This window comes from Falco biarmicus, chromosome 5 (assembly GCF_023638135.1).
Source record: "Falco biarmicus isolate bFalBia1 chromosome 5, bFalBia1.pri, whole genome shotgun sequence".
Lineage (NCBI taxonomy): Eukaryota > Metazoa > Chordata > Aves > Falconiformes > Falconidae > Falco > Falco biarmicus.
Genome location: NC_079292.1, coordinates 9,269,732 through 9,341,820, shown reverse-complemented (window position 1 = coordinate 9,341,820; position 72,089 = coordinate 9,269,732). Strand labels below are relative to the sequence as shown.

The 72,089-nt window shown below is 41.6% G+C and overlaps 2 protein-coding genes across 2 annotated transcripts; both read left to right on the top strand.

Moving 5' to 3' along the window:
* Positions 1-14,401: 14,401 nt before the first annotated feature.
* LOC130150555 (hyaluronidase-1-like) lies at positions 14,402-36,442 on the top strand. Its single transcript, XM_056341626.1, has 4 exons — positions 14,402-14,560; positions 24,849-25,802; positions 32,259-32,348; positions 33,518-36,442. The coding sequence occupies exons 2-4, from the start codon at positions 24,885-24,887 to the stop codon at positions 33,944-33,946; spliced, it is 1,437 nt and encodes a 478-aa protein (XP_056197601.1). The 5' UTR covers positions 14,402-14,560; positions 24,849-24,884; the 3' UTR covers positions 33,947-36,442.
* A 10,148-nt stretch (positions 36,443-46,590) lies between these two features.
* On the top strand, positions 46,591-51,132 carry HYAL4 (hyaluronidase 4). The gene is given in 8 exon segments (XM_056339516.1): positions 46,591-46,726; positions 46,729-46,776; positions 46,779-46,817; positions 46,820-47,334; positions 47,336-47,482; positions 49,499-49,562; positions 49,565-49,584; positions 50,707-51,132. Coding segments are annotated over 8 exon segments (1,395 nt in total).
* Positions 51,133-72,089: the final 20,957 nt, after the last annotated feature.

Below are 72,089 nucleotides of genomic sequence, written 5' to 3'. Positions count from 1 at the left end.
TTGGAGAGTACTGTTACTGACACTTTCTTGTAGCAATGATTCTATTCACCATCTCCACTTCTACATGTTATTTATTCTTTATTAATTTAAAGCAAGTGTTTGCTGTTAGTGGTTGGCTGGCCTAACTTTTCCTTGTCTCTGAAAAACACAGTTACAATTGAAGTGCAAAGTTTGTGCTTTGCTGTACTTTTTTTTTCTCTTGATGAAACTGAATAGCTAAAAGTTATGCCAAAAGTTATAACAAGCAAACAAACAAAACCCAGTAAACAATCGACACAAGTGAGCTGTGTTTCAACACAGGCTTCTGAGCCAGCAATCTGAGATTTAAAATATTTGGCAGCAAAATCATCCATTAACCAATGCAGTCCATAAAGTTAATCAGCCGTTATATATTCTCTAAAGATTAGGAGTACTTTTGCACTGGGGGTAACCCCTCTCCCCCCAGCAAAGCAAGCACTTAAAATTGCCACATATTACAGAGATGGCAGCATTTGTGCATGTATACATATGTATGTATATATATTATATATATCTATGTATTAGTACAAATACCATCACCAACCTTTCTTGTCCTGCAGTGCTGTTCCAACAGGGATGCGTCCTGGCCACTGGTGTAAAGGAAAAGAGAAGAACCATTTGCCTTCAACAATCTTGAAGAGCATCATTTGTCTTTGGCCTGTCAAAAGCATATTGTGCTGGAACTTTTGCACCAGCTAAGGCTATAACTGAACTTTTAATGTGGCTATACTGTCTGTATGAGGTTTTATAGCCCAGAACCTGAGGATTGGCAGGAATTCCAAGGTAGAGCTTTTCTAAGAAAGCTTTGAATAGCTCTGCTTCCTCACATGGAGTTTTGAAGTCACTGCTGGTCATGCAAGATAATTGGCATCCAAAATCATGTGAAAAACCTCCTGCTCTCAAAATGCCTATGTGTTTGCGGGTTTTCTAAGCAGCTGGCATGTAAATGTAAACCTCCTCCTATGGTAAAAATTTCCAATGAATCAAATGTAGTGGGTGCAAGCTGAATTCAGTAAGTGTAGGATAATTTAAATGCACTGTGAACCTGACTGGTTATCCAGTCTTATCTGCAGTGAGGTAGGTGAGATTTTTATTAATGAAAGGTGTGGGAACAGTCCCGGACCCCAAACAGCCATAGCTCAGTGCTCAACCCTTGTGTATTCTCTTTGCAGCCACCATCTGTTTTAAGGCTTGAGATCCTAAACGATTCTATCAAAGCCTTTTTTGATATATTACTGAAAAGACTTCTGCCCCTCTTGAGCTTAATGGCAGACAGTGAAGTTATAGAGACCTGATAATAGATATTAAGACTTTTAAAATATATGAATATTGACTGAAGACATTCCAAATTCTCCTGCTTTGGTTTTGTCTTGTGTTATTATATGAATGTTAAATAAATCTTTTTTGATTATTAAATCTTGATGATGATAAGTCTGAATAAATCTTGGAAGTCTTCCATTTTATAACAGTAAATTTATTTGCAGTGTTTTTAATGCTCCCTCATTTTGCCTTGTCACAAATGCTGAAAAAGAGAAACTGTATTAAAGTGTTGCCCATTCTAGTACAGCCAGATCAAGAAAGTGCAGCAAACACAACAATTAACACGGCTATCAGTATAACAAATGATGGTGACCAAGCTTCCTGCAATAATAAAAAATAAATCTCTGGGTTCTCTCAATCTCTCTTGAAGTTTTGTTCAAACTGATGAAGCAAAGTTTAGACAATTTTCCACTGAAATGATGTGCTTGCCTTTATTCTGTGATGATGAGCTGCAAGTGGCAGAAGGAAAGATTTGGGGAAAGGTTCCATCTGTATCACACTCACTGCTGGGCCTGGGGTGCTGCAGGAACAGCTTCTAGTCTCAGTGAGATTTTCAACCCAAGGAACACATCAGGAGATTAAAAGTTGCGTGGAGTGTCTGGCATTTAAATGAGCCATACTGCTTCTAACATCAAAAGACATTCAGTTCAAGAACTGGCCAAAAGGTCAACCAGATTCTTGCCTTGCCTAAAGCAGTATTTTCATAATAATTTTGGTCTGTGCAAATGCTTCCTACAAAAGTGGAGCCAGGGATCCTAAGCAAACTCCTAAATTTGCCAAGGGCTTTGTGTTGGGCTAGGAATTGTCTTCTTTCTGTAAAACATTGGACATTTAACTTCTAGACGTTGTATCTCACCTAAATTATGTCTATACTGTGTTTCTGTAATTTGTCATTTTTCTAACATATATTCTCATTTTATTGCACAGGGTTCTGATGTCTTTCCTCATCAAGTGAATAACTGGGCTGGCTTGCTATATGCAATTTTAATCTGTCTTGCTTAACCTCTAGAAATTCAGAGGTAGCTGATTATGGTCTTGCTAAGTAAGATTTCAGGGAAGCATTTTCTTATGATCTGCCTTTACAATGTTTATATATATATGTGTGTGTGTGTATATATCTCTTTATATTCTCATGCTTCTTCATGATTAAATGCTGCTGTTATTTTACAATGTGTATCCATGTAGTGCTTTGGAATATCCCTTCTCAAGAGAAAACCAGATCATGGCAAGGAGATCTCAGAGAGGACGTATCCCATTTGGAATCCCTGTAGGTATTTCCTGAGTCAGCAGATCCAAAATGGAGACCTTCACCTCCCTGAGGGTAAGGTGTGGCATAAAGCCCAGAAAATAATCCCCTAGCAGCTTAACCTTCAAGAACTGGAAACTCTGAGCTGTGTCCAGAAACACGTAGGTGCCAAGTGTGTTCATCCAGGTTTGTGCCTTCGTCCTGACAGAGAAGTAGAGCTGGTGGTGACAAAGGCGGAAGGCAGAAAGCAGTCCTGGTCCTGAGGGGGTGAAGGCTGAAGCACTTGGAGGTTGTCTGTTTTCCTGCATGAGCTTTGGGCAGCAGAAGGCTCTGAACCTTCTGGTCACACCAGAAGGATGAACAAGACCGTCCCACCTCTTCCTCTCACCAGAGGTGACCTCTGCATCTTGCAAGTATAGGGGAACTGTTGGGCAGCAAAACTGACCATCCTTCCCGTTCTTTCCCTATGCTTCTGGAAGTGGCTAGTTCTGCGATGGGGTCAAAGGAAGGAGGTGTACCCAGGTGCTGTGAAGTTCAACCTTCTGTTCAGCAACAGGGAAACAGTCTCTGAGCTTTGCTTACAACGGGTAATGCCAACACAGGACCATATTCTTTGCACAAGTATCGGATTTTGGAAGGAAGATACTCTCATGCTAGGTTTTGCTTTGCAGCCCAGCTCATACTCTGGCACTGATTTTGGACAATAGTTGTAATTAACCAGAAATATCTTAGGTTTCACTTGTATTGCAGTGATTAGAAAGAGCAGTTATTTTTATTTTGCACATTAACTTTTGTTAATGCCACTTTGTACATACACTTAGCAAAGGTAAAAAGAACTGAAAATAACCAAATGTAAAGCAACCGGTGCTATAATATATAGTTCCTCTCATAATTTCACCATAAAGGATCACGCCAACCTCTTGACACGGTGTGTGCAGCCCTATATTAAGCTATTCTAATGGCTCTTAATTCAGTTTTGATCTTTAGAGCTTGTTCTTGAAATCCATATTTAAGGTAGTCTGTATGAAGTCATTTGGAGTGCTGAATTAAATACGATCCACGGGGCTCAAAAAATCTTGATAATGTCACTTATATGAGGCACAAGGGGTGGGATTCATTTGGCTGCATGCAGATTGCTCCAAGGAGCTATGTCTATGCTAATCACATCGTTTTCCCTTTACAGCCAAAGAAGAGAAATAAGCACTTTAAGGATATCAGTCAGCTGACCTGTTTCAGATATCTGGTATAAGATGAGAAGAACTGCACCTTAAAAGCAACTATCGCTCCCTCGTGACTTCAAAAGGAGCTTTGGTGATCAGTTCAGGTAATAGACATTTGTATGGGTGATCTCTAAAGAGAGGTGAATCCCACTGAGATGACTGGCTGTAATTATGGGCATGCCTTTAAATAAATGAGCTCAAGCGTTACATGTTTTGCTCTGAGCCCTACAGCTGTTTGCGTATTAAACAAGACAGTAATACTCTACCATCAACAATATTCCTGGTCTTCTCTTTTCTGTTTCCACAGTAGGTTGCTGACAAGTCTGACTAGTCCTTTAAAATTAGAAGAAATTGAAATATTAAAAAAAAAAAAAAAAGACTAAGAAAAATGAGTCTGCACCTTGGTAATTCTCAAAATTGAAGGCACAGGTCTCAGTTTTTAAGCAAACTGAAACCCTCCCCCATTTGCCACTGCAAATGTAGCCCTTATTTTCTTAATAAACATATTTTAGCTTGCTTTTTTGAAAAAAATAAAACAAATTAGAAAATTTCTGGGGCTGACCTCGAAAGGGTTTTGCAAAGATCGTTTCATAGACATTAGCTAATGTCTCAGAAATCTGTGTAGCGTGGTAAGTTATCAAAATATTATGCACTTGTTGCATAACAGAGCACTGCTCTAAAGTCTTCTGAAACAATGATTATTTTTTAGACTCAAAAGGCTGCAAATTATGATAACCAAAAAGGGGGGAAGGAAATGAGGGAAAATTAAAACAAAATAAATTTACTAAAGAAAAAAAACACTTTCATTTTCACCCACAAGATGGTGCCACTTCCTCAACCTAAAGTACAATTTCCCTTTGAAAACGGTGTAAAAATGACAATTGCCAAATGAATCCCTGTGAAAAGGGTGATGAAGCACAGAAGTCCTACTAGTGCCTTTAAAGCAGTCTTTAAATGAGATTTAAATGGCATGTTTTCCTTGTGCTGACCCTCTGCACCAGAATAAGATACATCCTGCAGGAATTCAGGGACGTATTTACTAATCTGAGTGACAGAAATGGCCTTTTAGTGCCCATTGTCACTGCTGGGCCTTCAGTCACAGTGCTCACTCTGACTGGTTTTCTGTTTCTTTCTGTGCTCTGTAGCAACAAATATTTAACGAATTTCAAAGCGTTATGCCTAAGGAAGTGTACTGAAGGTGGGTGATCGGTACAGATATAACTGCGATTTAAAAGGAGTGGGGTTGCCGATGTGTGGCTGAGAACACACCTGAGAGCCTTCATTGCCGGGAATGATTCATCAAGGTGGAAAGCTGCCAGCCACCGGCTTTCCTTCAGCTTGCTGCTGGGCGTGCAAAGTTGGCAGTTAGAAAAAGGAGACGAAACGCTTCTAGCTATTAAACTAAATGCATGGAAAGAGTAAAAAAGCAGAATATTCACAGTATTGTTTTTATAGTCACTTCAGAAGAAGACCTTTTGGGATGGTAACTGCTGTTTATTAGTATTTTCACCACAATACGGGTGACAACCTGAAAAGTAAGAAACAAATCTGTGGTTTTGTAGAACACTTCACTTGTAAAATCATCCTGAAGTCAGACGCTGAAACAGTAGGAGACGGTGAAAGAGGCAGCCCCTTGGCAGCTGTCTGTGCCTGTCCTTGGCTCCCCTTTGCTCATCCCCTTCCAGTCCCTCTGGATGCCCTGGCCCTTGCCCCAACCTTCTCCCATCCATATAGCCACATCTCCTACCTGCTTCCCTGGTTGCTTCCCCTCTCTGCTTCCCCTCACGCTCATTTAGTAGCTGATTCCTCTGTGGGGCACCCAAAAAAGTGTAGGGGAGTAAAACAGCCTGGAGGGTCTCCCTGCTTTTATCTGGGGTTCAAGTATCCCGAAAATAGTGTCTAATGATGCAAAAACATTGGGCAAACTTGACCATGTGCATCTCACCGATCCAACCTGTGATGAGAATGTTTTAATTTACTAAAAGCAGAGGCGTGATTTTGTGTGTTATTATGGAAATCCTAATCCGTATCTAAGGTGGAAAAATCAACCTTTTATTCAAATTAACTGTGTGCCTGATTCCTACTGAAAGTCAAAACCCATAGGCTCCTACATCTCTGAGGCAGTCTTGTGAATTTTATTTGAGAGTATAATCCAAAACTGCTTCCATTCAGGTCGTTAGGAACAGCAGTGTTAATGACTGAAATGGTTTGAAGTGTTTTTATTACCCAATGAACTCTTCTGAAATGTCGAAACCTTAATACAAGCAGCTGGGTGACAAAGCATGAATCCTCTTCTCATCCATGAAGCAAGTCATTGCCTCAAGGTAATTCCCCGCTCTCTGCCTGGCCCAGGTGACAGAGTGTCATCTGGATGGTAACCCCAAATTCTGGAGGGAACAGGTTATTCACCACCTGAGGCACGTTACCATCCCAGTGGGTGTCAGCGGACATCCTTTACTTCAAATTGCGCAAGCATGGGACTTTGCATGACTCAGGGTGGTGCGATGGCTCCGTACCCGATTTGTTTAGGCAAGCTGCAAGTCTAAGGATGTGGCCCAGCCGAAGTCACGCAGGGTGTTCCACCCATGCCTCAGTCATCTGGTTCCTCATGGGAGTTCCCCATATGGATACGCAGCCTGTGCTTGAAAAACAAAAATCAGTTTAAAGATGCGACACAAACTCTTCTGGAAAATGTACTACTTCCTTGATTTGCACAAAAAAATCTGGATTTGAGGTGATGTTGCAGGACTCTTAGTTTTTACTAGTTATATAAGAAGCAAAGTTACATTTCATTTTTATTAGAATGCCAAAAAAAAGGAAGATGACTAGAGAGAAAGGAGAAAGAAAACAGAAAAAGCTTCAAAATTAAGGTGAAGATTGTCAAAGAAGTGGATATCATTTGGGTTAAATCTTATCGGAAACCTCAGTACATCATATTTCTAAATAGTTCCAGTTTATAACATCATCTTTTTTATACTATATCATATTTTTAGATGAAAAAACCCTCTCATTTGGTAGTCGTTAAAGTCATAATTAATGCCCCTTCCGTGAAAAAAAAATGTTGATTTCAGAGAGTGGCTTTGTGTTTCAGTTAAAATTGAGTCGTACTTCCTTGTAAAGCAAAACAAAGCCTCTGGTAGAAAGGAGAAGGAGGAAGGAATAGCAAAGGCAGGAAAATATAGCTTCTGTATCTGGGTAGCTTTTGGAGCACATGATCCAAACTGTATTCTTCAGGCCAGGAAAAACATTTGCCTTTTTGCTCTTATTTTCCTCTCTACAATTCATGGAAAACATATTTTTATTTTTATTTATTTTAAAACTCGATCTGATTGTTTGGGACTGGTTTTTAGCTTGCTGTGCTAAGCTAAATGTAGCAGGGTTGAGGCAAACTGCCTAGCTAAGATGGGTTCTCATTCAGACAGAAAGCAGAAAGGATGGAGAAAAAGTAATCAAAGAAGGAAAAGAAGCTGGAAAGGAAGTTCATACTGAGAAGGATGGCTGTTAAAAAGGGTTTGTGTCAGAGGCATGAAATGGCTTTGTCCCCACAGCTGATTGCTGCTGGCTTTTTGGTGCCAGGGCTGCTGAGCACCACCACCCCTGCAGATGCAGCTGCCCCGGGGTGCTATAAACATTGCCTGCTTGCTCTCTGTTTTAGCACGGGATAATGAAGGTGTACGATGCCGGTGGAGCTGGGGTGTTAGTTCATGGTTCCCCCATCCCTGCTTCATCTTCAGCACTTTTTAGGGTCTTTCCTCTTTCACTTCTCCCACACAAAGAGTTTTTAAAAGGCCAAGGGACATGACCAAAGCGAACACTTCTGCAAATATCTATATTTGTCATGTTTCTTCTAGCTGACAAACAACTTTTTGACAACGTATCATGAGCCTGAGAGTACAACAAAGAAAAGGGCTAAATAATTTCAGAAAAAACTTTTTTTTTATTGCTAGCTTACTGTTACCCTCCCCACTTATTAAAGTTCTAGTTTACAGCACAGACTTTTGAAAAAGAGTCTCAAGCGTGAAGTACATTTTGTGAGCAGTGAATATCTGATTATGATTCCTCTATGTTATACATATATATATACACACACATATAGATAAGCGAAGACTTATTTTCGAGAAAAAAAAATTTCTGAAGTGCTGTCCCATTATTTTTATTAGCATGCAAAAGTACTTACTGTGGAAGTGAAAAGTCTTCTTCAATATGAAGGAATAACCTGATCTCATGAGTTTTCGATGACCCTGCTTGTTTTCATACCATTTTAGAGAATCTAAGAAAATAGTGGAGATGTGATTTAGCCATAGGCCCCAGCCTCTGCTTTCTGGCTATACAATAGAAACAGAAGAAAGTTGCCTTGCAGAAGTATGTGGGAAGTCATGGCTGTTCTTTAGGTTCCTCTTTAGGCAACATAAACTGACATTTTTTTCTCCTTATTCATTTATCTCCTGCTGTTGCTTGAAAGTACCGTCAGTTGTACAGGCTTATGAGTCAGCCACCTCTCTGCATGAAGCTGAACAATAAATTCCATTTCTTCCTCCTTGCACTTTAAATATAACTTCATTCCTCTGTTCAACCAGGAACAAAGTCTGTTACTTATTCTCTTCCTGTGTGATGAGGTTACCAACTCCCTTTGATGTGACAATGAAAATTCATGTATGTTCGGAAAAAAGCAAATACACATTGTTTTTTCTAAAGAAGTGCCAACATAATAGCAATATCACAAAAAAAAAAAAAGAAAAAGTCTTTGAGTAAAGTCTCTTCAGACAGCAGCGTCTCAGACCTGGTGACTCTTATCTTCAGGGAAACGTGTCCAGCAAGTCAGCCCAACTTCTCTCTGTTTGATAGATGTACCAAGGGTGGGGAGCCAGAGATCTGATTTTATGAGAGTTTTTAATAAAGCATTTATCTCTTCAAAATTATGTCTTGAATGTGATAAGCTTATAAATATTGGTAGGGTTTGAGCTGTAAACACATTTTCTATCTTTGTATGGCATTTTGCATTATAAACATTGCCAGAGTAAGATCTCAATGAAGTGTGAAGGCCTGCTATGCTGAGTGTGTTCTCAGGAGCAATTTGCAAGAATACCTAAAAACTGAGATCGACCAAACCACTGGATACATCCAGAGTACGTGCACTAAAGTGCACACTTTTTGTGTTTACCCACAGAATTAGCTATTTGCAGAAGTGCAGAGGCATTGCTGTAAGAGGATCTGTCTGAAATGGATTTGTAGGTTCTTCATAAAACATACGGAAAGTGAAAGGGGTTTATCTTTAATTTCTTACATTTTGTGTTAGGCTAAGAGGGAACTTTAGATGTTCCTTGGCCAGAACCTCTAACCTTATTGCAAAGTTACCTTGCACCACCGTTAAATCCTTGATCTTCATCCTGATAAGACCAAATTGCTAGCCCAAAGGTCACATTGGTGTTGGCTGATTTGTAATTGCCTTGGTATTCACTGGCCTTTATTTCACCCTAAAGCTGTGCACACCCACTGTCCTTTCCTGTGTGGCCAAAATGACACTCACATGCAAGTTGTACATGTGTTATTCAGACACACTCCTACTGGAAAGAGTTATTTTATATATATATACATATACATATATATACACACACACACACACACACATATATATATATGGTTTGGCATCTGCGGGTTGCGTTGGCAATTCAGCAGCAGGCAGGCTGATGCCTCCCAGCAAAATAAGAGGGGCAGGTTGGATTTGGTCCTGCGGCTTGAGTGAGGTGGATGTGACACTGGGTTGGAGGCTGAGTGCTGGCCATGGGGGCCAAGCTCTTCTGTGGCAGAGGTGCCCTGAGCATCCTTAATGTTAGCCAGACTTCACTGAAAGGTTGCCACAACGGGGTGCTGTTCCCCAAAAAGGTGTCACTAATAAGCACTGAGGGAAAGATAGCTAACAGTCAGTACCAGCATCCCAAACGTGTCCCTGTCAAAGCAGAAAGCTGGGAGAGGCAGCTTACTCTGTCTCACAGTTAGCTAGGTATTTTAGGTGTTTTAGTTTATCTAGCCATAAAAATCAAATGACTAGTATTTATGATTAAATGTGTTCAGAAATGCAAGAGAGGGACTTAATCCTTTAACCCCCTAACCCTTGAAGGGACAGATTAAAAAAATTACATAAAGGCTTAAAACACAGATAACCATCTAATAATATTTTCAAAAGCATCAGACTTGGTTCAGTGCTACCAGTCTCACACCCAAAGACAGCTAGATGACTGACTGCCCTGGAATCACCAATAAAGAGGAATTAAATATTTGAATAATTTTAGAGATATGATCCCTTAGTCCTAGGAGGCTCAATCAGTTCAACTTCATTTAACGTCAGTAAGTGCCTGTTTGCATTTTTAGGCAATCATGTGACTTGTAAATCTGACCACAAGGGCATGAACCTTCTTACTTCACATTAAATTTAAATACAATAGACCCTTAGGAGTGGAATTCAGTTCCAGGTACATGTATGGGCTTGAAATGAAGCTTATAGCCCATGGGTCTAATCAACTTAACATTTATTTTAAAAATCAGTATTAAAACTCAGTCTAATACGGGATTATTCCCACACTCCTTCTCAGCCTTTTTTCCTAGCTATGGAGCATAAGGAGTTATTCTGCAGGCAGCATTGGTTTTAATTTTTTTTCTAAAAATTTTAAAATAATTTTGTTATTAAATCTATATTCTTCATCAAATTGCTATATTAATCCAGTTTAATAAGATGTGAGATTTTTAGAAACGTTTATTGTTCAGAATGCATTTGTGACATGGCATAGAACCTGCATTTCAATATGTATCAGGAATTCATATTTTTCTTAGTCTTTAGACACTAATGTTAATTACTACTAGGTAGTAAATTAGGAAACATGCATTCTAATTATTTTGTCAGTTATCTGAAAAAAAAACCAAACCCAAACCAGTTCTGCATTTGAGAACAGACTACATTTTAATCAAGTGGCAACCTACACTCTTATTGTGACTGATTTCCTGGGGCATTTCTCTTGATGCATAGGAAGCTGGATTATATTTACCAGCAATGAAACTTCGAAATAAAATTATTATTATTTTTAGATGGGTAATAAGAGGCTGGGAACAGCTGAGCCTTCTCTACAGCTCTAAAGAAATGCCACTCTACATAAAGTACAGCTTTCTTCTGCAAATTCCTTCCATTACAGATCTTGGTTTCATTTTTAATTCAAATAAAACCAAAGTGTAAGTCTGTTTTTTAATTATTCCCCCAACAGACCCTACAGTTCCCTCTCTTCTACTGCAGCCTGACATTCCTTTTGTCTCACAGAACATTTTCTGTGTGGCTGGGGATGAGATTTGGCTGCCGAGAAGGAGCAAAACTTGGAAAGGCTCCCGATGTAGATGTCCACCACCTGAGTTCAGGGAGGCACATCACGACTGCTGTGGGCTTTTGGATTTATCAGAAGCTTTGTATGGCAAAGGGAGAGGTTGTCAGGAGCTAGGCTGCAGCTCCTGGTGTCATTCTCCTCCTCTCTGTCAGAATTATATATATCCATGCACAGGCATCCCTTTGTCAGATGGCAGGAATCGCTAGCTGCTGCCTCATGGCAATTGTTGCACCTCCCTCATGATTTCCATTTCTCAAATACCAAATGTAACTTCAATGTCAATTAAAAATAACAGCGATGAAGCACCCTGAGATCTTAGTGCCAATGAAAGTGCAGGTGGAAAGAAAGGTGAAAACCCAAAACCTTTGGTGGGTTGGAGCATTACAAGTAAAGGTGGGGTACCACTGCAGAGCTGGCAAGGCTGAGCCGTGCAGAGCCGAGGCTCCCAGGGGATGCTAACCTTTACAAGTAGGGTACAGGTGTAGTACGGGGGAGGTGGGCAGCACCTGGGTTTGTAGCCACCATCCAAGGGATAGATGCAGCTAGAAACACATTGAGAAAGAGACATTTCACGTATGCATCAGGTCGGTTTCCACTGCTGAGCCTCCAGGCTGAGATAATTGGGCTGAAGAGACATTTGCAATGCTTAAAAAGGAAGATGGATACAAGGCCAAGTATGAAAAGCTGTCTGTTTAATTCTACCCTTTGTCCTGTGTTCTATTTCAGGTGACTAAATTGTGCTTTGTTTTGAATAAGCTGGTGCGAAGTCCTGGCAGGTGCTTAGCAAAAGCCGTGCTGGCCGGGTGAGCCCACTTGCTGTGCTCCGGAATGGGAACCTTGAGCACGGGGCAGCACGGGGCGGGCAGGCTGCGGGCGGGCGGCGAGGGGCACCACGGCAGCGTGGCAGGGGTGCACTGCCTGACCCATGGCATGGCTGGGAAAGCCATTCAGTGCACCACCTACCATACCTACTGGGCAGCAGTTGGTAATGAGAAGTTACTTCAGCCTTTCCCGTAGTAGAAGGCATGCTAAAGCCTCACAGAGCATATAGATGTGGGAACAAGTCTGTCTGTCTGTGTAATTACATGTCCTTTCCTGACAGGAAGCATCAGCCAGACATTCAAGAGGAGCTCAGGTCTTGGGAGACCATCTCATCTCTACTCATTGATGGAAACAATCTTCTGAGTCAAAAGCAAGAAAAAAAGGGAGTCATGCTGCAAGGCAGAGAACCAGCAAAGGAGAGATCTTCTGTGCATGCCTCAGCCTTGGGAAATCTTAGTCGGAGCTCAGTCAAGGATAAGACACATGACCATAGGAAACTTGCCTTTATTATTTCCAGGGCTCAGGGAGCTCCTTGTTTCCTATTAAATTCAAATACCTGTGCAGATTCAGAGACAAATGTGGCAACAACAACAACAAAATGTCTGTAGTTGTTTCAATAATCCTCTGTACTTGTTTCCTGTATTTATTTCAAATCTAATGCTCAAATGGCAACAGTCATGCTTGACAAGATGAGGAAACCCAGGGTTTCCTTCTTTTACACTTCAGAACTCCCACATGGGGATGTGGACATTTCCGACCTCCTTGTCTGCACTGTTATGATAACCAAATGCCCTTGACCATCATACTTCTGTATGTAGGGATTCCTATCCGTACCTCTACATCTGATTGGGTTCTGACTGGTTGCTGAGGTAAGATATAGCTTTTTAAGCTGTTGTCATGCTGAATCATTTTAAAAGCCTCTTTGAGGAGCATGGAAGGGTGCTGTGATATTGCTGGTCCCTCCTGCCCTGTTTTGGTCACACCTCTCTCAGCTGCTGGGATCAGGAACTGGCAGTCCCTGGCGTTGGCTTGCAGGTGTCATGTTCAGGGAATAGTAAAGATGGAGCAGTTTGTATTAAGTTTAGGAAGGCTTATGACCAAATCATAGAATCACTTATTTTGGAAAAGACCCTTAAGATCATCAAGTCCAACTGTCAATCTAACATTGCCAAGCCCATCACTAAACTGTGTCCTAAGTACCACATCTGTATGTCATTTAAATACCTCCAGAGATGGTGACTCAACCACTGACCTGGGCAGCCTGTTCCAATGCCAGACACCACTTTTGATGAAGTTTAAACCTCCCTTGGCAGAACTTGAGGCCATTTCCTCTTGTCCTATTACTTGTTCCATGGGAGAAGAGACTGACACCCACCTCAATACAACCTTCTTTCAGGTAGTTGTAGAGAATCATAAGGTCTCCCCTGAGCCTCCTCCACTCCAGGCTAAACAACCCCAGTTCCCTCAGCTGTTCCCCATAAGACTTGTGCTCCAGACCCTTCACCAGCTTCGTTGCCCGTCTCTGGACATGCTCCAGCACCTCAATGTCTTGTAGTGAGGGGTCCAGAACTGAACACAGTGTTTGAGGTGCGGCTCATTGGTGCTGAGTACAGGGGACAATCTCTTCCCTGGTCCTGCTGGCCACACTATTTCTGATACAAGCCTGGATGCTGTTGGCCTTCTTGGCCACCTGGGCACACTGCTGGCTCAATATTCAAACAGTTGTCAACCAGCACCCCCAGGTCCTTTTCCTCCAGGCAGCTTTCCAGCCACTCTGCCCCAAGCCTGTAGCGCTGTGTGGGGTTGTTGTGACCCATGTGCAGGACCTGGCACTGAGCCTTGTTGAACCTCATGCACTTGGTCTTGGCCCATCAGTCCAGCCTGTCCAGATCCATCTGCAGAACCTTCCTGCCCTAAAGCAGATAAACATTCCTCCCCAGCTTGGTGTCATCTTCAACTTTACTGAGGGTGCACTTGATCCCCTTGTCCAGATCATTGATAAAAAGTTCAAACAGGACTGGCCCCAACACTAAGCCCTGGGGAACACCACTTGTGACTGGCCGCCAACTGGATTTAACCCCACTCACCATGACTCTGGGTCCAGTCATCCAGCCAGTTCTTTAAAACAGCTCTTCCTGAACTATTTTGTTTGCTCGGTTTTGAAAGCATCCCTGCTTCTCCCTGTGGCTTAGTGACCAAGTTGTCCTGCTGTTAATGCCTGTCACTCCCGAGTCCAGAGCGTGCAGCTCTTAAAACACAACTCAATTCTTCTCAAACACCAGCCCAGTCATTCCTTTATCAGGCCATAAAAGTAGGCAATACAAAATCATTATAGCAAAAACCAGGTTGCTTATAAGTAATACAGGTAACTTTTAAATTAATTTATTTACTTACTTTGCAATGACACGATGAGTGTTTGGGTAAAATTCTGCCCTTATCTTCAGATGCCCTCAGTTTCTCATTAGTTAAAAGCCCACTCATTAGGAAGAGCACATTCCCGGGACAAACACATCAGCTGTTGTAAATTGTTCCGCCAAAGTTTTCTGCTGTTCACTGATTTTCTAGAGGTAAGTGCCATGTTATTTACTCAATTAATAGCTAGTAAAGAAAAAGTTTTCACTTCTGTTTATGGTCTACCAGTTAGGAAGGTTTTCTGTGGGTTTTTTTTCTGTAGCATGTCAATTCTGGACTATATTTTATTTCTTTTTTTTTTTCCTGTCAAATAACTAGTTGGTGCTTTACACTCCAATGTGAAACAGCAATTTTAAATTAGAAAACTGATCTTGAAATGCTGTCTGTGAATAAAATGCACATTTGAAAAACAAGAGTAATGTTTTGACTTTAAAGGTGTCTCAGAATTTGGGTAATCGGTTTAATACTTAAATGCACTGGGCTATGCGTGCAACACTACACACCTAGAAAGGAGCTAATCATACATTGGTCCTGTATTTAATCTCATATGAAAAATAAAAAAATACTTCTTTCATTAGAAGCAAAACATTCAGGGTAATTGTTTCAAGATGACTCACAATAAAGGCAGTCCATCACCTACTGTATATCTTAATCTCAAAAGGAGCCCAAAAGAGGATGCAGTTAGTTGTTTGACAATGGGTTCTGTTTATTAATGATTTGTGTTAATATATTGTGCCGGGTATTTGTAGAGCTAGAGATATGTTTAATTCATTTATTTGAGACAATGCAGGTGCCAGACAAGCTGCGTATTGGCATGCAAATAAAGTCTGAAGTTAATTTCACCTCAAATACTTTATACATATTTTCCAAATTATCTAGAGCCTCTCTTTGGCAAAGTGTAATATTACCTTTTGTGTTATCAAAAGAATAGGAATTATGTACTGCAAGAAGAGATTTACAGTGGAAATACACAACTGTTTAAGCATTTGCAAGCATACTAAGTTTTTTAGCTGGCTAAAGGACAGATTTTTCCTCTGACAATATTATAAATGCTTAATAACTCCATGAATTCAATTGGAATATTTCTAGTTTTACACCCCCTCCATTAATTTCAATTGAATTTTCTTGAATGACTCCATCTGAAAGCAGAACTTATCTTTAAGAGCGCTAAAATTAATTTAGCTTATAGCATTTTCTGAGGAATAAGCCAAGGCCTGATTGTTTGAATTTTCTGTGTTATCAATTGAACTGAATTTTCTCTTTTATCAGTGCCTTTAATAACAACAAACCCTTCAGGAAATGAATGTGTGAATTAAGCAGATGGTGTGAAAGAAGCATATTTTAAATGCTTTGCAACAATGTAAACGCATGTATTATTTATTGTACAGTATTACCCATTTGTACATTATTACAAGCTATTAAAATTACATGCCAAAAGGTAGGATATATTCTGTTAGTGCCCATTTATGTCCATGATCTTCAGTTAAAAGTATTTAGTAATAAATTAAAAGGAAAATCTATAAAACAGTAAGAACTTCTTTCCAGATACTGTTGGTAGGCACTTTTCACCCATCAAGAGCCAGACAAACAGCGTACTGAACACTGCTGAGAACATTCATCTTAATTATTCAGGGAATTAAGGCTTTAACAGCTCTGACAATCAATATGGCTCCTCGAGAAGGGAAAAAAAAAAAAAGGATTTCTTTTCCCCCCTTTATTCTTTGCATATGGGAAAGAAATAAATATTAAAATTGCATAGAAAAGGTTATATTTTTCACATAAACTTTACAACTTAAAATATTGAGAATATTTTTTTAAAAATATGTTTGTCTCCATTTATAATGCAATAGAAGCAGATGGAATGGAATTGAAAATAACAATACATCAAGGTTTTTCATTAAAAAAAGATCAGCTTCATATATTGCATGCAATCTAAATTCATGTATTAGATATGTAAAATGGCATAACACTCTAGATTTTAAATAGTTTCATCCACTCAAAAAATACTTCTTTCACTCAATCCTTCAACAACTGAAAAATTTTTTGTGGGACATATATATTTAATCTCCCTCTACTGCACAGAAAGATTTACACCATATACTTTATCTTTCCCTGGTATTCAAAGTGCCATCAATAATCTGCAGTGATTTAAAGTGATGGGACGGTCTTTTAAATAAAACAATACTGGGAACCACAACCTGTATCTTAATTTTCCGTCTGTCACCGATTTGCTAGTAAATCACTGAAAAGTTTCAGTGTCCCAATAGGAAATGTTTTTCTTTCCAGCAGGAAGTTAAGAATTAATATTTGAAAACCAGTTTGAGGTCCCTGCGTTAAAGGCAATGTGGCAGCGAGGGAGAAGAGCCATGAGGGAAGGGGATCCCCAGCCCTGGTGGTCCCCACTGCCTGTGTGTGAGCACGAAGCGAGGACAAGCTGAGCCCAGCACACCCGCTTGTGACTGAGCAGGCTGTACCCAGCCTTGAACAGGCAGACAAAAGGGGGGGCGGCGGGGAGGGGAAAGGATGCAGGCTCCAAAAAAGGGATGTGAAAGCATTTGGAAAAATTTCAGGAGTTGCTGCAGCACTGGGGCATTGGACCAGTTGATGTTCGTGGTGCCCAAACACACGTATAACGTGCTAAAATGGTTATATATAATAGAAAAGAAGATTTATGGGCTCCATGGAAAGAATATATTTTCAATACCAATTCTTTTCTTTTTTTATTCCCATGCTTCCTTGCAGTCTTTTCTCTCAATTTAAGGCATGACATGAGCTGCACATAACCGAAACAATAAAACTAAACAGGAAATGCCTAAGCAGCTCTCTGGCCCAAACATGACTTACTGTAAAACTGTGATACACACCCAAGAATGTCCTCTGGCATTTTCCATTTGCTTAAAAATGAATAATCCACACTGTACAAAAATGTCAGCAGTGATAGCATAGGCTTGAATCCCCATGTCCTTGCTCTTTGAATTTCTTTTCTCATACTTTGCACAAAAATAAAGGGATGATACTTTGTGCCTTGCGACCTGGTATCTCTGTTCATCTATTGGAAGTGAACTGTAATATGAATTGTAAATGAAAAAGTCAATCTTATGTTCATTTTTGTACTTGTATCGATCTGCAAGGAAGACGCAAACGTAGAGTCATAGAATCACAGAATGGTTTGAGTTGGAAGGGACCTTAAAGATGGTCTAGTTCCAACCCCCCAGCCATGAGCAGGGACACCTTCCACTAGACCAGGTTGCTCCAAGCCCCATCCAGCCTGGCCTTGAACACTTCTAGAGATGGGGCAGCCACAGCTGCTCTGGGCAACCTGTTCTACTACCTCACCACCCTCATAGTGAAGAATTTCTTCCTAATAACTAATCTAAATTTACCCTCTTTCAGTTTAAGGCCATTTCCCCTTGTCTTATCACCACATGCCCTCGTAAAAAGTCCCTCTCCAGCTTTCTTGTAGGCCTCTATAAGGTCTGCCTGGAACCTTCTCTTCTCCAGGCTGAACAACCCCAGCTCTCTCAGCCTGTCTTCACAGGAGAGGTGCTCCAACCCTCTGGTCATCTTTGTGGCCCTCCTCTGGCCTTGCTCCAACAGGTCCCTGTCCTTCTTCTGTTGGGGGCCCCAGTGCTGAACACAGTACTCCAGGTGGGGTCTCGTGAGAGTGAAATAGGGAGGGAGAAGCAGCTTGCTTGACCTGCTGCCCACACTTCTCTTGATGCAGCCCAGGATTTGGTTGGCTTTCTGAGCTGCAGATGCACACTGTCACGTCATGTTGGGCTTCTCATCTGCCAACACCCCAGAGTCCTTCTCACGGTATTACTCTTCTGCTCACTTTTTAACTTGGAATCTAGTCTGAGATATATAGCTAGAGAATTAGGAAGACGTGAGTCAGGAGACTGCAAAGTGGTAGTTACGATGATGCAGTGAATACTTAGTCTCTCTTTAGTGTAGCTTTATGCTTTTGGACCTCTGAAGGATTCAGGATAGATAGGCAGTCTGTGTCCTTTTTACCAAGTTATCTAAGCAAGCTATTTTTCAACAAAACCAGGAAAAGCAAGACTTTACATAATTTGAAACAGAAGAATAACAGCAGAGAGGGAGGAAGACAGAGACAGGATAGGTAGATTTGGTCTTTCCCTTATTTCCTAAAAAGACAGAGGACTATACATACATGCGTAGATAAACACACAGTATCTTGTAAATGCATATTGTGTGCATATAAATCAGACATCATAGAGAATAATATATTGATGCACAAGATTTTTCAAGGTACTTTTAAATGTGATTGTATGGTGGAAAAATGTTCAAATACAGTTGAAATGTCCATATTTCTTAGCCACAATAATAATGTCTACCCCAAATGTGATCAGTCAATGTTCAAAAAAAGGACATTTCTTTTAGCTGCCAATTTTGCACATTCCTCAGTGGAATGCAAACAATACAGATACATTAATTTCCTTATCAAGTCCCACTATGTTTAATTTCTTTTCCAAGCAAAATGCTACTAGTTAAAATGAACATGTGTCTACAATGAAAGAAAGTATAGCACTACACTCAGCAGTTGCAAGACAAGAGTCAATAGTGCATATGAGAGTCTGAAAGCAAGCTTGGTAGAGTGTTGTATATCTAGTTTAAGCCACAAGACATGATTCTATTCTGTTGGAAAAATCACCTTTCCTCTATGATTTAACTGTACCTCTTTCCTATTCTGGATTTTATGTTATGTTAGTCAGGTACAGGTTAATGAGGGAATCTGAAGTAGCTGTTACTGTAGGAACTCCAGATTATTATTTTTTTCAAAGTGTGTTTCTGAATTCTGACATAATTATGAAGTTCAGTGAAAGATGACTCTTTCTCCACAGGTAAAATCACATGTCTGTGAGTTCTTGCTTTCCTACTGTACACGACATCTTTGCATACATTTCAACAGTCTTGAAACTGAAAGTGTAGTCTTCCCCTGTCTGAACTGGAGGAGTAAGATAAACCAAACTTAGTCATGGAATACGGGCTTCCAGGTGTTACAATTGTAATGTGATTTAGCTTTTAAGGTCATCTTTATGATCTTTCAGAGAGATTGAAATGTCAGGTAAACCATCTTTTTTAATCTTACTTTAAATTAGGTCTAAATCTACATACTCTCTGCTTCACTGCAACTTCTGCTTAAAATCACTCTCCTCTCATGTCATACTTTGCCATTACAGATCTGGAGAAATGACATGGATTTCCTCAAAATGAGTACAAAAATGACGTAGCTATCCTGTAAATTTCTCATCTGACAGCTAAAGAATGATAGTGAAATGACGTCTCCAGAACATCAACTGTTAAATAAAGTATCCAGTGACAGATTTTTAAGTTTTGTGAAATGCTTGTTTGATTGAAGAATGATTCTTATCTTGTTGGTCATTGACATTAAACTGCATAGGTAGTCAAATTATTTAACATGTCCCACTCCTGGAAGATAAATCTGAATAGTGAATATGTCCTTACAAATGAGCTGTTCATCCTGAAGAGATTATAAACCCTGGGCATCAAGAACAATTAAACTCAGCAGAAAATGAAAACACAGAATGGTATTATAGCTAAATGTATGGATTATACTTCCTTGAAAAGCCAGTATACAGATGAGTATAAAATCAGAGGATGGATGCATTTGCTGGCTATTATGATGTTGTGTTGGCTGGCTATATGGTCCATATATGAATCATAAGCAAAAGTACCATCTGTAACATCATGTGTCACACTGCAAAGAATGCCAGGATAATCAATAAGAACCAGGAAAGAAGCAGAACTGGCTGGCTGGAGAACACCATTGGGCTGTATTGGAATACATGGTGTGCAAATAGGTTTCTTTAGGGTGAGTCTGTATTTTTACTAATTTTAAGCTGTTGTTTTGGAATCAAAGTGTGCAATTAAGACGGATAGCTCAGCTGTTAACAACTATTTGGAAATGGAAATATAGTGGAATTCTGACTAATAAACACAGTTGAAATGAAAGTTGGACTAAGTTAACAACATTTGCTCGGGAAAAGCCAACATTTTCTTGTTTCTTTTTGCAGAAATGTGAATGTGCAGAAATTAACTTGCATTTTCTATTCAAGAAATGGTGAATTTCACCACACTTATTAAAGGATATATTGAAATCCAGTCATAACCTGCTTCATCCTAAGCTGCACAGCAGAAACTGATGTAAATAGAAAACTACATGTTATTTCGTGCAGTAAGAATATGATTCAAAGTTTCCTGAATACAGTAAAAAATACTTCATCAGCCTTAATGTATTTGTGATCAGGCCCCACTTCTTTCACTTATGAAGAATTCATTTTTGTTTTTAGAATATAGAGCAGAAACACTGAGAACAGATTCTACTCTGAAAACACTGTAGTGCTTCAGAAAGCTGTGTGCATCTTTGGGAAGTTAAATTAACCATGATAATATGTCACTGAATCAGAAAAACAGGAGTACTTGAATCAAGGCTGATAATGAGCTTCAAGGAGGCATTGTTAGTGTCTGCGCTCATTAAAAAACGGGGATTAAAGCAGTCCAATTAATGCCCATGCATGAGATTAAAAAGGCCATAGTCCAAAGATACAACAGTGGAAATTGTAATAAAAGATGTTTTGTTCTTCTTTAGAGGTTCTTTTGTGTATGTGTGAAACAATGGATAATTTATTTCCCCCTCTTTCAGAACTATAGGTTTACCTCTTTCTTTGAAAACTCGCTTCACTTGGTTTTAGATGGCTTTTTAAAGAAAAAGTAAGCATCTGTAATTAAATTCCCATGTGCAAATAAAACCAGAATAAATTGCAGAATAATGCAACTGGATTGGAACTTTTTCAAAGGACTTTTTTTTAATTTAAAATGTCAACCCTTTAAGGAATCACGCATATGGGAAGGTCTCCTGTGTATAATAGGAAGTAGCAGGAAAAGTGACATGCTTTGCAATGATACACTTTAGCCATCTAAAAGGTAGTCATATTATCTAGGCATTTATCACCACCTTTTCTAGGTTAACAGGGATAGCTGGTTGACTAATTCCATACAGCTTTAAATAGGGAATATATAGTAGCTTTGGAAGGTGTACAGTATTCACTAGATAACCTTGAATGGCTTTCCTTGACAAGACTCCTAACTTGCTTGAACAGGATTAGACAGATTCCTGCCCTTTTTTGTGGGATTCAGCTTGCAGATGCAGACATCTGTGTCTACAGTTGAGCAAGGTGTCCAGGCTTCTTCACAACTTCAAGGAAGATTTGGTCAATCCAGTCAAAAGACCCTTGACAGTTATTCAACATGTCCTGAGATAAATATTTTCATTTTGTCACTTGTGGTGTTTTGCACATGGTCCCGAGTGACTGGCTCACAGTGGTCCTTCTTGAGAATGGGGTTGGACCAAATGACCTCCGGAGGTCCCTTCCAACCTCAACCATTCTGTGATATAATGCCTTGTCAGTGACAGTGACAACAATTGGCCAGAAACTAAAAATATAACTTACAATTATCCTGCACTATTATTTCCTGGATTATCTTTGTTATGATTTATTATCTGCAATGTTGTAATGCCTAGGGCTGTCAGATCGAGACAAGAAATGTACTATGTTAGTCATTAATATCTGACAAAATGATCTAATTATATGTACGTAATAACACAAGGCTGAACAATATCAGTGTTTGCATTGTGGGAATAGGCAGCTGGGATCTTTTCCCAGATCTTTTCTTACACAGAAATTCACTAAACCATTTCTTTTTCTCCTGATGCTCTTCCCATTTCATCTGAGCTATAACTTTTTGAAAAGATCTTTGTTTATATTATGGACTTGTTCTCATGTACTGCAAAGCAATCCAGTGCAAATCATGAAAAAGCACTTACAAATGCACTAAGTCAGTTTGCTGCATCAAAGGAGTGCAAAGGACTGCGATGCATTCATTATTTTGTATAAAACAGAAAGGGAAAGGCATTTTTTGTGGCTTTTTGTTTGGTTTTTTTTTTTCCCAGCCTATGACATTACTTAGATGATTATGCAAGGCTCTGCAGGAAAAGAGAGAAAAAGATACCGGTTGCAAGCATAAGACTTCCATCAGATCAATGGAGTGAAAATAACCTGGCATCCTTTTCCAACAGGCACGCTTGTACGTAGTACCAGCTTGATGGCCTGTAGCAATGGCCCATTTCACTCAAGGACATTTTCCCTAATAGGATCTAAAGGATTGTGAGCAAAGTTTTAAAACTTGGGTGCTAAATCTGTATTTAGGCATGCAAAAAAAGCAGCCAGAAAGTGGGTGGGGAAACAACAGGAGCATAAATCTCTGGCTTGCTAATGAGGGCTTGCTCGTGGGGAGTTCTGCGTTGTGGCTTCTTGCAGTCCTGCTCCTCGCTCACTGCCCATAGCCATTGCTTAATGCCAGTTGCCTCCGCCACCTCTTGGGAAGGTGCTCTTGTACCAGACCACTGGTCAGGGGGACTTAATGCTTATCTGGGACTGAGGATGGAAAACCACAAGACTGGGGCTGGAGAAGAGAAAGGCTGTTCAGCAGGAGATAAAAAGACAAAGTAGAGACTTAAAGGAAAGGCAGAACATCAGGAGAGCAGTGGCAAAGGAAAAGAAACATCAAACCCAGAAGATGGAAGAATAGCAAGGAAGGACAAATGACAGGGGGAGAAATCCTGGATTGTATCACTTACGAGAGCCAATACATTTTCGAACAGTGAAAAGGTTTTTTTCTTTAATAAGTTTGCTGGCAGATTTGGGTAGGTGTATCTGCAGCCTTCCTGTAGATTTGGCATCCCATTACAGATTAGAGGTAATAACCAGGGAGTATTACAGATTCTAGTAGACGGGTATGTTGGCTGTACTGGTTTGGAAAGCAAGAAACCTAGGCATCCTGGCTGTAAGCTAATGGATGGGTATGTGTGAAGAGCTCTCTTTGTCTAGGAAAGGAGTTAAGTGATCAGCTGGTGTTAACTGCGTGAGAAAATATCAGGGACAAGTGAAGCTAGGCTAATTACACTAGGATAACTTCGGTCTGACTTTATGGGCAAGAAAAGAAATAATTAAAAATGGATGTTTTTATCCAGTGTTATGACATTTTAAATTCACATGGCTAGTGCCTGAGTTGAACCTGCAATGCAGACAGTGATTGCAGTGATTTAATGTGACTAAAATGGAGAAACTTGACGGGTGAATGACAGACAATAATAACTGAAAGGATAAACACATCATACTGTAGGTGCAGCAATGTTCATTAGAGCAAACAATTTTTATGACTCTAGATTCAAGCTGTTATATCAGCTGGAGCCCACCATGTAGTTGCTCATCAGCACCAGTAACAGGTACTGTATTACCCAGCAAAAAGACCTGAAAGACAAACCCAGGACAGAGTTGAGCTGCGCTTCTTGGGGAAGAGATAGGAGCAGGGACAGATCCTGGAGCAGCCGACGGCAGGCAATGGTTAAACCTGCTCCACAGGGTGCAAAGTCATGGTGTGTGTGCCCAGGATGCCAGCAGCCCTGCAGCTCTGGCAGCTCCTGGACTACTAGTAGTCCCCAAGCCAGTGGGACAGTCAGGGAAAACAGCAGACCCTGAAAGGAAAAATTCATGCTAATAAGCCCCCACTTCTATAGACAAAGTTCTATAGCTCCTTTGTCAAAGATACAGCATGCTTTTCCAGCTTGTTCAGATCCACATTTTATTTTCTTTAACATATTGATATTTAATTTGTTTTCAGTATAGTAAGTAGCTTAAACCATTAAGTCATTAATAGTATCACCCTTTTAGCCTGCAGACTGATTATCTCTCTTGCATCTCTTCATTTAGAAAATGAAAATTAAATTCAAGGGTAGATAACAAATACACTTTTTTCCCAGATATGCTGAAATTACAGCGTTTCTGAGTTCTCTTGATTAATCTGTGTGAAGTAGAAGTATTTGCCTTTTGTTTGAATTACCTTTCCTTTAGTGACCATTACCACATACAGATAGCAATAAAGGGCTTAGCCCCACGGCGATGATGTTCCAGGCAAGTCAGACTGACCATAGCAGAACATGCTTGGAAGCTGAAATTTCAAATGAGCAGCACATTTGTTTTAAACTATTGTTTTAAGTTATTCTTCTATTAACTCATTTTTTGTAAACATCAGGAACCAAAAAAGTGTTAAGGAAAGGTCTGAAGCAACTGTGGCAGACGTCTGGGTGAGAAAGAAAGCAAAAAAAAGCTGACCATCAGAACACACTTCAAGACAACAAAGTCTATCAAAAAGTCTTTCAAAGCCTTTGAAATTAGACTTAATTTTTACAAGATCATAGTTTTCACCTTACTCTGTTTGTGCTGGGTATAACGTTAACAAAAGCAAATAAAACCAAAAGGCATCCCTTTGCCATCCTATCTGCCTCCAGCGTGGCTACTGCCTTTCTAACAGTTTTGGTTTTTTTTTTTTGTTTTCAAGGACACATCAAAACAATTTCCCAGAAAAAAATATACCATGGATGTTTGGGTCAAACGGTTAGCAGTGGTGGCACTGCTTACCGTGGTTGACGCTCAGCTGCCGAAGCCAGCACGGGTCCCTTTGGTTCTGCACAAGCCTTTCATGGTTGTCTGGAACGCGCCAACTGAGCAGTGCAGGCTGCGGTACAAGGTAGACCTGGATCTCAGTGTTTTTGACATTGCATCCAACACCAATGAGACTTTGAGCGGATCCAATGTGACAATCTTTTATCACACTCATTTGGGATACTATCCCTACTACTCAGATGATGGAGACCCTGTCAATGGAGGGGTGCCCCAGAATGAAAGTCTTATCAAACACCTTAATAAAGCAAAGTCTGACATTGACTATTGCATACCCATGAAGAAATTTCAGGGACTTGCAGTCATTGACTGGGAAAACTGGAGGCCCCAGTGGGATAGGAACTGGGGCAATAAAAGCATTTATAGGAATAAATCTCTGGAGATGGTTAGGAGACGGCATCCTCAGTGGTCAGAGCACAGAATTAGGAAAGTGGCTAAAGAGGAATTTGAAAATGCTGGCAAGAGTTTTATGAACAACACCATCCTTCTGGCTGAGCATATGAGACCAAATGGTTTGTGGGGTTACTATCTCTACCCAGACTGCTACAACTATGATTACAAAGAACACCCCCAAACATACACAGGGAGGTGCCCAGCCATTGAGTCTTCCCGCAATGACCTCCTGCTTTGGTTGTGGAAGGAAAGCACTGCTCTCTACCCTTCTATATACCTGGATTATATACTGAAGTCAAGTCCAAATGCACTAAAATTTGTTCACTATCGGGTTAAGGAGGCGATACGTGTTGCCTCAATTGCTAGAAAAGACTACGTTTTGCCTGTGTTTGTTTACTCCAGACCATTTTATGCCTATACTTTTCATGTTCTAACAGAGGTAAGCAGACAGACTTCTTTAGAAATTTAGATTTGAAACAGTCTCTTAGAAGAAATACTTTCTGAAAGTTTTCCTTGTATAAAAGGACTTATGCATTTGTTTTTCATATTTAAGGCAGCCCCTGCAAAAGGAAGTACTGTAGTCACAGTACAAAACTCTACACCTTTCAAGACTTAATATTGCAGTGCTTTGGTCTACTTCTGTAGGATAACATTGTGTATTTTTAATGAGGGTAATTTAGAAAGAAAGTACAAAGAAATCATTTCCTTAAGGAAGTAATTCATTCTGATATTTTAATTCTTTCAGGACAGCTTGTGAAATGAACTTGACAATTTTTTGTGAAGTTCAAAACTAATTAGTGTAGTGGAAAGAAACTTTCATGAGAAAGGAGCCTCAGGGCTTTTTTGTTTCTTTATCCAAATGTAAATTCCTTCAGTATAGAAATAAACCACTCAAGTAAACTAGTCTGGCCTGGAGTTCCTCACTCCTGCATGACAAGCATTGGCCATCTCGATTTTCAGAGGTACAACATGTTCAAACATCTTCATGATCCAACATTTAGTGCTAATACTGTGGAGTACTTTTTAATAAAGAAACCAAGTTTTTGAGTCATGCAATATTCCTTCACCAAAGATCAAGTGCAATAAATACATAGTGGCCACAGCATTGATGGTAAAAGTATATGTGTATAAATCCCAGACTTTCTGGATATGTAATGATGATTGTGGCTCTGACTTTGTTTATGCACATAATAGAGAGGCACAAATGCATATCTATTTCTCTAGTATGTGCTCCAAGTGCCAAAAGTTTGGTTTGATCACTATGGATTCCATGAGAAGGGAGGAAATCTGGGGCAGGGACCTCATGGAAACAACCACTTGATGGCTAAGCGTATCTGGGGGTGCTCCCTCCCTTTGGTTTACAGAGAGCTCACTTCTGCTGCTGCCAAAGACATGTTCTTGACTCCAACTGGAACAGCAAAAGAAAGAGAAGGGGCAAGGGAAAGGCAATGGTCAGTCCAGCAAACCACAGGCTGCATGTGGCTTTAGCCTGGAGCTGGAGCTGGGGTGGTGTGGTGGAGCCCTAACAGCCTGAGAAGAGTTTCAGGCTGCCCCCAGGAAGCAAGTGGTACATAGAAGCAATCCTTAATTTGGTCTGCCTTCATTTTTAGCATCCAGGGACTCTTTGGAGGTGTTTTCTGTGTGATGTGGAAGCTGCAGGTCCTTGCTGGTTCAGAAGTCCTGGGCAAATAGGCAAGGCTGTGTCCCACTGAAGGGAAGGAGCCACTGGGGTCAGCACAGGCAGGATTTCACCCAGAACACCTTCACTGAAGAACTCAGGCTGTGAAATAAATGAGCATTCTTCAAATGCAGTAATGAACATTTTTAATAATATAAATTAGTCCCTTGATCAATATAAAAATACCATGAGTTTTACTTAAAGCTATGAAAACTAACATGCTGTTGCCAGTTAGGCACAGGTTCAAAATCTGTATAAAGTCACTGTTTTACCTTAAGCGATTTTCAGAGCAGTACAGTGGTAATTAGGAGTTCCTCCTAAGTTACACACTTTAACTGTTTTTCAGTTGCATATAGCCATTTACTTCTAGATACTTTAAAATTCACTTTGTACCTCTGCAGCCAGGGAAGATCCCTGCATAGCCAGAGAAACATATTTGGATTATGCTCCACCACGTTTTCTGATGACAGTCCCCAGCTCTGCAGGCAGCCATGGGGGCAGGGCTTGATGTTTCTCCAGGCTATACTCATCATCTGTGTGAACAGCTTGGGGACTGCCAGGAACTTGCAGGGTTGCACTTCAGAAAACTCTAAATAGGAGTGATCACAAAAATAATGTTCTTGTTTTCCTTCATAGCCCTGAAGTCACCAAGATACTTTAAACACGGGTTTGTGTGTTCAGATTTTAGACTAGACTGGAGCTTCTCATTTGACCCATGAGATGCCCCTAAGTGATGCTCATAAACCTACAAACAAGACATGAAACCTTTGAGGTCCAGCAACAGTGTGCATGAATGTGACAAAAGGAGCCAGTGTAGTGTAACGACATCCAGGCTAAATGGCCATAGAAAAAATGGGATAGCAGGCTAATAGATACCTGACCTCTGACAGGGACTGGGCCAGGAGGACCACTGTCCTGCTCCATCAAGTTCTGCAAAAGCTGTGACATTCTGGTCCAACAGAAATAATTGCTGACACGCTCAAGCCTTGTGTATAAGCCCTTCTGTACAGCATGAAAAATACAGTAAATACCACAGTGGAAGAAAATAGAAAGAATGGTTGTGAGTCAGAGACACTGAGGGAGAGACACAGGTCTAGCAGACCTTCAGAAAGGTGAAAGATTCAGGTCCCAAACGGATGCTGTAGCTACGTGTGCTGTACCTTTCACCCTGGAAATCAGGTGAGTTGTGCATAAGGTATCTGAGAAATTAATTTTGCTTTTTTTCTTGGAAACAATTTATAAATTCTGAACTGGGATCCCAATCATTATGAAAGGTTTCTGTATTTGCTAGAAATGCATATAAGCAGTTTGCCATCTGTAGGGTATTTAGAAACTCTCTTCTTTGACAATTTAATACTAAATGTGTGGGAGAGGGAAGTTACACAGTAGCATATGTGCTTCCTGACTAGATAGCTGAATTCATTAATAAAGCAGGATGACAACTAACAAACGATGAGTAATGGGTAACAATTCTCTTGTTCACCTATAGATAGTCTTCTCTGATGACCAGGTGTGCATGTGTACAGGGATCATTCCCTGCAACCATGCCAGGCTTGCGCTACCATTCCTGAATACAGAAAAACCTTGTCTGTGACTAAGGCTGTTCAAAATGTAGAGGAAAGATTAGAAATGTACTTATTTTTCTTTCCTTGGAATTTAACTAGAATTGACTGTGCTGTTTCCTCTCAAGCTCCAAAACTGAAATGGCTTAGCTTACCTCCTATTTTTTAGCATTCAGTGCAGCAACTTGGCTGATCAAAATATGGAGAAGCACTGACGGAAACTAGACCATCCTCCTCCGTGCCAAATCAGCTGTCCGCCTGGAGATAGCTGAGCATAATCTTGAGGATCTTTGGTTGTTGCACACTGCCCCCAAAAGTTTGAACGAGAAGGAGCATCAGCAGGAAAGCAGCTTTGTTGACTTGGTTATTGCGTGGAGTAATACCAGATGCCTAAGTGGTAGCTGACCTATAAAGCTGCCTCTTCAGGACAGTCCTCTAACATGGATGGATGAAGTTCTGATACAAAGAGTAAAATAGGATTCCCCACCTCAACATTCTCATATTTAAAATTATATCTATAATTTTTTTAACTTGCATGTTTTCTTCCATGTGAGGTACTTAACACTCACATGCCAGTGAGTGCCCACTAATGACAAGCTGTGCTGAGGAACAGTGCTGGGTTCAGTCCCAGACCCAGGGCTGCTGTGTCTGAGGCTGCTGGTGGAGCTCATGTGCCTCACTCAGGGCTTCATGGGGGCACTTCCCTCTCTCTCATCCTGATTTGCCACTCAGTCATTATGAGAGACACTTATCTTTCCTTTTCTCAAAATAGCCAAATAGGGGGTGAAAGTTTTATTTTATAACCCTTTTTGTGGCAGGGGAGGGTGGTGGTGGTGCCTCCCCAATTTGTGTGACAGTCTGCTGGTCAGAGCACCCACCTCTGGTGTGGGAACTCTTGGCTCAGTTCTCTTCCCAGTCTGCTCAGGATGAATGCAGCACCCTGTGTTGGACACCAGGAATGAGTTAGGGAATCACCTGACTAAAAAGAACAAGTGTACACGGGAGCAAAAATAAAAGAGAGGGTGCAACCTCCTGTTCGTAGGTTATTCAGGGGAGAGCCCTTCTGTGCTGATGGCCTTTGAAGTAGTCAGTCAGTGAAAGATGTAACTATGCGTAGAAATGACAGCCAGAAGCCTTACTTCTTTCTTTGTGGGGAAGTTACCAAATTATTAAGCTGAATTGATCATAAGCTGTAGTCAGGTTCCTACTTGTTTCTCTTGCTCTGCTTTGTACCTTCATTGAATTGGCACAAAATAAAATGGCATCAGAAAGAGAAGTGGCACCCCTCTAAACATTGTCTGCAACCTCACAGTGAAGGTAACCCCTGCTGGAGGGTTAGCTGGAGATGATGCGTCTTTTTAGTATGGAGGAAGAGAGAAAAATTCAGCCCATGTCTTCCAATCAAATGCCAAATTTTGGCTTTAGCCTGAGAAAAGTTCTGAGTTTCTCAGCGCTGGCAAGGTGGTGTTTCTAGGTGTGCACGAAAGCAGAAATGTAGGTGCCTCGGGAACTTCAGCTGTGAAATTATCAGTGCCATTGGACTTCACACACCCAGAGGACTGGGTGAACTTTAAAGGTCATACTCTTGGTTTTGATTATTTTCTATCCATATGAATTAGACATGAAGTGCTGAAATCCCTTTGTGGATGTGAATCTAAATGATTTCTGAAAGTAACAAGAGAAAGATGTGGACTATGAATGTGGGAATGAAAACTGGATTGACTCGCTCCTGGTCAAGCACCCTAACTCCTTAAGCACATTGCTTATTAAATCTTTATTTCAGGATTTTCTCAGGTCATAGTTCATTCATAAATGATGCTGATTATTTATTTTGCATATCTGAAAAGGTTTCAGTAATTTGTTAACAAGATCTGAACTCTGTTAGTACGAAATCACTCAACCATTATGTGGCTAATGTAGAATCACAGTCCAGCCTTTCTATTTGGGTAATCTTTGCAGATGAGGGAAGCCTGGGCATCCTCATTACCAAGGGGTCAGGCTGTATTTCCCATTCTCTTAACATTTGATGTTTTGATCTTTAATGCACATACTTTTTTTTAACTGATAAATTAATTCCCATGGGAAAAAAAACCCCCACAATTTCCTGCATGAAGGTCACACCTGCAGCCCACACCACCATCCTTTTATAAAACTGGCACTGTACTACATACTTTGAAGAGCAATGACATTCTCTAAAAGACTGCTTGGATGATCAGCATCAACACAAACTTCAGGCGAGAGCAACTGTTCTTTAAATCTCTCTGTACATTACATAAAAGCCAGTAGGCAAGCTCTGCTCTTTCAGACTTTGCAGGTTTTCCTGCACTCTTTTGTCCAGCCTTTAGTTAAGGGTCAAAGTCACTGCTTCTGACTTCTCTGTAATCGTCTTCAACTCTTCAGCAGACTCTCCCTTTCCCAAGGCATTTATTTGTGATTTCTTTTATATCTCTTGGGCCATAAATGTTTCAGGAATAGGAACTCCTTAACTATGCATTGATAAATCAACAGGCCCACTTGCCCAGTGAAATAAATTACTTAGTAGTAATTAACAATAATAACATGGGGTTTCCACTCTATCATTTTGCATTTCTAAGGTGCCACCACCATACTGTGATCATTTGGCTGATGTTTTGAATTGTTTTCTTCTAAAAAGGTCTGAAAAGACTGTATCAAAGACCATCACTAACTTTTAAAAGGATTTTGCTGTTTCTTCATCAAATTGAGAAATATTTTGATATCTGTCATTACAAACACTGATCAGGAATTACTTTCTAGTCAGTTATTGCAGATGGAAATGGTTGGAGATGTAATTGATCATGCCTTGAAATTTGGGGATGGAAGAAGATCCTTCCTCCATATTGTCTAAGATTTAATTGCATTTCTGTAGACACAATATTCACAGTCTCAGGGAATGGCTTTAAGACACTTGCAAGGTATGTTGCTCGGTTGTTGGCCAGGCACCTGGGACTCCTGTTCTACACACTCCTGTCTGTGTTCCGGCAGGGCTGTGCTACTGCTATTGCTACAACTCTACTGTTTTATCAGTACAGCTCTAAAAGTGGGTATGGTTAAACCAGTATGCAAATGTGTGGGTTTTTTTTAACCCTGTTTGGTACTATGTAGCACTGGGAGAGGCTGTTTTTCAAAGATATATTTCCTGGAATAATGGCATTCACACTAGTAGGAACAGCAGCTCTGTAAATGTCTTGGCATGGCTAAAGCAGCACAAGTCAGAGCCCTGCCTAAAGCCTACCAACTGCAATTAGACACTGTAAGGGTAATCCAACGATGTGTGACCATACTTATCGTCACTTGCCGAAAAAGATGCCTATGTAGATATGGAAATCAATCAAAGACTGGTAGATAAAATAGATCATTCAATTCTTACTCCACCAGTTTGGTTGGAGGACCCCTTGTGAATAAACTCTAAAGATTTCATTATTTAATAGTCACGCTCATGAATGCAACCTATGCAAACCTTTGGAGATACACAGGAGAGCTTTCTAAACTAAATAGCAATTTTATTATGAAGAATATACCACTGGACTGACATCTCCTCAGGGAGGTGGGGAGTGATGCCCAAATCCTAGTGATTTTTTACTTTTATTTTTATATCTTTGGTTTTCTTATGTCTGGTTTTGGCCTTCTTTTTCAGACAGATCTGGTCAATACCATTGGTGAAAGTGCGGCTTTGGGAGCAGCCGGAGTTGTTCTGTGGGGCAGTATGCAATACGCCAGCTCAAAGGTAGGTTGTCTTGGTTTGTTAGTATTTAGGAGTCACCTCAATACCTCTTCTTTGCCACCACACCCTCTGTAGCACCTACCTATCTTTATCAATGTTGTCAGCCAGTGGCTGAGGACGATGGCTCAGTACTACTTTCAGGTCCTGTTAGTTCCATACTTTCAGTAGGCTGCGAAGTCCCGTTGCTTCAGAGCACATTGCTTTGGGCAGGTCATTTGTAGCATTGTGGAATAATGAGTCCAGGTTAGAAGACAGACATGTTTTGAAACAATAACATATAAGCACAGCTTTTTATATAAGCACAGCTTTTTTTTTTTTTTTTTTTTTTTTTTTTTGTAACAGTGTAGCTATGGCTGTTTGTACAGATCCACAGAGCAGGAATGGAGTCTGGAGGGAGAGCATTTTCTCTGGTCATCAGTGTTGAACTGACACATGGAAACTAATGTTACCACAAGAAAAGGCCTAGTTCCTCCTCCCAGGTCCTTCAGGCCTTCACAAATAAACCTTTTTGAAATGATGGAGGAGGTTGGAGGCAGCACTGGGGTTTCAAAGGAGGCATGGTAGGCTAGCTGCTGGTCCTCAGCCTGGGCTGGGCTTTGGTACACACTGCTTTTCATGCAGTCTGCTCTCCTCCTCCTGAAGTCTCTGGCAAAGCACCACTGACTTTGGCAGAGAAAGAGGGAAATCCGAATTGGAACTTTCTAGCCGCAATTGCAGCAACTTCTGTGCTTGTTTCTGAAAATGATGTGGTTCCTTGTAAACTGAAGCAGCTGGAGAGATCAGGACCAAAGAGGTGACTCAATATGTGCTTGAAAGCCTCTAAGTCCCATGCACTGCTCCTGGTTGGCAGTTACCAGAAATCTCTGCTTAAGGAATTAGTTAGTCTCAGATTAGCACATAAACTCTCTTTCTGTTTACTAAGACTCCTCCCTAATCTAATATTGTGTGTTCTACCAAGCACCAAATAAACACTGTAATAAAGGTCAATATTTTGCTAATCTTACCCATGGATTAAACCCAATAGATTACTCCAGCCTGTAAATCCAACAAGATTTTTCTCAACAGGTTACTTTAGTTAAGAACAGTTTTGTACTGGCATCTTCTTAGATATAATAAATTTGGACACAATGCTACCTACTGAGAAATATGTCATGGTCCTTTATTCTCTACAGGACAGCTGCTCAACGGTTAAACGGTACATTGACGGACCCTTAGGACATTATGTCATTAATGTGACCTCAGCAGCCAAACTCTGTAGCAAAGTCCTGTGCAAGAAGAATGGAAGATGTATCCGCCAAAACAGCGACTCTTCTGCTTACCTCCATTTGTCACCCACTAATTTTAAGATCCGAGTCCGTCACTCAGAGAGGGGCCCCAGGTTCCAGGTCACTGGTGAACCCAGCCTGGAGAATATTGAAGCCATGAGGCAGAGATTCATGTGTCAGTGTTACCAGGGCTGGACAGGAATATTTTGTGAATTGCCTGACCAAAGGCTAATGGAGCGCTGGGTTCACCTTGTGTTCAGTAGATCAAGAAAACAAAAGCTTTATGTCTTTCTCTTAGGAGCCATGCAGCTTCTTCTGCTTTGCACCACACACTAAAATCTTCTGAGGTGCAAGGAAGTAAGAAATGGTGTCACTAAAAGTCCTGTTCCTTAGCAAGTTTTTACTGCACAGGGAAAAGGCTTTGTTGACTAGATGGTTTTATTCTGGTTTCTTCATCTCCCACTCCTGGAATTGCTTCAGATATCAAACATTTTGAAAGCAACCTCCTCTTTTTTACCACCTCTCTACTCTTAATTCATGTTTTACTCATATGTTCAACAGATAAAGCTTCTGCTGCAGCAGTGGAAGTTTACCTGAGTAAAAAAAGTTGAATAAACTTGTACAAGGATTCATCCATGTAGAAGCTTAAAAAAGGACACAGAGACTCTTTCTTTCAGGGCTGGATGATTTAACATATGGTGATGAGGAGAGTCTTCATTTGCACCAGGGATCACAAACTGTTCACTGCAGCTCTTGCTTGAAGTCAAATGGCATTTTATGTAAACAGCAGCACTGTGCCCAGAGCCACATCCACCACACTGTACCGATCCTACTGCTTCTGCATGGACAATGTGAAGAGCATTAAGTTATACATCAGTGCACACTTTAAAAAAAATGTATGTCAAGCATTTCAGGGCCTAATTTGATTAATATTATTTCTAGACATATCAGTATTTCCAGCGGTAGCTTTGTGCCATCCTTTTCAAAGGTACCATTCAACTGAAAATCTCTGCAATTGCCAGTTATTGTGTCAAATGTTCATTTTCCCATCGCACCAGCCAACCAGCAGAATGTATATGCGTTTAGGTGAGGGGCTCCTGACCTCTGAGACCAATGCTGGTAGCTGGCATCCTGCAGTGCTTCTGCCCAGGCAGGCAATGGGAGAGCTCTTCTCCTCTTGCTCTGACCCCCTGGGAAGCAGGCAGCCTTGCTGCTGGGTATCACTGCTGTCTTTGGGGCTGCTGCAGGTCTTTGCTTTCTGCTCGCTAGTTACATGGGTCTGGTAACTCTGCTCTTCTGCTGCTGTTGTGCAGTCACCCGACCAAACTGGCTTGTCAGCGACTGGGAAATGGGAACAGGCTGACATCCCACTGCTGGTGTGCCTTGAGCAGGGGAGGAGAAGATGAAGGACCTTACTCGCCAGCAACATTTTGGCTTGCAGCCTTTGGCTTCAGGTGGGGACCTCTTTGGAGGTGGTATAACTTAATGAACTACTGATTACTGATGAATCTGGCATCCATAACACGCCATCCTGTCAGGCTGTGGCATGTCCATTTGCAATTATTCATCGATCTATGTTCATTTGTGAACAAACGTATTTCATCAAAGACCTATCTGTCTTCCATACAGCCTTTCAACGTAGCAAACAATGAATGCCTTCATTGAATTGAAGGCAAAAAAATCCCCTACATGTCTCTGACTTAGGGAAGATACTAAAATAATTTTCTTTTGAGGCTTTTTATGATGCATTGAACTGAATACTGTTCCAGAGCACGGACACAGAAATTAGTAAGAAACCCACATGTGGGTCTAAGACATTTTCTTTACCCTGACTAGTGTCTGTATTGATCATTTGTGGCCATACTTCACTGCTTACATTAAACAATACCCTGTTCCTGTAGCAGTTTACTTAAAATCAGCAAGGCTATGTGGAGAGGATGCTCAACTGAGTAAGAAATCTGAATCTGACCCTTAGCCAGGCCCCCTTCCTGATACTGCCCTAAATTAGTATTAACATGTCTCAATGCATTATGATCTGCTTGGGTGTCCTATGTTCTTTGTAATCTGCTGTTATCTCTGAACATTTCTTCATGATAACCCCACAAAAGAACTTACTTTGGTTTGCCAGGACCAGATTCACAGCTGGTGTGAGCCATGATGCTCAGATTCACTTGAGCCAAAGATCCAACTCATAACAGACCTGCAGTGGGTATCTTAAGGCTGCAATGATACCTAGACACTGGAATGGGACTGACTTCAGTTAAAGAGACTTAGGGCTAGCTATAGTGAGTCACTGTGACAACATGTGCTGAGAAACTACAGGAGAGCTTTGCTTGACCTTTTGCTTTCTAGTGTGTAACAGCAATGGGTGATCGCAAAAGTGAAGGTAAAAAGCATTATTCTGGTGTGGGAGAGAAAGGATTAAAACTAAAGTTTAGAAAAATTGACAGTTGTTAAGAACTATGCCTTTAGACTGAAGCTAGAGTGTTTACCATTTCACATATTTTTTACTGATTATATATATTCTGCTTTAGCTCTTTATTCAGTTCAGAGTATGATAAACTTCAAGGGGAACTTCAACTTACACATAATTTAATGTATTGAAAGCATAGAAACTATTAGCTCAGTTTTGCTGAATAGCTGCCACAAATCTGTATTTAAACTGGATGGTCCTGCTTTATGTAATACTGTCCTGTGTTCTAAAACCAGATGTGATGTGAAAACACTGTAATCCTTATGCACTGTGTCAGTGAAATATGTTCTTAAAATGTTGCGTAACACTTTTTGTAAAGTGTTTCCATTATTTCTGTAGCCTTTTAAGAATAAACTGTATTGTGTCATGCACACAATTTATTTGGATATCATAAATCTACAGAATCACAGAATGGTCACGGTTGGAAGGGGCCCAAGGGGATCACCTAGTCCAACCCTCTGTTAGAGCAGCTTCACCTAGAGCAGGTGGCACAGAGACACGTCCAGGTGGGCTTTGAATGTCTCCAGAGAAGGAGACTCCACAGCCCCTCTGGGCAGCCTGTTCCAGTGCTCTGTCACCCTCAAGGCAAAGAAGTTCTTCCTCATATACAGGTGGACCTGCCTGTGTGGCAGTTTGTGCCAGTTGCCCCTTGTCCTGTCACTGGGCACCACTGAAAAGAGCCTGGCCCCATCCTCCTGACACTCTCCCCTAAGATATTTGTAGGCATTGACAAGATCCCCCCTCAGCCGTCTCTTCCCCAGGCTACACAGGCCCAGCTCCCTCAGCCTTCCCTCACAGGGGAGATGCTCCAGTCCCCCCACCATCCCTGTAGCCTTCTGCTGGGCCCTCTCCAGTAGTTCCCTGTCTCCCTTGAACTGGGGAGCCCAGCACTGGACACAGCGCTCCAGATGTGGCCTCACCAGGGCAGGGCAGAGGGGCAGGATCACCTCCCTTGACCTGCTGGCCACGATCCTCCTAATGCCCCTCGGGATCCCACTGGCCTTCCTGGCCACCAGGGCACACCGCTGGCCCATGGGCAACTGGCCGCCCACCAGCACTCCCAGTCCCTTCCCCGCAGAGCTGCCCCCCAGCAGGTCACCCCTGGCCTGTGCTGGTGCTGGGGTTGTCCCTCCCCAGGTGCAGGACCTCAATTAAACTGAGATAAGGTCTTCATCAGCTAAAATTCTGGTACATTATGGGAAGTTTATGCAAAGTATACAAATGCTGTGGGTGAAATGGCAATATTTCTGATTCAGTTTGTGATGTATATTTTCTGTTAGGGTCCACTCTCAGGGCCTTGTTAAAATTCCTAGGGGTCTGTCAGTTTATGTGCAAGTTTGCCCATGACTCTTCGTTAGTCTAGGTTACTTCACATGGAAGAGTGTATGAGTGCCTGTGGTACTACCTCCGCCTGCAAACAAAGGTCTTTGAATTTTGCTCATATATTTCTGGGAAGAACTGCAAACCCAGTTCTGTATCCTCAGACAACCATTTGTCTGAGGTAGAAAACCAAAATCAGAATTTGGTCTGGGCTTCTTAATAATTATTGAAGGAACCAAGTATCTAAGCATTTGTAGTTTTACAATTTTTTTGCTATTTCAGCTAGTTAGAGCCCTTTATTTTATAACATCAGGTTTACCATTAGACAATGTCCCTGGAAGTTCTTTACAACTACAGGTGCCAGTGGTGGGGTTGGAGACAGCCATGCCGCTGACTGAGGGCAGGCACAAGTTGCACAGATGCATGTAAGGGTTCCCATGTCTTGTGTGCTTCCATGTGGGACCACTAACTACACCAGCCAGTACGAAAGTCAAGATGCATTTGATCCCCTTAGCTCCACAGGTGACTATGCCCTATGTCACCTGTCAGGCTAGGGTCACAATGTGGCACTGCATCAGTGCCCTGTACCAGAGTGGGTGCAGGACGGGATCATGCAAGGTGGGCTGGAGCCTGGTGCTCTGTGGGACCATAAAGCATGTACCACCGTGCAAGGCCAGCTGCCCAGCTGCCGCAAAAGCACAGGAAGCCAAAGGCTCCTCTGCTTGCTTCCCTTCTTTTGGGGGTGCTAAAGCCCCTAAGTTGTTCTTATTCAGCATTGGCACCGTGTGCTTTCCACATACAATATGGTGCACCCAGCGCTAAGGATCAGTTACAAGTCACATTAGAAAAGAGGGAGAATTGTTTCGGCATCTTCCCAAAGTAAGTGTGCGCTCAGGATTTAACTTTGCTGCTTTAAATAGTTACAACATACCAGTTTGTCCCTTGTTTAATGTCACCAGAATAATCCAACAGTAATACTTTTCTGATTCAATTAATACCTTGTTTAAGCTGTAGTAAGAAAACAAGGGGATATATCTGTGTGTTAATATACATACATATCTACATGTGCAGGTGTATATGAATGCGCGTATGCATGCGTATGTTGTAATACATGTGCCTGTAAGTTTGGCCCAGAAGCAGCAGACCAGTTACGAGGGGCGTGAGGCTTTGTTTGCTGCCTGGTGGGAGCAAGCTCGGAGGCAGTTGCGTAACCTTATAGCTTGGCATGTATGGCCTCTGCTGCTGTGCAGATTATGTCTATTATGTAACTGCGTTTATACAGGAAGCTAACAGCATCTAACAAGCTAACAAGCTAAAAATAAGCAGACTTCTATGACTGCTTAGGACAATATTTTAAACTTTGCTCATGCAGCTGCTCCTACTTCAACAATAAATGTGGTCCCTTCAGGCAATTTATTTATTTTTTGACTAGGATGGTATTTTAACATGCTAGCAGCCTGTTTTCTCAGAGAGAGTCAGAGCTCCTTTCTCACTTTTCCATTACAGCAAGAAGTCTCCTGGCTTTTATTTAAGGTGTTCTCCAATATCTACAAGAAGCAAAGCAGCCCAGAGTATCAGTCCTGCTTTTTCTCCTCAAACAGTCTGACATTTGTGGGCAGCTTTTGGAAAAATGATGTTTGTTTCCATGCTAGTAATAACCTTCTCAGTCAATTAGACAGCAGATTAAGAACATTTTTTATATTGCTCCTTCAGATGCTTGGTTTCCAGGGCAGAACCAAAAGCATTTATTTTTTCCCTTTACTGAAATTGCTCCTCTCCTCAGCTTTGCGTCCATGCACCCTATGTGCTATGGAAACCCTACGGAGCTGCCACCTCGCTCCTTGGCCGTGATGCAGGCAGTGGGTTGTGTACACAGAGGCAGCTGCATTTTCTCAAGCTGACGCTTGCATTCACCTTGTGTTGCTACACTTGCCCCTATGTACAGCTGCTCATGCCTCTCCTCATAGAAAGTGGAACTGAGCTTCAATACAAGCATTTTAATGCCCAAGGAATCCAGCTCTCTATTTCTACACAGGATTCCCAATGGGAATGTTAAAACTCACACCAGGTATCGCCTCCCCCATGCTGGGCTGCCAGGTTTCCCTTATGTGGGAGAGAAAAAGCCCTGGTGTCAATGTTGATCTTCCTCCTGCCCCTCCTCACCCTCAGTGGGCTACAGTGGGATCCGGGGACAGGGGAGCACTGCCGCCAGGTGATATGCAAGCTAACCTTGGGGGGACAGGGTGGAGGCAGGGCCAGTGCATGGCATTCTGCTGCTCTATCAAAGGTTCTTCTTCAAGCCTGGTGAAACTGAGACATGCACAAAGGTCCTGCAAAGTCCTTGAGTACCCACAATGGTAAGTGATGTTGATTGCATGGGGTTAATTAACACAAGTATGAACTGAAGCCATTCAGAAACTTTGGACTGCTCCACGGAGAAGAACTCTTTTCTTAAGTCTCAGCATCAAACCTTATTGCATGGAATTGGGACAAATAACATTTTTTCTAAACCTAGAAGTAGTGAGCACCAAGACATGCTCTCCCTGGGCCTCCGTAGGAATTCAGGTACTGATGCACCTTGATTTAGAAGGAGTAGTGATGTGTAAACACTGTTGTTGCATTCATATCTCAGCAGCAATACTCAGCTCTGAGTATACTTGGATTAAAACCCAATAATAAACAGACCTGACTGCAGTGGAGATGCTAATTTGAGTGGTAGAGTTACCTCACTTCTGACAGAAAGTGCTTGATTTTTGATTTTCCAGAGTGAAATCTCCTGTTGCAATTTTGTTGTGATTTCTGCACTCTTAAAGTGGCACAACCTCATCTGAAGTAAGATGGTATATCTTTATCAATTTTCAGTACCTGGAAAGCAGGCGTGAAATATTCATATTTGCTTTGTTCAACCTTGGAATTTTCCTTTTAGGCTGGCGTTACTCCATTAGTTCCCAGCACCCAACAGCTGTTGCTAGGACGGTCAGCAGCAGTTCCTCAAAATATCCCCTCTGTGCTCCCAGCAAAGCAGGAGGTCCTGTGATGCCTGATGAGAGCTAGATGGAGAGACTGTGCTGGGGCATGGCCACTGAGCAAGGCTCATTAGGTTTGTTCAAAGCTTCCATCTATACATGAGGCTTACAGAGGTTTACATGACTCCCGGCTTAAAATAATTGCAATAATCCCTTAGACTGACAACACTGAATTGTTGTATTTCCTCCAACAATAACATTTACTTCTAATGTAATACTCAGCTAGTGGGGTGGGGGGGGGTGGGGGGAAATCAAATGTTTTGTTGTTGTTGTGTTACAGCTATTCTATAGGAGTAGGAAGAAAGGAACGTCACCCAAATCTGCTGGGGCTGGGTACAAGCTGTAATCACTCCAGTGTGCATGTGGGTGTTTGCTCTGCACAGTTTGGGGGCAAGATCTTACCTTGGTGTAAATACAAAGTACTTCTGCTGGACTCGCAGGTGGTTAGTGGGAGGAGAGTCAGCTCCTTCCTATTGTGCAGGGTTAACCTTTTGTTTCATTTCTGTGAGAAGAATACGCTTAGAACATCAAACATCACTTATTCAGTCTTCAGTTAGGATTTACCATACACCTGAATCAGGAAAATGGACAGAGAAGAAAGCTACTTCTTAAGGCAATCAGTTCAATGCAATTTAAAATGCTATGAGGAATAAGAGTAAGTCAGCACTAATCTGTTGGTGTTTGCTCTTTTCTCTCACCCTCAGAGATTCAGGAAGAAAAAGGGTGGTAATGACATGCCATTTCTGGTCCAAAAATGCCCTCCATCCATGCAGCATGGATGAAGCATATCCTCAGGAGCTCCCAGAAGAGGGAGACCCCAAGCAGCTCTGGTGTCCTAAAACGGCTATGCTGTATTGTGGTTCTCTAAGCACATCTCCCAAATGTGGCTCTGCAGTGTGGGTGTTTGGAACTATTAGTAAAAGAGCAGTGTGGCAGGAAACCTGGGCATCCTGGGAGTCTGCTTAAGCCCACTCCTGAGCACAGTCTTCAAGTCTTGAGGCTTATGTACCCTCAAAGAATGTGAATCTTATTGCTTTGCACGTGGTATAACCCATATAATTTTCTAATATGCTATCGCATAAAGACAATGTGGTAACAATGTAGACCACCCAGGCTATTCCAGGACGGATGCCATTATGTTGATGTTATAGTATAAGCATCTGAAATACAGCTCCTAGTGCAAAGGCTACCCTTTTTGGAAAAGAAAGGTACTGCAAAACCTCTGGGCTTAAAACAGGGGGGAAATAGTGGTAATGAGCATGGAGAACCTTGCCAAGGCTGGAAAATGGCCAAAGAAGCTTTGCAATTATTTCAGTGTATGCCAGAAAATGACCCAGTCACTGGCATCAAGAGCATCAGGGAAGTATAAACTAAGCATAAAGGTTGATTTTATGGATGTTTCAGTGGGCCATTAAATCAGTCCATCAAACAATCTGCCTTTTTGCCAGGACTAAGCATGAGCCTAATCTCCCAGGCTGGACCACTCTTAGGTGTAATTGTCTATGGATGAGAGACATCTATGCAGCATGAAGTGGAGGATAATTAAATAAAATAAGGACAGAATCATAGTATAACAGAATGATCAGTGTTGGAAGGGACCTCTGGAGATCATCTAGTCCAACCCTCTGCTAAAGCAGCTTCACCCAGAGCAGGTGTCACAGAGATACGTCCAGGTGGGCTTTGAATGTCTCCAGAGAAGGAGACCCCACAGCCTCTCTGGGCAGCCTGTTCCAGTGCTCTGTCACCCACAAGGTAAAGTTCTTCCTCATATACAGGTGGACCTGCCTGTGTGGCAGTTTGTGCCCGTTGCCCCTTGCCCTGTCACTGGGCACCACTGAAAAGAGCCTGGCCCCATCCTCCTGACACTCTCCCCTAAGATATTTGTAGGCATTGACAAGATCCCCCCTCAGCCGTCTCTTCCCCAGGCTACACAGGCCCAGCTCCCTCAGCCTTCCCTCACAGGGGAGATGCTCCAGTCCCCTCACCATCACTGTAGCCCTCCGCTGGGCCCTCTCCAGTAGTTCCCTGTCTCCCTTGAACTGGGGAGCCCAGCACTGGACACAGTGCTCCAGATGTGGCCCCACCAGGGCAGGGCAGAGGGGCAGGATCACCTCCCTCGACCTGCTAGCCACGATCCTCCTAATGCCCCCCGGGATCCCACTGGCCTTCTTGGCCACCAGGGCACACCGCTGGCCCGTGGGCAACTGGCCGCCCACCAGCACTCCCAGTCCCTTCCCCGCAGAGCTGCCCCCCAGCAGGTCACCCCTGGCCCGTGCTGGTGCTGGGGTTACAGGTGCAGGACCCCACACGGGCCTTTGTTGAACTCCATCAGGTCCCTCTCCACCCAGCTCTCCGGCCTGTCCAGGCCTGGCTGAATGGCAGCGCGGCCTCCTGGGGGATCAGCCGCTCCTCCCGGTTCTGTATCACCAGCAAACTGCTGAGGGTGCCTCTGTCCCCTCATCCAGGGCACCGAGGGAAAGGTTGGGCAGGACTGGACCCAGCACTGACCCCTGGGGAACACCACTCACTATATGCCTCCAGCTGGACTCTGAGCATTGTATAAAGTTTTGAATCTCGGGTAGAATAAGCTGTCAGTGTCACTGGGTCAGTCAGATGATCGTGAGCTGAGGTCTTGCTCCATTTTTAGTATTCATTATGCTGCACATTCAGTCCCCTGCATTTACAAACATAACAGAGATGCCCTGCAGAATGTCATTGAAGCAAATCACTAAAGAATGCCCCTGTCTAAGAATCCCTCATCCATATGAGGGAAGGTAGAGGACGGCGGCAATTCATCCTCCCTTAGTATCCTCCTGGAGGCTGCTGCAGGCTCTGTGGCTCTTGGGGTCATCTCCTGGGTCACCAGCCTCTGAGCACATTGCCTCCAAATCCAGATCCAGCACAGAAAGCAAGGTTCGCTTCTCACAGCATGACTTCAGCTGGACGAAACCTGTTCCAGTCCATCAGACTTCTGAGTGTATCAGCTTTAGCTTTGCTCATAAAAAGTCAACAATAGGATTATTCTGTAAAAATCCAGGGGTTTTATTAGATCTCCATGGGTGTGAAAATTCTTGTTTCAAAAACCATGCACGTCTGTGATAAGGGTATTTGGCAATTGGCTTGTCTGTTGAGACAGCCTGGTTTAAGCCTATCAAGGTTGTGCTGCATCAATGTCATATTGTTGTTAAAATGTTAACCAGAAAGTAGAAAAGATCATTGTCTTTATTCACAATTTGTAATTTTTCTAATCCCTAAATATGAATAGTGTAGCGTTACGTGAGTAGGATTTTTGTTGCAAGATAAATGCCAAAGCTTGAAAGTGTGTTCCTCAGCTCTATATTAAGTGGGGGGAGAGGAACACAGGGTTTATATCCTCTGATGAATGCTTAGTTGTTTACATATCATTATAGCCAGTTATTCTTTTTCAGCAGTAGCCTGTGATCTGGTTCAAGTACTTCCCTCCATGTCTATTCAATTCAGAAATGTCTGTTTTAAGCTGATTTTGCTTAGTTTTAGCTACAGTTGTTTTCTGTCTAATAAAGACATATGTTTTCTACTTTCCCTCTGTTGGGAATTGCTGCCCACTGTGCATTTCCTCTGTCAGCTGGACACCACAATGGGCTGCCTCCGTGTTGCCTTGGTTTATACAGAAGAATATAATTAGCAGAAGGGGTGTAATGGGATGTATTCATTCTGGGTTTTGTCACCTAAGACATACAAATGAAAGAAATACCCAGCAAAAAGAGGAGAATTTTTTAGTATAGTGCAGTCCTGCACAACTGGAAACAAACTTGAGATATCTAGGGAAAGGGGAAAAAAAATGTTGAGCAGAGCTTGGACACAGAACATCCTTTCTGCATGCTGCAAACAAGCGACTTCAGAGCCTGTTGCCAGCTAGAGCATGTGTGTGCTTGTGTGGTGGCTATCAAATGGAATAAAATCAGACGTCAGTAAACCTCAGTGGTTTACCTTCACACAGAGTATAAACCAGTAACCGTCTCCTTCTTAACAACAGAACAACTACAAATATCTTTCTGTGTTAAGTCCCCCATGACAAGTTTCTCTCAGGGCGGCAGGGTGGTCTGCCACTTCCCTGAAGTCTTTCATAACCTATAGTGATATTATTATTGTTATTATTGTTATTGATGTTGTTATTATTATTATTACTATTATTACTATTTTTGTTTTCAGCTTGCCGGTACTGCCTTTCCCATGTGTCAGCTCAGAGGGTCTTGGGGCAGCAAATCGGTATGTCAAGCACACAGTAAAGCATAGGGCTAATTAAACCTGAGCCCTGCCCAAGGAGGGACATGCAGACCCACGGCGCAGGGCAGTGCTGGGCCTCCCCCCTTCCCACCAGCAGGCAGTCCCCATTGAGAGCAGCTGGGCACTGCTGGCCCTGCCTGCCCTAGGGTGAGATGCCATGAGGTGCCCCAGAACACTGGTGGCTGCTGGTGCGTGTCACTAGCACACTAGTGCCAAGTGACATAGGTCCTTCATGGGAAGTACACCCTGAAACCTGGGGTAAATCACCTGGGGGATGTGCCCAGCCCAGCTAGTGACACCTTCGTGAACCAGACTGTGACAGGCGTGGGAGCAGAGGGGCAGGATGGTGGTACAGCTCTCATGGGGGGAACTCAACAAGCTGCAGTTTAGAATCACATGCTGCAATATAAAAAAAAGAATAATTGTAGGGATTTGCCGCCCTCTGGCAGGATTTTCTTACAGCTCTGATTGATAATCTGTGAACTGCGAGAGCAGTGCTCAGCAACAATTCTCCAGCACAGCAGGGTCTCTGCGTTTCCCAGTTGGTTGTTGGCAAAGCGGAGCAGACTGCTGGGCACCGCTGCTGCAGCCTCCCTCCCTGCAGCTCTCCTGGGAAGCCAGAAGCACATGCTGGTCCCAGGCAGGGGCTGGTGTAAGGGGCAGAGCTACTGGGCTGGCAGGAGCACCCTGCCTCTCCTCTCCATCCCTCTGGGGTGATGGGGCAGCAAGCCTGACTCTCTAAAGCTGGTCCTTTCATTGGTTGTCTCCTCACGAGAGCAAGTCCCCACCTTCCAGCTTCAGCTGTACAGCCTTCTAGTGAGAAAATTCAGTTTGGCTTCTAATGCTGAAAAGCCCTGAACAGCTTTGCTGAGTTTAGTTTCTAGGTATGGTATACACTTTCTGAGAGATACTCAGCAAATCCTGCTGAAGAAAAACAAGGAGGACTCAAATACAAATCCATTATCATCCCTGCTGGTTGGTTGAAAAGCACTGTGGGATTTCCCCAAGGTTTTGAATGCAGGGAGGTGCCTGGAATTAGAAAATGGGTGAGAATATCTCTCACTTACATATAAGCACGTAGGTTTTGCTGTATATATGGTTTCTTTTCTGCTCAATACACACATAACTGGCTGGGAACTTCTGACTAATGATTCTGCTCATAGCAGTGGCCACAGGCCTTAACATCAAAGTCCACATTGCACACTGCAGTGCTGTGTAGAGCTATTGGAGCTGGTCTGGAAGGTGCTAGCTCCATGTGGTAGTGCAGCCAGGCTAATAAATAGCTCCGAGCAAGCATGGATCTGCTTTCTTGCTGTCAAGAGTTGAACTTGTATCCCTTTATGGTACTGCACAATGACAATGAAATATGTGTCCTTGTTTAGAGCTATTTGGAGTATCTCTGGCTGGCACTGTACTAGACAGGTCAGGATGTTCATGAAGCTGTGAAAATGGTGATAAAAGCCAAGGTTTGATTGTATAGTTACCTATATATGGCTAGTTATTATTGCAAGAGCTTGAAGAATAAGGAAACCCTTCCTTCATCAACCTTTCCAATTGCAACAGCCACAGACACTAAGACACTCTGGGGCCCACTGAAGTGATGGCAACATTCTTGATGATTTCAGTAAGACCTGGACTGATGAGACAAGCAACAGTGGTTACACTGACTGTCACAGACTTACTTAGCTGGGAATCTTACCCCTTTCTTTGAGTTAGATTGTGCTCACTCTGCTTCTTCAGTGTCTGCATGGGGGATACCTTAGAAGTGGCTGATACCAATTCATATAGCTAGATATGGAAGAAGTTACTAATGCCTCTTCTGTTATGTTCTACAGACAAACTGGAAGGTCTGCCTAATAGTGTCTCTTAAGTCATGAAAGCATGGGTACCTGAAGATGGGACACTGTTATGGACTGTTCACTTTTCAGCCCCTGGCATGGCTGTGCATAGCACCCATCCAGACTTCCCTTGCTGTGAAACCAGCCTGACCACCAGTCTGGGAGAGCAAGCCGTCCATAGCTGCCTGGAACCACTGACAGACCTGCGGTTCCTGACGTATGATGTCGTACTGAACTTGAAAATATCCATATGATTGGAAGTCCATTAGCTAAAGCAAGAGGGCAGACACATCTCAGGAAGTGCCTGTTAGCGGTGGCCTACCCTAGAACTTCAGTTTGCAAACTCATCTGGAAAAAGACGGCTGTGACATGAACTGTTACATCCCAGCTAAAGGCTTCAGTGCCTTAGCTGTTGTAGTCTGAGAGCACTGGGGAGTTTGGTTGGCCCACAACTGGGATGCAAAAAATGTCTACAGAAGAAAATCCAGGAAACTCATAAGCAAAATGGAAGGGAGTATTTCAGCAAATGATGTTGAATATTTCACCAGAGTTTCCTCTGAAGAAAGTGCAAAAGCTTTTATGAAGGAAACAATTGAATTAGGAATGAAAAGCAGACCAAAGGGCCTGTGGGGATACTATTTATACCCTGACTGTCATAATTACCATTTCTGTGATCAGAACTACGCTGGTTCCAGCCCAGAGAGTGAAGTTTTGAAGAACAATGAACTTTCCTGGCTCTAGAACAGCAGTGCAGCCCTGTATCCTTCCATTGGCACTAAGAAACCCCTTGGAAACAGTCAAAAATATTTTGCATTTTTCTCACTTTTCTCAGTTTTGGTTGGATGAATCCATAAGGATTTCCTCCGTGACATCCCAAGATTATGCTTTGCCGATATTTGTGTATACTTGACTAGGTTATAGCGATGAACCTTTATTATTTGTCTTTATGGTAAGCTTTTGCTGGAACAGCGTGGGCTGCATTTATGCTTTAACCATGCTTGCAGATGGTACATGAGGATGGAAAACCTCCTACTTGGGCCAGCTCTGCGGGTTCATGTTAATTGTCCACATGCTTTAAAAAGCTCAGTGTACCAAAGAAAAAAAGCAGCCTCAAACACATTTTTTTTTTTTTTTGCTTTAATTCATCACTGTGCCATACTTAAACATGCATTTGAATGGATTAAAAGGATTTCAGCAATTTTATGTAGTATGTAGGAGGCAGTTATTATGTTAATCCTCCCTGATGTACTTTCTTCTGCTCAGGTATGCAATCACTAACTAATCCCCTCATAGCTGCCCCTTTTATATAAGGGAAACTGAGGCGGGGATGTTAGCAACTTGCTTAGTGTTACATCAGAATGGGAAATTGAAACCAGCAGTCTTTCTGCATGCCCCTATCTCAAAAACTGAATTTAGTCCCATACCTACCTCGGACCAGTCAAATGGTACACCAGAACCAAGGAGTGCTGTTCACATCAGCTGAACACACACAAATATTTTCAAGATCAGTGCCTTACCCTAGTCCTTTATGTGATTCTGGATATCCTCCCAGAAACTGGATGAAGACAGTATGTTTCCTGTGAAAAAGCAGCCTAAACTATCTGTCAGAGCCCTGGCTTCATTCTCCCCAGTGGACAGTGACTACACTACCAACAGGTCTCAATTTCTGTGGTTCAGAGTTTAGCAAGTATGCTGTATTCACTTTTTAAAGCCAATGTTCAGTCTTTCAGCCCAGGTGCAGAGTCTGAAGCCAGGACTCTGTCTGGGAAGGAGCATTAGCTCCCTGTCCTCTTAGGTCCCACTACCCTCCTAAGCGCTGCCATCACCCACTACACTTCCCAGTAAGGGGTTATGTTTCTCTGTCTTGAAGGCAAATGCCTATTCTTAGGCATTAAAGGAGGTGCAGACACCTGCTTTGGTGGTTTGATGCAGCTTGCCCTTTAGAAGAGGACAGATGGACACCAATAACTGCCGCAGGCTGCTGTGCAACCCCTTTGCCATTTTATGCCCAGTTGCTGCCTCTTTTCCCCTTCAGGCAACTAACTCCTGTGATGTTTTTCTACTTTGGTTCTTGATGTTCTGTGGCCCTCGATCTCCCTTAAATCAATGATGATGTCTAGGGAGTCACTTGCGTATCAGTGGTCTTTCACATCCAGTGCTTGTGGCACAGTAATTGACTTGTTGCTGATCCATAATCACTGTTCACATTAAGGATAAACATCCAAGCATCAAATACTCTCTCCTTACAGCCCACAATATGAGGAAAAGGTACAGTGAAAGATATCTCTCTGAAACAAACCTAGAAAGAGCACGGAAATTGAAACTGAAATTCTTAAGGTTTGCCAAGTGTTGCATTTTCCCTTTCATTTAAGGTTGTACAATGCCAACACTCTCCCTCCTATAGTGTGTGCCTATTTTCAGTCATTTTTTCTGAGGTTTCTATAAGAATCTGAGTGAGCTCCTAGGGAAAGCAGCAAGAACAATGCATGCCTGTGGAATCAAAGCTTTCAAATTGGAAAGGGACTGGAAAACAGCTGATTGACACAGCAAAATGGCTCTCTCCTTCCCCTTATCAGCAAAAACAGAACTGAGGAAAGGCTCTGGGGAGTTCTCATGTTAAAAATCCCACTTTAATGCAAAGTTTTTAGTTGCTTCTAGTAATGGATGAGATATAAAATAATTATATTTTGCATCAAAAGAAATTAAAATGCAATTCCTTCCCAGTGTTTGTTCACTTGCTTATTACCAACACCTCAGGAAGCACCTAAGTTTGCAACTTTTGTTTAATAATCTCTGTACTCTAGACAGCAAACCTGTAGCCACAATAAAATATTGTTCTTAGGGACCAGAATGAAAAAAAAATGTAGTCCAAGGGAAGTCACAGAACAAACCACTGGATTATTTTAGAAAGGCTGTGAAATGCTGAATTAGCCTGACAGTGCTGGCTTTACTCTTTTCTCTGTAGTAATATCTTATTAACACTATTGGAGAGAGTGCCCTGGGAGCTGCAGGCATTCTTGTTTGGGAAGACTGAACTGAACTTCTTCAGAGGTACACCTGTGCCTGATTTAAATGCAATGTGTAAGATCCTCATTTTATCCTATGAATAGACACTGTCTGATCACACCAGTTCTGAGCAGTTGGTACCAACAGAGCTGACTGTTTAACTTGCTGTCCCCCAGTCAGGATGACCATGGAACATGGTCAGTTCTTCCTGGCTCAACAAGGCCTTGTGAGGCTCACAGGCAACCAGCGGTAGGGACGGAAGCCAATGGCTAATACCAGACATTTCCTCACGATAGCTCCTCAATAGTTATCATCCTGGTCAGAATCCTTTCCAGCTGAATAAAGCACTAGGAAATCAAGTAGAGTCTGATTAGCACATCAGTCAGACCAGCTTAGGTGTACCACTGGTGCCCAGCAATTTGTCAGGTTATTTATTCCTGTGTGCGAGCAAGTAAAATGAAGCAAGCTGTTGAGATCAAATGGAGAGTTTTTGTATTACATGGTATCAGACCTAGACACTGAAATCAGAGATTCATTTCTGGGGCTCCATCATGTCCTGGAGCTTTCAGACAGCCACACATCTAACTTTGTCATGAGAAAAGACTTTGCCCATAAATCTGTGTGAAATGGGTGTTGTGTGCTGCTTTTCTCCTGCAAGATAGTATAGAAAACCCAGCCAGCATGAGAATGAATGGCTGAAAGTAAGTGTTCATTTGTCCTCAGCAAATTCAATTACTTCAGCTAATTTTTTTAAATATTCAGCTGTGGTTTCTATTGGAGTCAAACAGGAGGGTGAACTTCCTTCCAACTCAGTCAAGTGACAAAGGCAAGGTCTGGAACATCTCCATCAACTCAGGACCCCCAGTCTTGTCACACAGCCATGCTATCATCACCTGTGTTTCTAGCATGCGTCACGGCTTGTTTGTAGATCTACAGACTGTGGTGTTTTCTGGGGAGAGCAAGTTGCCAAAGTACTTTACACCTCAGTTGGGTTACATTTTCTGTATAAAACTTCCTAATAATCCTTTAAATTAGTCAGATTTAAGTTATCCTGGATGAATTCGTTAATGCAGGCTGCTTACATATTGCATATTTTTCATAATGTGAAAGGTAAATGTAGAGTGATTAGCTTCACATCAGCTAATTTTTTTTTTCTACCATGTACAGAGCAATTGGACAGAAGTTCAAAAATTAATTGATTCTGAATTAGGGCCCTACATTACCACTGTCACAGCAGCAGCTGAGCTGTTCAGCAGGCACCTTTGTTGGGACAATGCATGATGTGTGTTGGGACAATGCAAGAACCTGGAGGGCCTTGGCTTCTGGACAGATGCCTTGGAGGATCAAGGATTTATTGTGAGAAGAGAAGCATCAAATGAAGATCTGCAAATCATGGCAGAGACATTTGTCTGCCACTGTTACCAGGGTTATGAAGGAACTGACTGTGGGCAAGTTAAAGGTGCTAATGACCATCCAGGGAGCTCTGCAGACTGTCTCACCCAGAAGATTTGCAGTGATCTGCCTGCTTCCTTTGCCTCTGATGCATCCTCACTAATGACTGTCTTAGTCAAAGGGCTGGTTTCAGTCAGTTAAGGGGGATGGTAAAGCAGATCCAACAAAAAGCCTCACATGATCTACAGCTGGGGACTGGGAATGTCATGGTTCCAGACACAACCCAAACCCTGCAGCTGTGCCCTGAGGTTTAATGTCGATAAGGCATGGACAATGTGGCCCCCTGAGTCCAAAACACACAGGTCACAGAAATATGTCTGGCCCTTGATCCCGTCTGCCGAGGTTAGGCTGTTTAGGAGGCTAGAAGCCAGGTTTCTGCCCAGCTGACAGCCACAACCCAGACAGCAGAAGCCTACTACTACTGAAAAATGTAGCGTGAGGTTCACTTTTTCCCTTTGTAAAGAGAGGAAGTGTCTACCCATATCTGCCTCTTACTGGATGGCATACTGGATAGAGCATCCTCCCAGAAAATGAAAGATGAGGGGAGGTTTCTAGTTTCTTTTCCATTTGAGTGAGTTCAAGCCCATGATTTCCTCTTTCATGTCCTGCATGATGGAGGTATTCATGCTTTGAGCCCTCCACAAGGTAGAAAGGAATGAAAGAGTCAGGAGATCAGGAAGCAAAAGTATTGATTAGTGTACTTACTGAGAAAGGAATCTGTATCTTCTAATCCAACAACCAAGGGTCTCCCTGTGTTTTTTTACATTTTAGCTATTTAAAATAAAATTAACAAGTAGTGCTGGGAGCAGGAACTCCATCCAGGTCTACTTCCATCCTGAATCTATGACAATAATACAATGACTTTTAAATTTAAAGATAATGAAAGCACCCCCAGGCTATTTTAGAGGTGTAATCAACAAGTTTATCATCTTCAGCAAGAAACTTATTTATGTTCCAACTGCCATTGTAAGATCTGTCCTTTGAAGGGGGGTCGAAAGGCTCCCAGGGCTATCCTTCCAGTCAGCAGGGAGAAGAATGTTTTTCTAGAGATGACCATGAGCAGAAGGAATACCTGGCAACTCTCCAGGGCACTCGGTGAACCTCTAGTTTCTCAGCTTCCCAGCTTCCCAGGGACTAAGTATTCCTGAAAGAGAATTTACTTGAATGAAGCCATTACAAATCATTTGGTATAATGTATATATACCAAATGTATTGTACAACACCGATATATATGGCATATATACACCAATGTGTTATATAATAATATGCGTGAGAAGATGTATATGCACACATATAATATATATGTGAAATAATTGTGTCTTTATATTAGAATCTCTGTAGCTGGAAAAACAATAGACAAATAGCCATAAGACAAATAAGGAGTCTATGAGACCTGTGCTGAGTTCCCTGCTCTTTTTCTATTTGACCCAGGCAAACGTTTGAAACATACCATCCAGTCCCCACTGGCCTCCATTATCCTGTTTTTGTCCTGGGACCATAAAGAACCCATCAGGCTTAGACCTTCATGGTTTTGCACCTTTTAGCAACTTTTCATTCTTCAAACATATGCTATTATCCACATATCTAACCTCAGTGAGCTATTGCCATAATAACTGTGCTAGACAAACCAACTGTAAGGTGAACAAACACTATGTTACTAGAGCTCTTGAAGGCAAGTGAGAAAAACTTTCATTGTAGAAGACAACTCCATTGTAGAAAGAAATATTTTAAATTCCATTTAAGCTAGGGGGGAGTATGACTAAACCACAGTCAATCAATAAGAAGTAAATTGAGTTTAGAATGATCCTCCTTTAAAAAAAGTAATAAATTCAGGCTATTTCTTTCAAAAACTACATGCAGGAGATGCACTAAAATTTTTCTAAAGCATATTTTTGTAGTGAAGAAAACTAGAGATAATTTGATTGGTTATTTTTTTTAATGGAACAGCTTTCTCAGAAAAAATGCAGTTTGTTAAAATCAAAGTGCTGTTGTGGATTTTTCAAGGGAAAGGCATAAAAATGATTCATTTGACATTCTGCTTGTGCTGTAGGACTGGAGTACATGCTAATAGGAAACAAAATGTCTCTTAATGTTTTCTGAGTGGCCTTGGATTAGCTGTTAGTTTTGACCCTTCTTGCTGTCTTCATTAAGGTCACAGCTTACTGCTCATAGTAACTAAACAACAGGAAAGAGAACCAGTGTTTTATAAAACCAAATTTCAAACTCTTCTGTGAATATGTTAAATTAGTCACTGTCTGTAATGCATTAATGTGTTTTATATAAACGTTATGATATTCCTTGGTATCCAAACATGCACCCAGGTACCCAGGGCCAGATTTTTCCTGCCCAATATATATATTGAATTGGAACAATTAAATTAGAAACTAACATGTTAACCTGGATTTTTGTTTTTTCTCCTCGGGTTTCCTGTTGGCTATGTTTTGCAATCCTCAACTGATGTGTGGGTATTTGTAAATTTATTTCCAGGGATCTAACCATCATATAAGCATCCTATAATGAATCAGGCTACTGAGACTTCAGACTGTGGGTTCCTCTCAGTGTCCATATCATTAAGATTTAGACATGCCAAAACTGAGCATTATGGTAACTAAATTATTTTATGGATTTCAGTAGCAGTTAAACACCTAAACAGGCCTGAAAATTTGCACCTGGGCTCTCAGCAGCTGCATGGTTAAAACTTTCACACATGGTATGCAGAAGATAATGCAGCATGTCAGAATGAAACTGACAGTGGAAAAAATTACTCTAGTTGTAGGCTTTTTCCCTGCAGAGGATTGAAATTCATTTTATCTTGTTGAAATGGTAGTGATAAAATTAACTAATCTCTGTACATCCATGAGAATGAATGCTTTTAAGTATAATAAACAAACTTTCTCTTATTACAGTACAAATTGTGACCCTTCCTTTCATGTTTTGTGAGGCTAAAAATTTCTTAGTGGTATCACGTGAAAATAACAATATATGAAACAAAAATCAGAGGAGAGATGATAAGCACAGAAATATTCAGTCAGTGCTTTTGATGGTCTGACCCAAAGCCATATGACAAAGTCACTGGTAAATTTCCCTTAGTCTCGATAAGCCTTGCATCGAGCCTTCCAGGGAATTACACCACAAGGATCTTGAGGCCTTGATAGGTGCCTCTTCCATGCTAGAACATTCCTAAAATAAATCAGAAGGCATGCATTACAAGCAAAAACAGGTTTGGAAGAAGATTGTGTAGGCACCTAAACATAAAAGATACCTTAAAAGCATCTAAAATAGTTTATAAGCTGTTAAAGGTTTTGATAGGCTACTAAGCATTTAGAAAACCTATATGATTTAACTTTTTAGATTTTTTGATTTAGATTTTTAGATTTTTTAGATAAAAATCCTATGTGATTTAGTATTTGACAATATTTACTGATATAAGGTGTGAGAATAACCTTAAATGTTCTTTCACCTAGCCAGAAGATTAACAGTCAGCTAAAAACCTGCATATCTCTCATGAATAATAAATCATGTACAATTTTCAGTACATTTTGTCTTTTAGCAGAGGCAACCAAGGTTACTGAAATGGGTTTGTAGTTGTGAATGAGAACAGAACATAAGGAAAAGTGCTCTGACATTATTACCTGCTGATCACCCTCCTAGGCTTTTCTATGAGTCACTTTGAAATGGGAAATCTGATACTAATTCTGAATTTCAGGTTATTTGGAATTTCCATTTGTAGTAATCCTCTGGTATTGACATGTTGTACCACATTTCCCACTGCCTTTACGTTGACAAAGATATCTTCTCTTTTTGTTTCTATTTACTGGCAAGGGACAAATGTTTGAAGCTGGCACCTGGTCGCAGTCATACCGTGAAGGGTCTGTAAAATTCATGGCCTTCTTCCTTCATCTAGATCCAATCAGGCAAAGCCCCATCTGCATGTGTAGCCAGTTAGGTGGTACAGATCCAAGTGACAGCAAGGTTAAGTTAGTGTTTCAAATTAAATCAGAAATTCTGATCTCGTGTAGGCAGCCCTTGTCCCAGTCATCCTAACTTATTCAGTACTAAATTATTTTCCTCCCATTAGCCTCGAGGCAGCTGAAGGGTAATGCTGCACCTTCTTGCCCATTTCTGCTGCTTGATCTTACAGACAGGGATTTTTCTTTATCACTCAACCAGTTCCAGATGTCTGGATGTTGATCTTAATCCCAGGCTGGAGCTTTGCTGCAAATCATTTTGACAGTCAAGTGCAAAATAGATTTGCCTTGGCATAATTCTGGTGCCTAACTCCCTGAAATGATGGTTAAACTCAGCAATAACACTGTCACATATAGCATTTTAAACACTGTACAGATTGCCTTGCACATTCATTTTTAATTGAATTCTGTATTGAAATTGATGGGAATAGGACTCCTAAGTACACTTAATGAGTCAGATTAATAGGAGTTTGTTTCTACTATTCACGTTTTTGTGTAGAGGGGATTAAAGAGTAACTACTTGCCTGAGCCCTAGTACTCTCAGTTATGACAGATTATGCTTATATTGAAAAATTTAATCACCATTGTCATTGTATTGAGAATAATGGAACAAATTACAGATCACTTGTATCTTCTTGTGTATACTTCCTCCTTGTGCTCCACTGGTGGAAGTCTGAGGTATGTAATTTTCAGTAAATTACAGTACTACAGTTAAAACTTAATTTATATTGAACCATAACCTGCTGAATTAGTCCCTCAATTTGCTACTGGGCTCCCACTTTAACATAGGATTTTCTGAACCGGTGTGTCTTTAAAAAAAAATAAAAATAAAAATTCAGAGGTACTGTGGCTTTCCTCTGTTATATGAGCTTGGCCAGCTGGGTGGCTTACTTAGATCACTTCACAAACTGGTATACCATACAAACTCCCTACAGAAAATGAAATCTCAGCTACACATGACTTCCTCAGCACTTAGAAGTGAGATATTAATTGTTGTTACCCCTGTTCTTCTGATTCTTTGGGAATTTGTGTATGTGTTTTGCCTAAAAATGTGTTTTGAGGGAGTGGAAAAGGAGAAATTTGGTATGAACTAGAACAGAGCTGATGATAATCACTCATCAATGCACATGCCAGGAGATTTGGATTCAGGTTCTTTTCTTGTTTTGACAGAAGTGTCACACCACCACCCTATCCAAAAAAGATGTTTCAGATCCTTATTCAAACAAGATTTGTTGTTCAGCACATGCCTCTCTATAAGGTAAAGGTAAGCCTCCTGAACAGAAAGTCAACACTCTGCCATTCCAAGGATAGTAAACCTTATGTCTTAATTATTGCAATGAATCTATGTTCTGCTAGGATTCTGGGTAAACAGTAGTTCTTGAAAGAGGAGCTTATTAGCTCTTCCTGACATCTGTGTTTCTGCAAAATTTCTCTCTCAGCAGACATGCAAGATTATGTTGAAATCTTCCAGGCTGCAGTTGCACCTTAGATGTGACTGTGGAAAACGTGGCGCTCTCTTTAACCCTCACTGGACCTGGCTGGTGAAGGCTTGAACACTAATTCTCTGAAGATCTGTTCAGATCTGGAGCAGCTCTGCAGTTGCCTGCTTCACGGGGAATTTGATCTTCAGCAAAGAAAAGCCTAGCCTTTTTCCAGATCTTCAGGCACAGGTCATCAAAACGATCACAGTACCGAAGGCGGAGGCTTTCCTAGTCATCGCTGTATCTGTCAGAGCCATCCATGTTAAACTAAGGGGACAATGGCTTGTGTCTCCCAGAGAGTGGCAGAAGAGATGGCAGCTGAGCATCTAGGGAAAAGTCCTTAGTTTAAAAGACTGAATTTCTGAAATAAAGACTAATACATGCCTCTGCTACCATGAAAATCACCCTTTATTAGAAAGCAACACAGACTGAAGTAGCATTCAGTTAAAGCAACATGATACAAAAGATTTACTCATAACTCCTGGGAGGGAAGAAGTGGGTGTTTCTATAGATGGCAAAATCCTTTATTATACTTTCTTATTACACATTTACTTACACTTTTTAATATTCTGCATTGTGATTTATTGTATTCTAAATATAAAAAAGGATCTAAATCTATTAAAGTCAGAAAAGGCTTTGGTTATGTTTTGAATGAATACAGGATAAAAGAAAATGTGTGATTTAAAGCCTGGTCTTGCTTTTATCTAAATGACAGTTAGAGTTTCTGGCTGGTATAATGAAATATATCACCATGCTATATCACATATATACATATACAACATAGACTTCAGTAGCAGTGACTTGCTTGCATGACAATGTGGAGCAGATGGAGAAAACTTAGCATGGCTCTACTTAGGTCCAGAAAGAAGATGTGTACACTGAAGAGCAGCAGCCCCAAGCCAGTTCTGCTTTGTTAGGGAACTGAAGGAAACATAGGAAAAATTACAGTCAGAATTACCAGGTTTACAAAAGTTTCCTAAAATATATAGATGTTAGAGGCAGGTCTGACATTAGCCTTCTCAGAAGTTATGAAACAAGTCCAGGCAATGCTTGTTTGTCTCCTAAGACAAAGTCTGTGTCTGTTACCAGAGAAAGGGCAAATTCTGGAGCTTTCCTTGCCTTCCTTTGCCACTCTAATTCTCCCGAGACCATTCACCTCCCAGGCCTTGAGTTTCATTAGAATATTTGTCTGGGACAGCACCCTCTCGAATATTTTGAGAAGCAGAACTGAAAAGAGAAAGGAAACAAAAATACAACTGTGCTATGCACATGGGTGATGTCCACACCTGCTGTGGAACTGGGCTTCACAAGGGATGCAGTCCACTCCCACCAAGAGCTAGCAAAATCCTTCCAGTCACTTTGACAAAGAGTGTCAAACTTCCATCCAAGAAGGACTCTTAAAACTTCGTTTTGATTCATTATGATAACTAACACACATCTGTGAAGGATAAAAAAGGCTCAAAATGTAAAATTTGGCTCCACATTTTGACTCTTATTCCTAAAACACATGTTGATCAGGTCCATAGTTTTTTGATTTTTTGGGTTTTTTTAAAACCTTCAGAATGTTTGCTCTAGCACTTGTATTGATTATATCTAGTCCATAGGAACACTTAATGTCAAAGAGCATTACAGAAAATGTGCTATCTTTCTGAATTTTAGCTAGCTGTTTGATGTATAACATTGGCAGTTCAAAGCTCCTGCTGAATTTTTAAACCATTGGGAAAATATATCAGAGACTTCAGTGGGACTTCTCTGATTTACACCAGCTGGGAGTTTGACCCTGAGTCTTTTAGAACAGGCTAATTGCCAATCAATAAGAAAAACTTTCAGTCAGTATGTGAAAAATAACACTCAACTGCCAGTTCAGTCCCAGGCTTTTCCGGTGGAATTTTTGCAAAGAAAATTGTCCCAACATTTTCAGCGGCTGCCCAGTTACAGGTTCTGCTCACAGCAGCTGCTGTGGCCTCATATGCTTGTGGGGCAGATGGGGAGGGAGCCAGGGAAGTATGTGAAAGTGGAAGAAATGGGAATACAGCCATATGGGACTTATGTGCTGGGATCATTTCTCTCAGCAGATGGATAGGGAAAGGCAAAGGATTGACTATCAACATGGAGCCAAAGGAAGGGACTGTGTCAAACTGATATCCCACACATGTCATCCTAGGAGCTGCTATGCGTCATAACAGGTCTTAGCATAACAGTGTACCTAAAATTAGTACCAGCTCTCTGATGTTAACCAGATTCCTAAATAAGCACAGGAACAAGGGTGGTGCCAGTAAAGGACAATCTGTGTAGGTTGTTGACGTACTGATGCTCAATGTGTGGACCAAATACATAACAAACAGATGCAAAGGTCAAAGACCCAACCTGAACAGGCCCTCAGCACAAGTCTGGCCAACATCTGCTCCCACCGAGGGTCCAGAGCATCACTAAGTATGGGCTCCTATCAGAGGTGCTGATAACCATCTTTTGAGTAACCACCTCAAAAGTATTTATAGCATTTGTTGTAAATGGTTATAGTATTTGCCCAGGACCTGAGGCCAATCTTAGCAGCAAGCTGTAGAATTTAGCTTTCTTCTTGCTTCTGCTGCCTATAGTCCTAACATTTTATCTTGCCAAATTGATAGATTGCATGGTATTCTCAGTAAAGCAGAATGTTCAAGGTCAAACAGAAGACCTAACATATTCTTAGGCCTGGTTTTCTACTTTTCCCCATTGTCTGTGTATATGAGGCTGCTGGTGAGCTGCTGTCATCAGACACCCCAAAAATGGCACAGTAAGCCAGTAATATTGTTTATTTAATCTGCTCTTGCTAATAATTTTTTTGGTCATATGGAGGATAGATGGGAAAGACCATTTGCAAGATGGCACACTGGCACCTCCCAATCTTGGATTCCTACCTCCCAGCAGCTTGGCTTGCGCAGCAGGTCTGCTGTTCTTGGCTAGGTCTGGAGCAGCAAGCACACAAATGGCCCAGGTGGAATTATCTGTTTTTAAACCAATTTCTGCATCAGCAGAAATTGGAAGCTGATCTGTATCTCAAAAAGAGCATCAAATCTCTGTCATACCTACTCCCAGACCAAGCTCACATCCCATTTCCCTGAAGTTAAAGCTTTACTCAGACAAATCAGCGCCAGGTGGATGAATTTCCTAGAATGTGCATTCATTAGTTACTGCTGGCGTAGCACACTGAAGGTGGAGAGTGCTACAAGCAAGTAATAATGCTACTAATATGTACTATTATTAAGGCTATTAAAATACCAACTGGCACTGCAGAAAATCTGGTGTCATTACATACATATTAGGGCTTTTAATGAACCAGCAGAGTGACTGCTTTTGTGCAATCTTGGCAGACAGAGTTTTAGAGGAACACATTCACTTTGCAGCTCTGTAGTAGTGCCGGGACTGTACTCTGTGGTGGGATGTGCAAGCAGAGCAGCAAGGGCAGCGGTGAGCATCACCGTGGAGCCAGGCCCCTGGTGCAGTGCTGCAAGCAGGCTGTGCTCTCCGGGGCTGCCTGCACCCTGGCTCACAACACTGCCACCCCCTACATGCATGTGAACTCCTGGGCAAGGAAAGGAATGGCCATGCATGCACCCAAGCTGTTTCCAGATGGACTGTCTGAACCGTGCAAAGCTTTGGAGGAAAGAGGAAGGTGAGGGTGAGATGTGTCCCCTGGGCTCTGAGGCCCCATCTGCTCTGCAGTGGGTTGAGGCATCGGTAGGTGAGTTGCTGGGCTACTTGGTGGTTGCCATCAGATAACTCTTTGGCTGGTGTATTGGCAGCCAGCTTTGCCAACTCCTGCACATTTACCCTTGCTCTTCAGTACCTGGAGGATTTCCTCCAGTGCTGGCTGGCAAAATAGAGCACAGAAGAAATAATAGTTTTCATTTATGAAGGAGAACATTTGGCGGGGGTTAGCTTGTAGGCAGATTTCTCCAAGCATGACCACTTTTTCCGACTGCAGATTTTGTCTGGCATTTCTATTAATGTTCATGGCTACAGAGAAGATCAGATAAGTCACATTTAGTCATTGAATCTGACCCTTGCAAGAAACAGCATGTCTCTTTTGTGCATGCTGCAGATCCAATGTATCCCAGACACAGTAAATGTTCTCTGCAGATCAGCTACAAAACTTCTGCCCCAGAAAGCCAACACTTCCCAGAGGTGCTGGACCACTGCTCAAGCCACACTAGGTTTAACCTATGTGTTGTGGGGAAATGATTGAAAATGCATAAAGCCAAATGTCAGTAAGAACTTAATGCTTATTGTTTTTAATCGTTGATGGCTTTTAAGTCACTTGCATCATGATTCCAATAAATATCTGCTCTTTTATAGCATGTCCAGACCGTGAACCTTGAAATGCTTTACAAAGGCCAGAAACAACCATTTGACAGATAGTCAAATTGTAGTTCAAAGAAAGTCTTACAGCTGGCTGGTGGCTGAGCCAAGAATAGGACAAGAGCCCCTGGACCGCAAATGAGCATGCTGCTCCCAAAGCCAAGGGATGAACAGGATCCTGCCTTACCACAAACTATTGCAGCTGTACATCCTGCAAAAGAAGATATTCTCAAGCACAGCACAAGGAGGGCCCAATGGACAAATGCTCCTTGCTCTGTCTCAGAAATCTATAATGTTTCCTTTGGGGTCTTTCTCATGCTTTTTTCAGTGCTTGCAGTCAAAAGCGCTGGCAGAGTTCTTGTCATATCAGTGCAGTTATGATAGCATACAGCTGTTTAACTCCTGATCCTATGTGGTCTCAGCAAAAGCAGCTAAGCTGAGGAATGGTACCAGAAATTACTTATGGTCTATCTCTACTGGGCACTTTCATTCATTCATAATAAATAAATAAATAAATAAATGAAATAAAATAAAATAATAATGACAGACTTGCATAAAAAGAGCTAAAACATGAACTGCAATCAGCAGGGTTCTTCAGAATTTGCCAAGTGAAGCTCTGAGCAGTTTATCTGTCTTAGCTGGTTTAGCTAAACTACATCACATCCTTTCTTGAATGCTTTTTAACTGGTAAAAGTAGGTTTCATTCAGCTGTTCCCCCTTTACTCCTGGAGTGACTTAAAGCAACTTGAACAAAGGACCTTTACTTTTGAATAAAAGTGCCACATGAGGGTTTTGATATAGTCAGTTCCACTCTAAACACGCACCTTTAGCTAGTTCACAACCATCCCAGCTCTCCCCATCCACCTGCTCCCAGTTCCAGCTGTTGAAAAGAAAAGTCCTAAATTACTAACTCCTGAGCCTGTGGCAGCACGCCTCAAAAGATGGTTCTCAGCCTCAAGATCTAGAAAGCAAGGAGGAACTCAGTTGAAAAGCATCTCTAAAATCTCTGTAAGGTGAGCAGCTCTGGTGACCTGCCTCACTGTCACAGGCTGTTCATGGACCAGCGCTGCTCTTGTAGCGCCTGGTGGGAGCAGAGCCTCCCTGGGCACACACCTTCAGGTGTATGGCACCGCTGGGAGAAGCGCTGTGAAACTCCCGTGTGGTACCAGGTTAACGTTTATTTAGTTCACAGTATTAAAATCTGAGCTATAAACATGTAAGTACTGTGAGAACTCTCCTGTCTACTTGCTGAAAATACCATTGCGTATACAGAATTCTACATAAAGGAACTACAGTCTATTGAAAGGTATTTCTTTATGTTGCCACCAAACCTGTGAAATAGAAATCTATTTCTGCAGTTAAAGAAATCTTTAACTGTAGTTGATTAGCTTTATTTACGTGGTTTGCCTGCTTCTTGAATATGATGCACAACCTGAATTTTATATTAAAATCTTTACATATTTATGTCCTGCCCTTTTTAGGGATAGGTTAATGAGTAACACCCACAATTTTACCGTGTTGTCTGAGTGACTTGAGCTCTCTGACCAGATCAATCAAATTCTTTCAATCAAGCTTCAAGGCAAGTATCAATGGGGAAAAATGTAAAATTTACTTTTTAGAAATTTTCTCTCCTTTCAAATAAAATTTGCTGTTTCCTCAAGAGGTTCTTTGAAGAAAACGTGCTCATTAAAATATTAATTGGAAACAGACAGAGTCATGAACAGAGTCACATGCCTATTGAAATCTGCCTAGAGGAATGTGATTACCTAGTTTCTCAAATAGACTTTTTAGCACTGATCAAGTCATTGCACTGAAAAACATGGGAAGATAACCTTTCTAATCTTCTCTTTGCCCAGCAGAAGATTTGATGGTGTAGAAATGAACATACAGTGAGAGTTATGATTTTTTTCCATATTTTCTCCTGGGAAAGGACCACTTCCAAAATGAGGTAAACCTTTCTGGTGACTGAAAAGAATGACATCACCTTTCCTTGTTCCAGACTTCACTATTGAGTATATTTTTACACAATGCAATCCAAATCTTTTTCCAGGATGACTCAAGAGACAGGAAAAGAAAAGTGTTTTTTTCCAACTGTGTTTGCTTTTGTAACTCTGTGTCCCATTGCTGCCTTCTGCTTTCTGAACAGTTCCAAAACCCTTCATGTACGGCTGTGCTGTGGGAAGGAGCCTGGGCAACTGATGAAGCAGCACAGCAACAGGGTCAACAAACCAAACTCCTCCATGCGATTAGCCTGGCCACACAGGGAGAGGGAATCAGAAATGCAGCCCATTTAGGCTGGCACAGGTGGGCACCCATTTGCTTTGCTCCTGCTCATGAGGAGCAGGATTTGTACAGCTCCTTGGCAACTCTGCCCTGCTACTGCTGGACAGGATTTCAGAGTAATCAGAACAGAACTTTCCTGGGTCTGCAGCAGTGTAGTGGCATATGGGCAGAGCTTTCATAAATGTGCTGGGGCTGCCCAAGCATCCCCATAGCCTGGTGGCATGTAGCGTTGCTTACTGGTGAGTTATGTCTAGCTTGACGAAGGAGGCCTGGTGCACTAGTTCAAGAGGAGTCCAGTAAAAAGCACAAAAGCACTCACTTCAAGCCTCCATCTGTCCATCACACTTCTGACTTGTGTGACACTTCAGAAGCTTGCAGATTTTCCAATGGCTGGTTTTCATTCTCTTTACATCTCTGATCAGGCACTTCAGTCTTCACAAAGCACCAAGTGCTTCCGTCTGCATACCAAGGGCCCTCACCCTTCCTGATTTCAAACACTGGGAGGAGGTTGGGATCGCTTTGTTTACTGTGCCAAAGAGTACACACTGTAACAAGTGAATGTGGGCATAAGTGGTGTGCCACAAACTTCGCTCCGTGCCACTTAGGGAAGGACTGGAAGAACTGGATTTCTGCCAGCCAGTATAAAGGTAAGGTAGCCTGGGAACAGGCAGTTCTGGTAGCTTTCTTCTGCAGAGCCTTGTAAGCAGCAGATCTCATCAGAACCAGGTAAAAAACCTCTGCATGAATTTGCTTATTTTTTGGTTTAAGCCTGCTACTGTTTGAGCTGGGTCATTCCTATGCTAAGGATGGGATTCAGGTATATCCCACCTGGCCTCCAGCTGCTGTCCCAGAGGCACGTGGAACTTCTGCACATCTTGCGTCATACCTGTCAACTCTATGGAGATACCTGGGATAGAACAGGGTAGTTACAATGTACTGCATATAGACAAGTAAATCATCACCAAGTGTTTTTACAACTGTTTGCACTGGCGTTTGGGGGGTTTATTCAGCATAAATTTGTGTTTAGAAAAGAATTGGCTCTGTCCTAATGCATGGGGACACTCACAAAGACAGTTTGTTTTGCTGTGCTTGCTAACAGATGCGGACTGGTAGCAACCACAATGAGCCAAGATGCTTACACCTAGCATGCAGACATTGCCAACCCCCTAAAAAAACTCTGCTCAGGTATTTCCTAGTGCTCTAGACTGCTACATTCATTCAGCACATCAGGCTTTCCTACTAATGTCTCATCACTGCCTGACCCCTCTTGCTGCCTGGCTACTTGGGGTTCTATTTCACATTTATGATTTGGTGGGATTCTCTGGAAGTCTCATCTATCTGACCAGCAAAGAGTGATTTGCTAAGTGTCCTTAGAGCACATCTCTTGGATACCTGAGGGACAGACAATTGATACTGATAAAACCCAACTCTATCTCATTTTATCAAACAGCTTAGTATTATAGGAAATATGTTTGAAAGACCTGTTTGCTGATCTTGTTTCAGAGCGGACTTAAACATAGGCCTCCTGCACTTCTAACTAAGCCTGGTGAATCTTTAGATAGCGATGCAAAGAATAAGTACTTTCGCTGAAACATTACAGTGGAATAATAGGGAGGTATTGTTCTTTGTACCTATAACACGATTATTATCTCAGAACAGAAAGACAAAGACGAAGGTGTCAGGGCTGTAAGGGCTGGCTGCTCCAGAAGGGATGTGCAGCCGAAGGTGACCCCAGCATGGGCCATGCCCTTACCAAAATGTGCAGTCCCGTGGGGGCTGGACATGGCAGGCAGAGCCAGGCGGTGGTAACAGGGCCCATTGACAGCCCCAGACGAGGCAAGTGATGAGCCAGGTCCAAGGTCTGTCCAGATCCCAGTCAGGAGCAGCAGGAGATTGTGGCATATGATGCACGGACTCCGAGAGCAGATTGAAGACACGAAGACATTCAAAGACACTTTATTAAAATCAAGCAAGCCTTTTATACCTTTACAGGGGGCTGATGTGTCAGCCTGTAACTATGCTCGGTAATTTTCCACTCTTAGCTCTTTTTTTCTATTGCAGACACAGCAACATAGCAACTCCCTTTATCTACAAGGCCACAAGCTCTGCAGACTACTCCGTATCTTAAAGTTTTTCTTCTTGCTCCCATGGCTTCCTTCCAACAAGCATAACTGTGTCTGTCTCCCAAGGTCAGTTTTTGCTCACTGACACCGTTGAGCTAGCTCGAGACATACCCACAGGCGGTGGGGCCTGAGATGAGATGACAGCATGGGTCCAAGGAACCCATCCACCCAGGAGACAGGGCCAGGGCAGGAGATGGACACCCCTTGCGACATCTCGGAGCAAGGACCAACAGCCCCAGGCTGAGCTAAAATGGGACTCCTGGGCCATGGGCTGGGGTGGAAGGACGATCCAGGGAAGGCTGGACAGGGACAGAAAGGCCATCAGTGCCTTCAGGGCCACTGCAGAGAAGTGTTTGAACCCCTTTTGTGGAACAACCATCAAGACATGGAAGATAAAGCCTGCAGGCATGAGATGAGCCATATCCATGAGGAGCTTTGGATGCTGTGACATAGGTACCTCTCCTAACATCCTGGTGCAGCAGGAAGAAGGCTCAAGTTCTCTATGCTCTCAGTAACATCCCCTAGCTGGGTGTTTATTTTGAGAAAGGCAGGGCAAGAGAGTCTCCTGCAGCCTACAAGTGATACATTTAAAAACAAATCCCTCCCAGTCAGGTGAGGGCCTTGCAGGCCATGGATGAAGTGCTGGATTAAGACCTCGTGGAACTGCGCCGACTTGTGTCCTTAACATATTTTGTGACCATACAAACACCTGTGATAGTTTTTCACCTTCAAAAAGTTTCTTAATTCATCAACTTCATGAGACTTGCTGTGGAAATATTACCACCAATTAGGTCCTAATACAATTTCTTTTTCTGACTAGAATTTACATATCTATTAAAGCATTGTCTGCCTCATTTAACCTTAGGATTGAATAGAGAGAGGCCAGGAATATAAAGAAATAGAAATATAAGGAAAATTAAAACAGATTTGAGGAAACCTCCTTTAGTAGCCAGCTAAATAAAGCAAACGAATAGCTCTACAACACAGATTCTCTGCTGACAAGCTTGGAAACCCCTCCAAATTATTTAACATCTGAAATGCAGTCCCCCCCATTTTGAGTACATTTTAGCACAAAGCTTCTACTATTCTAACTAGCCAGGGGGAAAAAATAATGTCGAGCTTTATGCACAGAAATAGCAAGTAACTTAAAATACACACTGCTTCCTTTGGGAAAAAAATAGCTGAACTCCGTGAGAAGTGTCTACTAAAATCTGTTCTTGGAGGATACTGAGCATCATTTCATAAATACATTGCTCAATCTGTCAAATTTATTTATACATACACAGACAGGCCCGATATAAACATTACAGCATTAGTTACTGCTCTTAACAGTGTTAGTGTTGATAACAGCACTGTGTATTTGAGTTTTATTGTGTACATTAATTCCCATCAGCCTGGCATTGTATATGGTAAAGTATCTACTTAGACATAAATTGAGGATTCAATATCAAAAATAACTCTTGGAATCGACAGATGCTCAAGATGTTATCTTCCTACTAAATTAATGACAGTAGTAATGGTAGCAAGATTTCAGAAAGTCACATTCTTCTCTTAGAGAGACACAGTTAAGGGAAGGAACATGATGCTGGCAGGTAGACAAACGCTGCGGGTACAAAATGGTAGAGCCTGTTAATCTTTGCCAGCTCATTGTGTTTGCACATGCTAATGGCAATAAAGAAAGTGCTGTCATTTGGAAGTATTTATATCAAGGTACTACAATCATCTTTTATGCTGTTGAGCAATATAAAAATAGAATTAGTTTTTGGCTGTTACTACACCACCTATTTTTGATGTAAGAGAACACCTTCCAGCCTGAGCAGAGCCTGCTGTATCCCTGTTTGTCTGCATATTGGGGAGCCATACGTTATGATAAATCTGGTTTTGCTGTTAGTTCAACTAGCAAGCAGCACAAAACAGCCCATAAGACAAATCAACAAAGCAAGGTTTTAGAAGTGAAAATGCAAAAGGCTTTTTTTTTTAATTAAACCATAAATAAAGTTTTACCTCTCAAAATACACCTCCTCCTATTCCTAAAAAGATGAGTAGCAAAAAGAGAAAAGTGTGACAGGTAGGGTAGAAATGCACGCAATGGGTTAGTTGTCAGTGGCTGGTTAGTTGGGTGTCGGTACCCTGGACCAGGTTTGCCTTTCAGAGCCAGGGCAGGGCCAGGGCTTCTGAAAGAAACCCCCAGGCAAAAGACAAACCTTGGGGGTGTGTGGGTGTGGGTCTGTGTGTAAGAAAAGATTTGGAACTATTGTGAGAGATCTTTATTTTCAACTGCATTTTCCAGCAGTTCTGTCCTCTTATTTCCAAGGGATTCAGATAATGCAGCCCAGATGCTTCTCTGGTTATCACTTTAAAGACTCCAAAATGTTTTTCAGTCAGGAAATGAAAAAATCCTTTTATAGCTCTTTCATTTCAACAAATGATTTTTGCCTTCAGCTTTTTAACTTCTAACTAAATACAAAATCAAAATGAAATGTCATTTCAAATGACAAACTTTTTCCCCAGAATATTTTGATATTGTTGCAACTTTCTTTCCCCTTTTCACTGAGATTTTATGTTGGAGAAAAAGTAAACAATTACATACATCTCAGAAATATGTTTAATTAAAAGTAGCACCCTTTTTTAATGCAAAACAACTTTTCTAGCAGCTCTACCTCCTGCACTTTAAATACTAAAGTAAAACTATGTTTTAAAACCCTTGCTTGATGCAGTCTGCAGAATGCTAGGTATCATTTGCTCATTTCCACCCATGCAGAGGGTGTTTAACATTTCAAAGCCTGAGATATTTAGGAAGAAAAATAAACTGGCAACGGGGGTATTTTTTCTAACACTTACACTGCCGACTCTACGGTCCATGTTTAAGAATGTATTTTACCAACTGGCTCCAACTGATTTAAATAGAATCCAAGCTTTGAAATGCTTTAAATACTTAACTGCCTCTGTGGGCCTAAACATTACTCCCTCAGGTCTAAAGTATATTGATAATGGTAGTCCAGGGATTGCAACACTGAAAATAAGAACAAGAAATACCACCTAAATTTGACTAAGAACTGGAGCTAGAGAAAAAGGTTCAGTAACAGCCACCTGCACCTGCAGTGATCCTTGGCCAAAACCTAAGTTTGAACTCCTAGAAAAAAAAAGGAGACAGTTTTCTTTCAGCTTGTCACAGTCCATGGTCCTTGCAATAATTTTGTGGGGTTTTTTTCTTTTTCTTTCTTTTTTTTAAAAAAAACCCTGAAAATAGAAATAGCAAAAAATGCCCCAAGCTATCATACTTTGATGATCCTACCAAAATCAAGAACAGAGAAATTACTGGAAATTGCATTAGAAAGCCTCACCTAGGAAAGCTGCCTGGTTCAGGGAACTTATCTGAGCTTCAGTTACAGCTGGGCAGATTTTGCAAGCTGAAAAAAGCTTCTGGGTATTCAGGTCTCTGAATTTCCTCTTATCTATGAAAACGCTGGGTTTAATATTTGTGTTTACATATATAAATCAGATTTTATACTTTAACCAACAATTTAGGCAACAGAGAAAGCCCAGCGTGTAAAAAGGTCACAAAACCATACACTTGAGTTTACTGGCCTTGGGCAGAATTGAAGGTTCTTCCCTTTGGGGTTTGAATACTGTTAGTTTTCTGCACTGCAAAGAGCAAATATCTCAAACAACTTCCCCTTTAATGGTCACAAGCCAACTGTTTTTTCCTACCACATATAAGCTGCAAAACTCAACAGAACATTGTTATCTCCTGCTACTGTTGCGCTTGCTATTGCTTCAGCAAAACTACTCTTCCCCCTCAATTTTCTGCTGTACTTGTGTAAGAATTCTCTGTATCCCCTATCAAGAGGTTTATATCCAGCTGAGTTCAATGATAGACATTCACCCATCAGCAAACACAGCTACTTCTGACATTCTGCTTGGCTGAAATATATATCCCTGTGAGGTGAGCGGGATAATGAGGTTTTCTTTCTTGTAGCAAAACCTTTGTGCAAGTCTGTTCCACACCATGCTGCAGAACTAAGCTAGTTAAGAATACCAACAGCCGCAATAGCTAATGGGCTTGTAAGCTGATTTGCATAATGAAAAATCTGTATTAATGTGTATTAATTAACTTGGAAAAATGACATTTGAAAGAAAGTATTTTCTTCCCTTTGGAAAATAGTAAAATATGTGGAAAGTTCATATGATCACTTTATTGCCAAAAAGGCTGAGTATCAGGCTAAAGGCAGGGGGAAAATAATATTATTGTATTATAAAATATGGTGATACAAAATAAAAATGTAGGTCAAATGTTAGGAAAATTTTACATAGGATCCGGTAGCATTGTGAATTCTTTGTACACAAATCTTTAAACTGTTTTTTTCTACACAGACATGTCAGAGACATGGCCATCAACTGTGCAGGGAATTCAGCTTACCCAGGACCACAGGCTGGTACAGCAAGATTTCTTAAAGATACAGGTAGGGCAGAGCGAGCACTGAGGACAGGACAACTAGGTTAATCCCTTGCACCAGGACGTCAGCCAGTAAGCACTTATATTTGAGGGATTTTACACACCAATGCCCCATCACTTCCCTCCATAAATTTAAATCTCACATTCTTTACCAGTGGGTTAATAGTTGCTATTACTCTTGCAATTGTCCACAAGGACAAAGATGGAATAATGACAAGATTAAAGGAGGAGTGGAACCAGAAAGGAGGAGTTCAAGTGGATTTGGAGTGATTCCCTTCAAAATATCTTACACTTTGGACCCTGAAAGAGCAGGAGAGAGCAGGGATCTTGTCTGCACTCCTTTTGTATGTGAAGACATGAGGTGTGAGTTTACAGCCCCCGCCTGCCAATTTATCTAAAGGGACACAAAGGAATGCAACTACAGGTTGGGCCACACTGTATACCCTGGCTACCTGATCTGAGCATCTGGGCCATTAAAACATGGCAGCCAAAAAGGAGAATGACAGCCTCTTTGCCTACTGCCTGCATCAGTTGTCTCTGAAATTGGTACTCCCGGGTCCTGGGTAGCCTCCTGGTTGTGGTAAAGAAACTTCCAACAGCATCCTGTCTGCCAACCCAGGGGCAGCTGGTCAGCACGGGCTTTGAAAGCCACTTGAACGTTTGTGGCTTTAGGCATTTTGCTGCCTGATGCCTCTCATCTTTTGCTGAGCTAAATTCATGGTTTTTGCAGTTGCTTCAGGGCATTCACAGAAGGCTGACTCCACTTTGAAGATGGAAATGTTATAAATGCCAAACACCCCTGTGATTATTTGCATGCAAATTTATATTGTATCAGTCATTTACATTATAGCAATCAAAATGATATGGTCAGGATTAAGCAAAAGGTCAAAAGTCAGCTTTTCTGCCTGAAAGTAACGTGCCACTGAAAAATATTTGAGCAACTGTAAACTGAGCTCAAGTAGAACAACTGATAGATATCACACATCCTTTCCTCAGATATCGGACATGAAGCTTTCAAAACTGCAATGAAGTTGTTACACACTGCCTTCCTGTGGCTCCTGAAAATATTTTCGCTCCATGTTTCACCATAAAAATTCATCACTGCAGAGTAGTTGCTCCTGTGATCCATTTACAAACTAATCCTCTCCCTCATGGCAACTTAACAGCCCTATTCCACTAAATTCTTTACATTCTAAATCTTTAGGTAACTCTAAAGCCTGGTCCTGCTCATAGTACAGTCCACGATAAAAAGTATGTTAATTTTGATAGCACAGGGTCAGATCCTTAGACAAGGCATTTTATTAGCTTTTTTTTTTTTAGAACTGGTAATGAATGCAGGAAATAAGTGTATTTACTTGACCTCCTCTGTCAATATACGTTTATTGTCTTTCCTTTGTTCCTTTCTGTTAGCAACCTATAATTTTTTAGCATTTGGTTGCCTTTTTTACCCTCCCATCCTGTTTCTGAATTGCTATTTAATTCTCCCATGTAAGGTCAAGTTCTCTTCTTTTTTTCACTTCATTAAGAAAATTTGTGGTATTAGAGGGTGCTGGCTCTTTTCAACCTGTATTTCCACTCTGCAGTGTCTTAGTTTTACGTTGCATGAACAAACTCAGAGTTATTCACAAATAAAAGCAAGAAAAGATCTATCTCTGCTTGATTTTCCCTCGGAGACAAGAAAAGCCACTGAGTAAGTAAATTGCATTCACTGGGAACCAAAGTACATTTTCTGAGTTAGTAGCAGTTCTCAGGGAATTAAATTGCTCAGGTTTCACAAGCCAGTGGGCACAGGGTAAACTTAGCAGTAACAATTAGAGAAGGAAAAAATCTTTCTCCCTCAAGGAAAGAAAGATAGTTGGAGAAAAATAATACAAAGCATTTGTTCAGTGGAAGAGTTCTATCTAGGAAAAGAAATGCTAAAGAGAATAACAAATATCAGTGGCTGACAAACTACTGGCTTCAACTGACCACAAAAAAAAAAAAAAAAGTAGATTTTATGGAGTGGTAAGACATCATGAAGCAACATCCCTGCATTTGCTATATTGCACACTGATCTGAGCAGGTCACAATAAGTTAAACATTATAGGCAGTTTAGGGAAAAAGAACATGCACAGGAATTTAAGAGACCACTATATACATATACATTTAAAAAAAGATAAAAAATACTGTGTACACAATGATTCCCGGTTAAAGAGGACAAAATCGTAGGCAATAATTAAAATTGCTGTGGATTCAAGAAAAGGGAGGATTTATTTTTTGTGATGTCAAAGGTTATAAATAAAAGCAATGGATTAAACCTAGGAAAGGAGGAAACTGGTGAATATTACAGTAAAGTGAAAATTGTAAGATTATTTTGTTCTATGGGAAGTATTTGAGAAGAATACGTGAGGTAGGGGATATGCATACATTTTTAAAGAACAGACCAAGTGATTTATTAAACTTTATC

Excerpts from the sequence above, each read along its gene's own strand:
- LOC130150555 (XM_056341626.1), top strand. The coding sequence starts at position 24,885 with ATGGATGTTTGGGTCAAACGGTTAGCAGTGGTGGCACTGCTTACCGTG. Across the intron at positions 25,803-32,258 it reads CTTTTCATGTTCTAACAGAG|ACAGATCTGGTCAATACCAT; the intron begins GTAAGCAGACAG and ends CTTCTTTTTCAG. Across the intron at positions 32,349-33,517 it reads TGCAATACGCCAGCTCAAAG|GACAGCTGCTCAACGGTTAA; the intron begins GTAGGTTGTCTT and ends TATTCTCTACAG.